This window comes from Rattus norvegicus, chromosome 13, assembly GCF_036323735.1.
Source record: "Rattus norvegicus strain BN/NHsdMcwi chromosome 13, GRCr8, whole genome shotgun sequence".
Classification (NCBI taxonomy): Eukaryota; Metazoa; Chordata; class Mammalia; order Rodentia; family Muridae; genus Rattus; species Rattus norvegicus.
In genome coordinates this window covers 23617314-23689402 of record NC_086031.1, presented here as the reverse complement: position 1 = coordinate 23689402, position 72089 = coordinate 23617314, and the positions used below count along the sequence as shown (strand labels likewise).

At 41.1% G+C, this 72089-nt stretch overlaps 1 protein-coding gene across 2 annotated transcripts; it reads right to left on the bottom strand.

Moving 5' to 3' along the window:
* Positions 1-24302: 24302 nt before the first annotated feature.
* Serpinb13 (serpin family B member 13) lies at positions 24303-56183 on the bottom strand. 2 transcript variants are annotated; one of them, XM_063272215.1, is made up of 8 exons: positions 54866-55030; positions 54312-54368; positions 54089-54091; positions 39231-39359; positions 38763-38880; positions 37140-37282; positions 36805-36960; positions 24303-24882 (listed from the first exon to the last, which is right to left on the bottom strand). In XM_063272215.1, the coding sequence occupies exons 1-8, from the start codon at positions 55028-55030 to the stop codon at positions 24481-24483; spliced, it is 1173 nt and encodes a 390-aa protein (XP_063128285.1). In that variant the 3' UTR covers positions 24303-24480. The 2 variants fall into 2 exon arrangements, with proteins under 2 accessions (XP_063128285.1, NP_001100638.1); NM_001107168.2 differs by lacking the exon at positions 54089-54091 and adding an exon at positions 56134-56183 and having other exon boundaries at positions 24409-24882; positions 54866-55047.
* Between the last annotated feature and the right edge of the window lie 15906 nt (positions 56184-72089).

Genomic DNA, 72089 nt, shown 5'->3' with positions numbered 1-72089 from the left:
TCTAGTTTGAATGCAGTTGACAGAGCAGGAAGAACCTGCTAGCCTTCTCTAACCCTTCTGTTCATCTTTAACCACCCCACTGTGTTCTAAACTTTAAAGAGTAGTGGCTCTTCCCTCAGTTCACACTCACTGACTTGTAGAAAACTGTTAGGCTTGCCTAAAACCATACAGATATAAGAAGTCTAATCCACAGGTGGTCCCAGATCAGGTTAACTTTGTCTTTTAAAAAGGGTAAAGGTCGGCACTTCCTGTGTTTACCGGAAGTCCCACACCGGCGGATCCCGGACCGCAGCAGCTCTCTGCTCCCAAACCCCGTGGGAGAGAGACCTCACCGCCTGATCAAGTGGGGACTCCTGAGGCTGCAGAGCGGAGGAGACCACCAACACTGCCCACCCCTGCCCACATCCCTGGCCCAAGAGGCAACTGTATAAGGCCTCTGGGTTCCCGTAGGGGAGGGCCCGGGAGCGGCAGGACCCCTGCGTCTGAGACACTGCCGGAACCTGAAGGAAACAGACCGGATAAACAGTTCTCTGCACCCAAATCCCGTGGGAGGGAGAGCTGAACCTTCAGACAGGCGGACACGCCTGGGAAACCAGAAGAGACTGCACTCTGTGCACATCCAGGCGCCAGAGGAAAACACCAAACGCCATCTGGAACCCTGGTGCACGGAGGCTCCTGGAAAGAGCGGCGCAGATCTTCCCGGTTGCTGCCACAGCGGAGAGGACTTAGGCAGTACCCCACGAGCAAACTTGAGCCTTGGAACTGCAGGTAGGACCAACTTTTCCCCTGCAAGAAACCTGCCTGGTGAACTCAGGACACACAGAGGCAAAATTCCTCTAAGGCCGGGCACTTCCTGTGTTTACCGGAAGTCCCACACCGGCGGATCCCGGACCGCAGCAGCTCTCTGCTCCCAAACCCCGTGGGAGAGAGACCTCACCGCCTGATCAAGTGGGGACTCCTGAGGCTGCAGAGCGGAGGAGACCACCAACACTGCCCACCCCTGCCCACATCCCTGGCCCAAGAGGCAACTGTATAAGGCCTCTGGGTTCCCGTAGGGGAGGGCCCGGGAGCGGCAGGACCCCTGCGTCTGAGACACTGCCGGAACCTGAAGGAAACAGACCGGATAAACAGTTCTCTGCACCCAAATCCCGTGGGAGGGAGAGCTGAACCTTCAGACAGGCGGACACGCCTGGGAAACCAGAAGAGACTGCACTCTGTGCACATCCAGGCGCCAGAGGAAAACACCAAACGCCATCTGAAACCCTGGTGCACGGAGGCTCCGGAAGGAGCGGCGCAGATTTTCCCGGTTGCTGCCACAGCGGAGAGGACTTAGGCAGTACCCCACGAGCAAACTTGAGCCTTGGAACCACAGGTAGGACCAACTTTTCCCCTGCAAGAAACCTGCCTGGTGAACTCAAGACACAGGCCCACAGGAACAGCTGAAGACCTGTAGAGAGGAAAAACTGCACGCCCGAAAGCAGAACACTCTGTCCCCATAACTGGCTGAAAGAAAACAGGAAAACAGGTCTACAGCACTCCTGACACACAGGTTATATGACAGTCTAGCCACTGTCAGAAATAGCAGAACAAAGTAACACTAGAGATAATCTGATGGCGAGAGGCAAGCGCAGGAACCCAAGCAACAGAAACCAAGACTACATGGCATCATCGGAGCCCAATTCTCCCACCAAAGCAAACACGGAATATCCAAACACACCAGAAAAGCAAGACCTAGTTTCAAAATCATATTTGATCATGATGCTGGAGGACTTCAAGAAAGACATAAAGAACTCCCTTAGAGAACAAGTAGAAGCCTACAGAGAGGAATCGCAAAAATCCCTGAAAGAATTCCAGGAAAACACAATCAAACAGTTGAAGGAATTAAAAATGGAAATAGAAGCAATCAAGAAAGAACACATGGAAACAACCCTGGACATAGAAAATCAAAAGAAAAGACAAGGAGCTGTAGATACAAGCTTCACCAACAGAATTCAAGAGATGGAAGAGAGAATCTCAGGAGCAGAAGATTCCATAGAAATCATTGACTCAACTGTCAAAGATAATGTAAAGCAGAAAAAGCTACTGGTCCAAAACATACAGGAAATCCAGGACTCAATGAGAAGATCAAACCTAAGGAGAATAGGTATAGAAGAGAGTGAAGACTCCCAGCTCAAAGGACCAGTAAATATCTTCAACAAAATCATAGAAGAAAACTTCCCTAACCTAAAAAAAGAGATACCCATAGGCATACAAGAAGCCTACAGAACTCCAAATAGATTGGACCAGAAAAGAAACACCTCCCGTCACATAATTGTCAAAACACCAAACGCACAAAATAAAGAAAGAATATTAAAAGCAGTAAGGGAAAAAGGTCAAGTAACATATAAAGGCAGACCTATCAGAATCACACCAGACTTTTCGCCAGAAACTATGAAGGCCAGAAGATCCTGGACAGATGTCATACAGACCCTAAGAGAACACAAATGCCAGCCCAGGTTACTGTATCCTGCAAAACTCTCAATTAACATAGATGGAGAAACCAAGATATTCCATGACAAAACCAAATTTACACAATATCTTTCTACAAGTCCAGCACTACAAAGGATAATAAAGGGTAAAGCCCAACATAAGGAGGCAAGCTATACCCTAGAAGCAAGAAACTAATCATCTTGGCAACAAAACAAAGAGAATGAAAGCACACAAACATAACCTCACTTCCAAATATGAATATAACGGGAAGCAATAATCACTATTCCTTAATATCTCTCAATATCAATGGCCTCAACTCCCCAATAAAAAGACATAGATTAACAAACTGGATACGCAACGAGGACCCTGCATTCTGCTGCCTACAGGAAACACACCTCAGAGACAAAGACAGACATTACCTCAGAGTGAAAGGCTGGAAAACAATTTTCCAAGCAAATGGTCAGAAGAAGCAAGCTGGAGTAGCCATTCTAATATCAAATAAAATCAATTTTCAACTAAAAGTCATCAAAAAAGATAAGGAAGGACACTTCATATTCATCAAAGGAAAAATCCACCAAGATGAACTCTCAATCCTAAATATCTATGCCCCAAATACAAGGGCACCTACATATGTAAAAGAAACCTTACTAAAGCTCAAAACACACATTGCACCTCACACAATAATAGTGGGAGATTTCAACACCCCACTCTCATCAATGGACAGATCATGGAAACAGAAATTAAACAGAGATGTAGACAGACTAAGAGAAGTCATGAGCCAAATGGACTTAATGGATATTTATAGAACATTCTATCCTAAAGCAAAAGGATATACCTTCTTCTCAGCTCCTCATGGTACTTTCTCCAAAATTGACCATATAATTGGTCAAAAAACGGGCCTCAACAGGTACAGAAAGATAGAAATAATCCCATGCGTGCTATCGGACCACCACGGCCTAAAACTGGTCTTCAATAACAATAAGGGAAGAATGCCCACATATACGTGGAAATTGAACAATGCTCTACTCAATGATAACCTGGTCAAGGAAGAAATAAAGAAAGAAATTAAAAACTTTTTAGAATTTAATGAAAATGAAGGTACAACATACCCAAACTTATGGGACACAATGAAAGCTGTGCTAAGAGGAAAACTCATAGCGCTGAGTGCCTGCAGAAAGAAACAGGAAAGAGCATATGTCAGCAGCTTGACAGCACACCTAAAAGCTCTAGAACAAAAAGAAGCAAATACACCCAGGAGGAGTAGAAGGCAGGAAATAATCAAACTCAGAGCTGAAATCAACCAAGTAGAAACAAAAAGGACCATAGAAAGAATCAACAGAACCAAAAGTTGGTTCTTTGAGAAAATCAACAAGATAGATAAACCCTTAGCCAGACTAACGAGAGGACACAGAGAGTGCGTCCAAATTAACAAAATCAGAAATGAAAAGGGAGACATAACTACAGATTCAGAGGAAATTCAAAAAATCATCAGATCTTACTATAAAAACCTATATTCAACAAAACTTGAAAATCTTCAGGAAATGGACAATTTCCTAGACAGATACCAGGTATCGAAGTTAAATCAGGAACAGATAAACCAGTTAAACAACCCCATAACTCCTAAGGAAATAGAAGCAGTCATTAAAGGTCTCCCAACCAAAAAGAGCCCAGGTCCAGACGGGTTTAGTGCAGAATTCTATCAAACCTTCATAGAAGACCTTATACCAATATTATCCAAACTATTCCACAAAATTGAAACAGATGGAGCCCTACCGAATTCCTTCTATGAAGCCACAATTACTCTTATACCTAAACCACACAAAGACCCAACAAAGAAAGAGAACTTCAGACCAATTTCCCTTATGAATATCGACGCAAAAATACTCAATAAAATTCTGGCAAACCGAATTCAAGAGCACATCAAAACAATCATCCACCATGATCAAGTAGGCTTCATCCCAGGCATGCAGGGATGGTTTAATATAAGGAAAACCATCAACGTGATCCATCATATAAACAAACTGAAAGAACAGAACCACATGATCATTTCATTAGATGCTGAGAAAGCATTTGACAAAATTCAACACCCCTTCATGATAAAAGTCCTGGAACGAATAGGTATTCAAAGCCCATACCTAAACATAGTAAAAGCCATATACAGCAAACCAGTTGCTAACATTAAACTAAATGGAGAGAAACTTGAAGCAATCCCACTAAAATCAGGGACTAGACAAGGCTGCCCACTCTCTCCCTACTTATTCAATATAGTTCTTGAAGTTCTAGCCAGAGCAATCAGACAACAAAAGGAGATCAAGGGGATACAGATCGGAAAAGAAGAGGTCAAAATATCACTATTTGCAGACGACATGATAGTATATTTAAGTGATCCCAAAAGTTCCACCAGAGAACTACTAAAGCTGATAAACAACTTCAGCAAAGTGGCTGGGTATAAAATTAACTCAAATAAATCAGTTGCCTTCCTCTATACAAAAGAGAAACAAGCCGAGAAAGAAATTAGGGAAACGACACCCTTCATAATAGACCCAAATAATATAAAGTACCTCGGTGTGACTTTAACCAAGCAAGTAAAAGATCTGTACAATAAGAACTTCAAGACACTGAGGAAAGAAATTGAAGAAGACCTCAGAAGATGGAAAGATCTCCCATGCTCATGGATTGGCAGGATTAATATAGTAAAAATGGCCATTTTACCAAAAGCAATCTACAGATTCAATGCAATCCCCATCAAAATACCAATCCAATTCTTCAAAGAGTTAGACAGAACAATTTGCAAATTCATCTGGAATAACAAAAAACCCAGGATAGCTAAAGCTATCCTCAACAATAAGAGGACTTCAGGGGGAATCACTATCCCTGAACTCAAGCAGTATTACAGAGCAATAGTGATAAAAACTGCATGGTATTGGTACAGAGACAGACAGATAGACCAATGGAATAGAATTGAAGACCCAGAAATGAACCCACACACCTATGGTCACTTGATTTTTGACAAAGGAGCCAAAGCCATCCAATGGAAAAAAGATAGCATTTTCAGCAAATGGTGCTGGTTCAACTGGAGGGCAACATGTAGAAGAATGCAGATCGATCCATGCTTATCACCCTGTACAAAGCTTAAGTCCAAGTGGATCAAGGACCTCCACATCAAACCAGACACACTCAAACTAATAGAAGAAAAACTAGGGAAGCATCTGGAACACATGGGCACTGGAAAAAATTTCCTGAACAAAACACCAATGGCTTATGCTCTAAGATCAAGAATCGACAAATGGGATCTCATAAAACTGCAAAGCTTCTGTAAGGCAAAGGACACTGTGGTTAGGACAAAACGACAACCAACAGATTGGGAAAAGATCTTTACCAATCCTATAACAGATAGAGGCCTTATATCCAAAATATACAAAGAACTCAAGAAGTTAGACCGCAGGGAAACAAATAACCCTATTAAAAAATGGGGTTCAGAGCTGAACAAAGAATTCACAGCTGAGGAATGCCGAATGGCTGAGAAACACCTAAAGAAATGTTCAACATCTTTAGTCATAAGGGAAATGCAAATCAAAACAACCCTGAGATTTCACCTCACACCAGTGAGAATGGCTAAGATCAAAAACTCAGGTGACAGCAGATGCTGGCGAGGATGTGGAGAAAGAGGAACACTCCTCCATTGTTGGTGGGATTGCAGACTGGTAAAACCATTCTGGAAATCAGTCTGGAGGTTCCTCAGAAAATTGGACATTGAACTGCCTGAGTATCCAGCCATACCTCTCCTGGGCATATACCCAAAAGATGCCTCAACATATAAAAGAGACACGTGCTCCACTATGTTCATCGCAGCCTTATTTATAATAGCCAGAAACTGGAAAGAACCCAGATGCCCTTCAACAGAGGAATGGATACAGAAAATGTGGTACATCTACACAATGGAATATTACTCAGCTATCAAAAACAACGAGTTTATGAAATTCGTAGGCAAATGGTTGGAACTGGAAAATATCATCCTGAGTGAGCTAACCCACTCACAGAAAGACATACATGGTATGCACTCATTGATAAGTGGCTATTAGCCCAAATGCTTGAATTACCCTAGATCCCTAGAACAAAGGAAACTCAAGACGGATGATCAAAATGTGAATGCTTCACTCCTTCTTTAAATGAGGAAAAAGAATACCCTTGGCAGGGAAGGGAGAGGCAAAGATTAAAACAGAGACTGAAGGAACGCCCATTCAGAGCTTGCCCCACAGGTGGCCCATACATATACAGCCACCCAATTAGACAAGATGGATGAAGCAAAGAAGTGCAGACCGACAGGAGCCGGATGTAGATCGCTCCTGAGAGACACAGCCAGAATACAGCAAATACAGAGGCGAATGCCAGCAGCAAACCACTGAACTGAGAATAGGTCCCCCGTTGAAGGAATCAGAGAAAGAACTGGAAGAGCTTGAAGGTGCTCGAGACCCCAAAAGTACAACAATGTCAAGCAACCAGAGCTTCCAGGGACTAAGCCACTACCTAAAGACTATACATGGACTGACCCTGGACTCTGTCCCCATAGGTAGCAATGAATATCCTAGTAAGAGCACCAGTGGAAGGGGAAGCCCTGGGTCCTGCTAAGACTGAACCCCCAGTGAACTAGACTATGCGGGGAGGGTGGCAATGGGGGGAGGTTTGGGAGGGGAACACCCATAAGGAAGGGGAGGGGGGAGGGTGATGTTTGTCTGGAAACCGGGAAAGGGAATAACACTTGAAATGTATATAAGAAATACTCAAGTTAATAAAAAATAAATAAATATAAAAAAAAAAAAAAAAAGGGTAAAGGTCAACTTTCTGTTCATTGTTCTGAAAAGAAAAAAAAAACAAATCCTTGTATACTAGGAATGTGCAGAGCTGGAGACACATTTGCTTAGAATAGAATAAAATCTTATATACTTTCTTAGTCTCAGGAAGAGTCACAGCTATCAGGAACAACTTGATAATCATCAAAATTTTTATTTTCTTTTTATTTTGAAAATATAAGTTATTTGTACCTTTTCTCAGTCATGCATATTCAATATTAGGAATTTTTATAGTAGCAATCGTTGGAATAGCAGATATTACACAAAATCAGAACACATGTATAAAATAGATTCTTTCTGTTCATGAATAGTGCAATGCCCTCAAGGGATTTCAGCTGACAGATGCTGGTAGTGAGACTCATGGATAGCAAAAGGCCAGCGTCACATCAAGGGCACTCACCTGTTCGGAGATGGAGCATAAAGGGCATCTTCCCTGATTTCATTTTAAAACATAGAACATGTAGAGCTCAACTCTAGACAACCATTGACCACAAGACCAGACCAAAGCTATCACTTCCTAAAATACAAATTCTCCCAAACCATGTAAAATTCATGTGATGTTGCTGACCTTGCTTCATAAAATAACATTCTTTGAAAAAAAATGGTTGATTACAAGCAAGTTGTTGTACAGCTTAGAATTTATGAATAATGTTGGGCTTTTTAAAACTTCATTTGGAAGGGGTTCGATATACAGTAACTCTAGGTGGACTCCTGTATTTCTTTAAAGAAGCTTTTGGTTTCAATGAGAAATATTAAAATGCAAACAAACCATTATCCCTTCAAATGGCTGCCTGCTGTGTGTTGAAGATTGCAGTTCACAGAACAAAGAACTGGCTTGCACATGTCATTATCATCTCAGCAATATTCAAGTTTTCTAATGCTTGTGTTACCAAGCAACTTTTCAAACTGTAATTTGTTGCTGAACATACTTGCCTAGCTAGAGGTTGTTACAAGATGACTAAGCACAGCTTGCAACTTAGCTTTTCTCTCTTAAGTTGATAAATGCATCTGTGTGTAGTTTGCACACCAGACGCATGCCTTTGAGTAATGAGAAAATTCTATTTCAGAAAACATTTATGATCCATTCCCAGTTTATGCTTTCTTACACCTTAACCTCTAACTGAACTAAATACAAGTCTCTGTGTTCAGCAACCTTATTGAATCATCTTACCTGTCTCTTTCTAATAGCAAACTGGCATCCTTCAAAGCAAGACCTATTTTGGATCCATATTGCATTCTCTGCTGCAAGTGCTTAAAAGACATATACTGAAAATAATTAAGCTAGGTCCTTAAGATATGGTTATCTACGGAAGCAGAAAAATGCATTTGGACCTAAAAATTCCAAAGTGTGCCTTAAAACATCCTGGACCTAAACTGGAAAAATTGTCAACCTGGAGGGTATAATTGTTAAAATTCCTGGATTCTGCACAGCATACTTCAAGATAAACAGACTAATACAACTAGCTGAAAGCTGAGATGTTTAAATACTGAGTGCTTGTTAGTGAAATATATTCCAGAATTATTCAAGAGTCACTGATTTCGGTTGAGATTAGATTTCTCTAATTCTTTGCAATATGAGATCCACAGGTCAGGCTTCAGTCCTGTAGGGTGTAGGCTGATATCCTGCCTCAAAGGAAAAGGTAATAACATGGTCCATTTGCCCAGATCCTGTGATGCTGCATGCAGGGGGCTCCCCACAGAGATCTCTGGCCCAACTAGGTTCTCACATTTGGACAAAGGAGAGAGAGCTCGGGCAGGGAGTGTGGACTGCTTTCACTTCCTCTGCTGCTGCTCCTTTCCTCTGCTGCCACTTAGGTTGCTTGGGTCTGACTGAGCCAACAGGAGACTGACTAGCCAGTGAAAGGTGCAGAAGAGCTTCTGGCAGCTATTTCAGGAGAGCAGATCTCTTCCCCAAGCAGCAGTGCTACAGTTCTTATGACAGAAGCTCTCAGATGACAGAATAATTCCTGCACACATTTAATCCTGAACACAATTCTTAAATACAGTTTTTGGATGGGTCAGGGTCTGATAGCAGTTACTTCCTATTAGTTTGGCCTGAGAGCTTGGAAAAGCTCATCTACATATTCGGGGTTGTGGTTCTGTTTCTACAACTGATCTGTCTTGAGTCTATGTTTCCTGTGGTCGTGTCCTCACATGTGGTGAAGGGGCTTGGGGTGTTGCCCTACATGACTGATCTGTCTCACACTTTTCTGCAGAGGTCTTTGGGTGGGCTGCAGTTACATGAGACCTTGATCTCCGGAGAGACTGGGACCCTTTTAGAGTCTCTGGGGATTCGACCTATCTTGAGGGTACCTTTCACAGCCTATTGCCCCACAAGTTCTAGCACGGGATACATGTGTGTCCCGTCAAAAACACATCAAAGCTGAAACAACAAAACTGAGAAAACTTACCTGCCTTGAAAGAGACTGAACCAGTGAAGTGTCACTCACTAGTTGACTCGTGGTGTTATTTGCATGTAAAGCAAACTCAAACATACACTTTTGCACACAAACACACACACACACACACACACACACACACATACACACAAACACAAAGATCATTTGCTAAAGATTCACAATTTGGTGGCAATATTAGGAGGTGGTAGCATTAAGAAGTGTTGTCAGAATCAAGAACTGGCCATATAGTATTGAAGGATGCATCCTGTACTCACTCTCAGTTTTCTGGCCATCATTAGGCAAAGAGTTTTCTTCAGCCATGGTATTTCTGCCTTATCACGGGTTAAAAGCAATGGACCAGGAACCATGGACTGAAACCTTAAGCCAAGATGAGCCTTTTCATCTCAGTGATAGAAGACTGAGTAACACATAGAAAGAAAATGTCAATGGTCCTGATATGAGGGCTACAAAGACCAGATATATAGACACTGATTAATATGTGTAACGTGAATGTGGACTGAACCTGTTGTAATTGAAAAGTTTTTCTGCTGTTGACCTCTCTAGGCTTCTCTTTTTCACTTGAATAATGGAATGGAATTGCAGCAGTGAGTTCCCATTTTTGTTCATTTGGCTTTCTTGGGTCTTTGATTTGTGCAAATTGCATGGTGTTTTCCTGTGGGAACCACTGCTATCCTATGAAGGGAGGTCTACATTTCTTTTATCTTTATTAACTTGAGTATTTCCTATTTACACTTCGATTGTTATTCCCCTTCCCCGTTTGCAAGTCAACATCCTCCTAACCCCTCCCCCCTTCTATATGGGCTTCCCCTCTCCATCATCCCCCCATTACTGCCCTCCCCCCAAAAATCAAGTTCACTGGGGGTTCAGTCTTGGCAGGACCAAGGGCTGCCACTTCCAGTGGTGCTCTTACTAGGCTATTCATTGCTACCTATGAGGTCAGAATCCAGGGTCAGTCCATGTATAGTCTTTGGGTAGTGGCTTAGTCCCTGGAAGCTCTGGTTGGTTGGCATTGTTGTTCATATGGTGTCTTGAACCTCTTCAAGCTCTTCCAGTCCTTCCTCTGATTCCTTCAACAGGGGTCCCTTTCTCAGTTCAGTGGTTTGCTGCTGGCATTGCCAAGTGGAGTGGTCTCTGGATGGCCTTTCCTTCAGTCTCTGCTCCAAAATTTGTCTTAGTATTTCCTCCCATGAATATTTTTGTTCTCCCTTCTAAGAAGGACTGAAGCATCCACAATTTGGTCATCCTTCTTCTTGAGCTTCCTGTGGTCTATCGATTGTATCTTGGGTAATCTGAGATTTGAGCTAATATCCACTTCTCAGTAGTGCATACCATGTGTGGTTTTGTGTGTGTGTGTTTGGGTTACCTCACTCAGGATGATATTTTCTAGTTCCATTCATTTCTCTATGAATTTTATGAAGTCATTGTATTTAATAGCTTAGTAGTACTCCACTGTGTAAATATACCATATTTTCTGCTCAATACCCCAGTGTACGAGACTTACAGGGCAGGGAAATGGGAAGGAGTGAGGGTGAATACCCTCATAGAAGTAGGGGGAGGGAGGATGGCATAAGGGATTTATGGACAGGGAACCAGGAAAGGGGATAACATTTGAAATGTAAATTTAAAAATCCAATAAAAAATCTTCATAAATAAATAAATAAATATATTGACTGGGTTTATCTATACAAAACTTCACTAATAACCTAGTTGTGGTTTTTACGTTTCAATGAACCTGTGGAGCTATAACAGGGATGAATATTTAGCCAGATAATTATTCCTAATGGATATACATGTAACACTCTATGTTGTAAGCTTTTATTTCAATTTATGATTTGAATTTTATGTGTGAACCTGTGATGAAATTTTATCATGTGGTCATGTTTTCTAAAAAGACGTACAAGTGTGAAAGACAAAGATAACCCTCAAGGGAACTGAGCAGAGGAGAACTTTTGTGGACAAAACATGTTTTAGACAGAAGTGAACTCAAGAACTTAGAAGTACAGGCCTATGCCCATACTTTGGAAGAAAAGGCCTGGGGAGTAAGAGCATTATTGTGACAACAGAACAGGAGGAGAGAGCAAGATTAGAAGGAGAATGCAGAGTAGAATAACTTAGAAACAATAGGTAACATAAAAACTAAGAGAGAAATATGCAAAATGCAGAGGGAAAGAGGAAAAAAGAAGCTGCAGAAAGTAGAAGGAGCAGGCAGCTATTTCCTAACCATGGGACAGAACAGGTCCTTTCTTAAGAAGAAGGCAGGCTTAGGGTTACTAAAAGGAACAAGCTTTTCTCTTACAAACTTGGGTGTAAGTCATTTAGCATTAAAAGGGTAGAAGCTTTTTCTTTCACTGTGTAATAAAGATTGGAGCTCATGTTTCATTCCAAATGAGTAAGTTCTTTCTGCACTGGTGGTTGGTCTTTTGTTCCATATATATATATATGAATATATGGATGTGTGTAAGTATGTAATTGTGAGAATTCGTGCAAGCTGGATGCAACTGTTGAATGGAAATGTATAAACATGCATTCATGAATCTGTTTATGAATGTATGTGTTTATGCATATTTGCTTATGTAAAAGTTTTTCCTTCTGCAAGTGTTATTCTCTTCTCCTGGTTCAATAGAACTTTATTGCTCCAAACCTTCCTCTAGCTTGACAAATACAAGGCATCTGCATAAAAGGGAATAGATTCTAGCAATTAATCTTTTACTTCATCTCCTGCTATTTTACGATGAGGTGCTAAGTGCCAGAAACTGCAGTTTCTGTCCTCAGATGAACACAGAAGGCAGGTCAGTTACAGTAGCATAGTAACTTAGACATGGATAAGTAAACTTTTTAGTATTATACAGCAACCCTAAGTATCTCATAAGACAAAGTCTTACCCTTTGCCAATGTTCTTCCCCCTCCACTGCCTCAAGAAAAACTGTCAAGAAAGAAGACCCCCAGCTCTCTATTACTCTACCCTTATCTCAACTCCCCTCCCCATACCCTAAACAAACTCAATTCCATACTATATCTGTTGTATGGCTAATACCTCAGGTGAAGGGCTGCCTCAGCATGGGCCCCAGATGCATTCCTTTCCACCTCACCATACCTCTCCCTACCAAGCATATCCTGGTTCTTTTTTTTTTTTTTTTTTATAAAACACAACATTGATGCCATGTGACTCAGGTTTAGAAACTCCTAGGTTTACATCACCTGCTCTCACATGGACTTCACAGCCATCAGCTTGCTCGCTAGACCTATCCATCCAAACACCTGGAAATTGGTAGTTTCCCTTACTCCACACTGGTCAGTGTAAAAGCCCCTGGTCCCTGTGGTTTCCTTGGGGATGGAGACATTCACAGTCATGACTGGCCTTCTCTCTGAACATTCATTCTAGAACCTCTAGCCCTCCCTCTTGCTCTTCTGGAAATGGTTCCCTCTCACCACTAAAAAAAATCCTAAGCTTAGGTAAACCATTCTCCCTCGGTCTACGAGCCCCCAGCTGACTCAGAGCTCAGCCTCCAGTTCACCAAGTGGTGACAGATGATATGGTCTTGCTGCCGCCTTAGCTACCACATTTGTCCTCTGGATGCTGGAACCAACAAATCTCTAGCTTCTCTTCTACTCTCACCCAGAGGAAATGTCTTCACAGCCATGCTTCCCAGTCCAATTCACAGGCTAAATTTGACCCTATTTTGAACAAACCAATAACTCTACATGGCCACTTAAAGGTGCTTTTACAACTTTCCAGCAATCCAACTATCCCTAGCCTTTTCCCTTCCCTTCCCTTGCTCTTGCATCCAGTTCCCTGTCCCCTTGATTCTGTTTTCATATTCCTGAGGCCATCCGTCCTGCCCCCTGCCCACTAAACTCTGCCACTCAGTGCTCCATTGGCAAGGGCTGGCACTCTCTGTCTCTGTCTCTCGGTCTCTCTCTCTCCCTCCCTCACCTTATACCACCTTGAGCAACCAGAGTTCACTGGCTCTCCTGCCTGAACAGAGTTGCTAAGAGAGATAGAACGCTGCTGCTTCAAGCACTGTTCTCTGTATTGCCACTCTTGCCGATATTGAGCTGCAGGAGAGCTCCTGCAGCCATTGCCCACTGCCAAGCTGAGCCTCAAACCCCTCACACTGAGATGTTGAGATTTATCTGTATGTTTGTCTTTGCCATACTTCTGTTGTTCCATTCTAAGAAAGAGAGGCACATTTCTACAGCTCAATTCTAAGGTATAACACATGACTCTTAGCACCATCTAAACCGGAGGCAGTTTTATTACTATCTGCCATCCTTGTTGTGGGCAGATAAGGTTTTTGCTATGCTATTGCTTCAGCGTCATCTTAAATAAGGGCAGTCACATGGCTATGCTGTAGTTTCAATGCCATCTTTGTTATGGGCACTCCCTAGTTCCCTGCACAGCTTGTCAAAGTCACTTAGCAATGAAGATAAGGTTTTTGTTCTTTCCTGTGGTAGTAATAATTTCTAAACTGTAAAAGATCACCACCTTAAATATATGTTTAACCTAGTTTTTGCTACCGTTATTGACTAACAATGTGCTGTCTCTATTTTCTAGATACATTCTAGAAGTAAACAAATACATGTTGTCTAACACAGATATGCTTCATGAATACTAACTAACTTAATCTTGTCAGGAATCTGCTAAATGTAATCTTAAATATTTGCGTTTGACACTCCCAAATCCTGACAGTTTACCTACCCAGCCCCCATGCCTCCAAAAACAAAGATTTGTGAATAGGGGCAAGATTCCACCTGGATTCTGGTATAACTATTGAGAAACACTGCTTCATTGCCTTGTCCACTGCCTGAGTTTGGTCTACACTGTGGGCAAAACAGGATACCCAGAGAGTTAAATGTCTCGTATTGCCTAAGTCAAGGTGGGTCATTTCCTTTCCCAGTGCCTACTCCACAGGAAAAAAGTTTCTCAACTTCTGGAACTGATGGCCAGACTGACTCTGTCCAAGTTACAATGGAGACCACAGGGACCTGGAAACTGTTTAGGAAAGGGGAATATAGACCAACCTCTGTCATCTTAATTAATACATGACTCCTAGATTATAATTTGATCTTCACAGATTTCTGATTACATTGATAGCTAAGGTAACTGTAGCTTGACAGCGAGAAAACAGACCTAGATCCTTACCCCAAGGTAGTCCACCACGATATTAGCGCATTACTAGATTTGCTAACTAGTTAAGACTACCAGATCTCTTATTAAAAAGATAGATTTGCCTTGCTCACAAGCTTCATGACATGAATTCATATGGAAGCTTTCACAGATGTGACCTTCTATTATCTAAACTCAGTTTCCAGTTACTAAATGCTTCACATTTCCTCTCCTTGGTATGTCATTGTCCTAACATTAACAAATATAGTTCTTATAATTTAGCCTAACCCTAATAAAACATTCCAATATATGATCCAACTTTTATAATCACAAGTTCAAACTTTAATTTTCCTTTTGTTGCCTTTTAGCTATGAACTTAAAGTATTTCTCATGCTAAATCTATACTACAGCTATCACAGTTACAAATAAATTTCCTTTGGTTCTCTTTTTAACTATAGACTTAAAGTGTTTCCCATGCTAAACTATATGATCAACTATCATATTCACAAAGTCATCAATATTTGAAGTTTTCTTTATTTGTCTTTTAAATGTAATATATTCAGTCCTAGACAGAAGGAAGCCCTTCTTGCTCCTTCTGCTCCACAAAAAAGGTTTTTGTCTTCTCTAAGCTCATCTTAAATACTGTTCATGTTGTTAAAAAATGTATCTCTTTTGTAAACTTACAAGCTACAGGAAATCCACTCAGATCTACCTCTCATGGACCAAATACATTCCATCTATATAAGTACACCTGTCCTGTTAATCAATAGCCTAAGTTCCCACTTGCTACCTATCCCAGACGGTGGGATTCCTCTCCTGTGCCCTAGGATTGGGACTCCCAACACCCACAACCACCAAGACCTAAGGGTTTCAAATGTACTTTGAAATGTACACCTAAGAAAAGTATTTTTTCCAAACATACTTTTATGTATTCTCTGCCTCAATATATGTGTGTGTTTCAGCATCTTGCCAAGTCCAGGTATTTACTCAAACTCTACATCCAGGACAGCTCCAGAGGAGCAATCCACAGATGTTCCAATCTACTCTTTCAGACACAGACACTTCTACTGTATCTGCTCCTTCCTATCCACAGATGGTTCCACAGACCCTAGACAGCAAGAAAACAGCCAACTCTCCTAAGACTGGGTCAACATCTCCATACCCATTTTCTTAGGTTTCCCAGACACATGTTGCCCCCAAATCAGCAGGAAGTGACTAAAGATCACATGATGATCCTATTCCTGCTTCACCATCACCTCTTTCTAGTTTTTCCTTTTTTATTTAAACCAAAATGGAGGAATGTTAGCATTCTTTCTAGGCTCCACCCCATAGTTACCTGGCAACAATCAGGTATGTCTGACTCAGGATAAAATTGGCTGTTTGGTCCCTCCTCTCTCTATTACTCTTCTATTCTCTCACCCTCTTCCCTCTCTGTCCATTCTCTCCCCATTCCCTCCCCCTCTCTCTCCACGTGTTCCTGGCTGTTGTTTCTTCTTCTTCTTCTTCTTCTTCTTCTTCTTCTTCTTCTTCTTCTTCTTCTTCTTCTTCTTCTTCTTCTTCTTCTTCTCCTCCTCCTCCTCCTCCTCCTCCTCCTCCTCCTCCTCCTTCTTCTCCTCCTCCTCTTCCTCCTCCTCCTCTTCCTTCTTCTCCTCTTCTTCCTCCTCCTTCTCCTCTTCCTCCTCCTCTTCCTTCTTCTCCTCTTCTTCCTCCTCCTTCTCCTCTTCCTCCTCCTCCTCCTCTTCCTCCTCCTCTTCCTTCTTCTCCTCTTTTTCCTCCTCCTTCTCCTGCTCTTCTTCCTCCTCCTTCTCCTCTTCTTCCTCCTCCTCCTCCTCTTCTTCCTCCTCCTTCTCCTCTTCCTCCTCCTCCTCCTTCTCCTCCTTCCCCTCCTCTTCCTCCTCCTCCTTCTCCTCCTCTTCCTCCTCCTCCTTCTCCTCCTTCTCCTCCTTCTCCTCCTTCTCCTCTTCTTCCTCCTCCTCCTTCTCCTCCTCCTTCTTCCTCTCCCTCTCTCTTCCCCCTCCCTCCCTCCCTCCCTCCCTCCCTCTTTCTTCCCTCTCCCTCTGCCTCTCCCTTTCTTTCTCCCTCTCCCTCTATCTTTCCTACTCCACTTTCAACTCCCCTCTTCATGTCCTAAATTAACTCTATTCTATACTATATCCATTGTATGACTGGTACCTCAGAGGGAAGGGATGCCTTGGCATGGCCCGCAGGGACACCCCCTTCCACCTCAACATTCCTCCCTCTAGCAAACAGATCCCGGTTCTTTCTATTTTATAAAGCACAACAGTGGTGGCACAGAACTTGTGGGAATGACTACCAAGGTGGTCCACCTTGATGCCCACACCATGAAGGGAAATCAATGCCTGATAGTGCCTGGAAGGCCAGGAACCAGAGGGTAGACAGCCCAGATTCCCGAGATAGAACCAAATATGATTGAGAAAAAAATCAATGAAAAGCTTAGTAATAATAGTCAGCTATACTCATAATTTGGTCCTCCAACAACTGATGGGACAGATGCAGACATCCACAACTGACTCCATTCTTTATTCCCCACCACTGAGGGCTCCAAATCAATCCTCTTTCCTGCCTCTGAACACCATAATGTTGGTAAGAAAGAACTGGAGCTCCCTCTGCCGGCAGGCAAGAGAAAGTCAAAGCAAGCAGGCCTAGACCACAGCATTAACCTTCTTCACCTTTGTTTCCATCTTTAAACTTAATAGAAGCCCAAAAAGTTGACCTTATTAGAGTTTCTCAAGCTTTCTTGTGGCTGTCTCTTCTCTCCCCATAAGGTCTCAGTGTGTAACAATCTCTCCAAGCCCTCACAGTACACGTGAGGCATCTGCTATCCCACCACACCACTTTGGGTTGCTAGGATTTTCTGACTTCCAAAAGTAATCTCTACATCCAAATATATCACACCCTGTAAATGTTCATTATAAATGTGACTAAAATTGTGAACCATGAATATAACATGAAAATATACATACCATGCTAACACTTATAAACAAAGACCTAATTGGCTGTCAATAGAGAACAAATTGAGTTTCAGAACAACCCCTAACATGATGAGACATGAGGTTGAATGGGAATAACAGAGATCAATAAAATCCTAGACGCGCCACAGATAACCCCACACTTCAGATGTCATGTTCTAGTCACAGAGGTTGAGCCAACCAGATATTTATATGGGAGTCAGTCAATTTTAACTATCCCTTCACGAAAATCCACAAAATGAACCGTAGGGCTGAAAGCAAAAGTGAATCTAAGGAACTTTTAGAAACAAAACACAGATCGCAGTAAAGTTGAAATGAGCAAAAAGAAAAATCTTAGATAACGCCTAGAAAAGTAGATATTGTAAAACAAAAAAATAATGACTTGGATTTCATAAAATTTAAAACTAATTTTCAAAAAGCATCATCAAGAAGTATATTATATATACAATTACATATATATATACAATTATAAATATGCTATCAAGTATTCATTATCCAGTCATCTGTTGATGGATAACTAGATAGATTGATACCAATTCTTCAGTATAGTGAATTAAGCAGAAAAATACATGAGGGAGCACACAGCTCAGTGTTAGAGCATGGCATTCCCTTTAAGGCAAGGAAAGGAATTTCACTCGGGTCAAATCTTTGATGTCTCAACCATATTTTAAAAGCCTGTGTAATTGAAGACTCTATCCCACTCTGATAGTTTCTTTATCTTAAAAACCATTAATGTGAGGTGTTAATTACTTATGCAAAATCTAGTAACAGCACCACCTGGAAAATCACCTGCCTGAATAACTGGAAGGACTGGGTATTCCCCAGGGGCTTTCAACTTGAAAGTCCATCTTAAAATACTGCCTCCCACAGGGATAAGCAAAGGTGGTTTTACATGTCACTATAAATGTAACATGATGATTTAGGGGCAGTAGTGGGGGATATTAGGCAATGTGGTCTACTGTATCTTCAACTCTAAGATAATCTAAGATAAATAAAATGGTTATATTCTAAATTTTGTTTCAAAACCACACAACCCCACTTAATTATGTTTTCTTTCTGTAAGTCAAATTAACAGAATCACTAAACTCAGTTATCAGAGCCAATAGGAGAGCAAAGAAGACAGTGGACATTTCAAGCAGGCACATGAAAGAGAAAAGTAACAATTGGTATTTATTGGACAGTTATTAATTTCTAAGCATTTTTGAAGTCCCTTTGCATTAGTTCTCTTTTTTGTTACTGAGACAAAAATACCTGTTACAAACCATTTAAAGGAAGAAGGGTTTGTTTTGCCTAAAATTAGAAGCCAGAGTCCATTGTGGTTGGGAAGGAATAGCATCAGGAATATCTACAGTTAGGGTAGACTGTAGAAAAGAACAGTTTGTGCCTATCAAGCCCCAAAGCCCACCACCAGAAAATTATTCCCTCCAGTAAGGCCGCACCTCCTAAAGGTTCCACCCCTTCTGAAACAACCAGTATTTGGGGATCAAGTGTTCAAACACAGGACCTTATGGAAAATGTTTTAAACTTAAATTACAATCTGTATTATTTAATCTCCAAAACAATCCCATATGCTATTATTTTTAGAGTGTCTTGCATTTTGTAGTTGTCTAAATTGTGATGTAGTAGGTGATATGGCATGTGGTAAATGATAGAATTTAAAATCACATTTGGGTAATGAGCTTCTGGAATCTTCCTTTGGAAGCATATCTTCATCTAGTTCTAATCCTCCCATTCCACAGCACCCTATTCCTTCAACCACTCTGCCCATTTCTCAGAAAGATATAACTTATAAAGAATGTAATATGGCCAGTGATTTACATTTGACCTGAATACTTCTCTAAATGTGACTCGTCACCACCCAAACCAAGACACATTGTCTTAAATCAACTTGCAAAAAGAATATTTGATTCTCAGGGACCTTGGGTCTTACTTTACTCTATGAAGCTCAGAGATCATTTTGATGAGTTCCTTCACAAACATATTGTTATCCATAAACTTACATCGATTACACTGAAACCTTCCTTAACAAAGCTATTTGGTATTTAGCAAAAAGTGTCAGAAAAAATGACTTAATATTTACCATGAAAATTATTAGGAAATGAAGAATAAGATATAGTTGTTAGCCTTAAGAGCATAACATGTTATTAAGGGATAAACATACAAGTAACCACCCTGTGTTCTAGGAGATAAAAAAGCAAACAACTATGTACCAATGACAAAGTAATAATTCTAATGTGTTCATGGGGGATCAGGCAGGGACCCTTCTGGGACATTTCACTAACATCTAGGTAATAGGTTCCCTGGGTTGGTGTTTCCAATGCATCCTCCATTGTCAATATAGTCCTTCACCTGAGCTCTGTCCAATTCAAATAAGACTATTTTGAAGGGCATGTGAAGTATGCAATACGGAAAATGTCTTCAATGAAAGTGAAAGGCAAGAATTTTCATTTGAAAAAAAGCACTTAACTAGCCAATGTCCGGAATTTAGTTCTACAACTTCCTGCTTTCCCTCTAGTTTATGCCAACTGAAAATTATGAACTGAGATTTTTATCCTCTTAATTGTTTTAGCTCTGCCATCAATGCTGCTAATTCCTACAAGTGACTCTGCTTTCCATTCATTACTCAAAGCAGCTAGGCTTCAGCTACCTCCCAGAACACTCACATCTTGTCAAGATTAACCTAGGGGGATCATATATTCCTCAAAGTTCCCTCTATACCAGAATATAGAATGATGAGAAAAGACACATCTAGTTTCAGTCAGCATTTCTGTTTTCCACCTAAAAGAGTCCAACAAAAGACAGCTTCTCTCCCATGATCCTCACATGAAGTCCCAGCCCGCATCCCCATCTCTGAAGTAGAATTTGTGTAGAGAGGACACATTGATCAACTAGACCATTTGAGAGCCTTGCTATGATTATAGCAGCTTTACCAGATTATCACCAGATGGCAGCCATATAGAGTATAGTTTAAAAAAAAACTCTGCTTTTGTAAAATAGAATGCTGCCCTATGATGTGAATTTAGTTTTTCCAATATCAATTTTTAACAACTTACATAGATGTTGGACATTCATTAAAAACACTTGGAAACTCAAACAAAGAGAGCTCAAATATAAAAGTGGGTGTAGAGTGAAGAAGGTGTTATTGTGGCTGTTGGGGAGCATTGATCAATGCCCAGGATGGCAACTGTAGCTAGTCACACTCCTATTCTATCTGTTTACTTGTTGGCCTGTCCCTGTTTTATTTTGAGTCACTATACTTCTTACAGTCTGATTACCAAGAGCAAGGATGAATCACCCCCTCTCTTTCTTCACTGCCTGTTTAATAGGCTGAGAAGAGGTGGCCTCATGAATGAGAGAAGCAGCAGAGCTGGTTTTGCCTTCTCATCTTCAGCATGAAAAGATGCCTGGTACCAATTACTCAGGACCTTACGTAAGTGGGACATTCGTTTCTTACAAACACATATGCAAATCCAACAACAGGTAGTATTAACTGCATCCAAAAAGATACTAAGACTACACATGATGATCAAGTGTGTTTCTCCCAGGAATGTGTGTTTTATTTAATATCCAATGTACATGTTAGTAAAGAAAAGGAAAAACCTTGCTTTAAAAAAAAGTCATGAAAATCCCCACAAACTGGTTATGGATAATGATGTAACGAGGAACATCTATAGAAGTAAGCTTTAGCCCTTATGGAACCAATTAGAATAACTCAAGATATAGAGGATAGAAACATGGAAGAATCAAGGTAAGGTGTGAGAATGTCATAATTATACAAGTTAACAGCAAACTATCAGAGGTGAAATTAAGACAATGTCACCCCTGACAGCATCAAAAAGTCGAGGTGAGTTCAACAGAAGAAGACATGTATGCAGAACGCACATATTTCTCACATATAAATATGTTCAACGAAGTGGAATGGCTACATAACTGGGGAGCTGTTTCACATCAGTGGATGAGAAGAACAGAACACAGAGTGCAGATGCAAAACTTTATACTTTTAATTAGTTGAGGCTTTCAAAGATGCCAAGAAAAGATTACATCGTTGTGATTGTTTTTTTAAAATGATCAGATCTACATCTATGTGCAGTAAATGAGTAAACTAGACTGAGGCTCTAACCTCCCCACACACAGCACACACACAGAAACTGCAAATGGACTGTTGATCTATATGGAAGAATCAAAACCATGAAACTTGTAGAATAAAACAAAATGAAGTGTTCTTTGTGGAGGAAAAGTGGTTGTAGATGTGATACCAAAAGTGTAATCTCAAGCAATAATACCGATGCGCTGGTCTCTGATCATACCTTAAAGGATGAAGCTACAGGCCAGGCGTGGTGGCACATGCCTTTAAACCCAATACACAGTGAGTAATGAACAACCAGTGGTATGTAGAAAAACTGTCTCAAACAGAAAAAAAGGAAAGAAGGAAGGAAAAGACAAAGAGAAGAAGGAAGGAAGAGATGGAGGGAAGGAGGGAAGGTGGGAGAAAGAAGGATAGAGGAAAAGAAACTGTAGTGAGATTCCATGCCACACTTTCTAGAATAAACTTGTTAAATTTTAAAGATTATAATAAACATTGACAGAGATGTAGAGAAACTAATTCTTTTTGGTTTTGGTTTTTTAGATAGCATCCTACTGGCCTGGAGCATGGTATTAGATCAGGCAGACCTCTGGTCTCATAGGGCTGCCTACGTCTACCTTCCCCAGTGCTGAGACTAAAGCTGCGTACCACCACAACTAAACCTGTGTGCCACCCAGAATACGTCTATTATACCTCCCTGCAGGGCTGTAAAGTAGGACAGTTCAACAGTTTCTCAAAATGGTAGCCAAAAAGATGGCATGTGATCCAGTACAATCCAAGAGACATGAAAACATATCCATGAAAAACAATAACTTACACACACAATTATTCATGATGGCCAATAAGTCAAAGATCAATGTTTTCAAATGACAATTGACTAAACAAATCTAATACATCTGTACATGAAATATTAAACATTAAAGAACTGAACGCTGATATGTGCAAAGACTTGGATGAGTCTTAAGCCATTGTGGTAAGTGAAAAAGAATCAAATAACAAATGATCATGTTATACAATGTTACTCATGTTATGCTTCCAGAACAGAAAAATACATAGAGTAGACATAGAATATTGGTTTCCATTAGTTAATGGACAAAGGAATGAGAAGTGGCTGTTAAATGGATTTGGAGGTTATTTCTGAAACATTAAAAATCAATTAATTCATAACTTGTGTAATGATAGCTCAAGAAAAAAAATGTATAAGGTATCGGCAACATGATCTTACTAAACCCTGATAAAACTGAAGCCTGAAGTATGTCTAAAATGCAGTGTCAACAAAACACATAGAGCTTTTCAAATGCCACTCTAAGAAAATGTCATCTGATTACCAATAAACTTGCCAAAGTGGACTTGGGGGAAGCCCAGGAGGTCTCAGCCCAAAGGCACAAGAAAAGAAGACTGAGAGCAGGAGACACTAACAGGTTATCCGATACTAAATGGTCAGCCCTGAAACCATAATATGAGTGACATTATACAGACTGAGAAGATTATGTTTAGGAATGTATATACATACATACGTACATATATACATACATACATACATACATACATACATACATACATACATGTATGTAAAACAATTAATGAAAAAGAATGCCATGGATTTGAAAGAGAGAAAGGAGGAACATATGAGAGGGCTTGAAGGGAGGGAAAGAAGGAAGAAATATTGTAGCTATATTATAGTCTGAAAAATAAAGAAGAGAAAATTAAAAAGAAATGTCATCTGTCTATAGATATTGGTCACTCAAGAATCCAATAGGAAACTTAAAGAGGGCAATGAAAGAAAAAGGCTGCTCTTCTAAAGGAAAGTCCAAGTGTTTCCTTTCCAAAGTCCAAAAGACTGACAGGGTTAGGTACACTTAAATTCGCAATTATTTCTAATACTGGAACCTTTCTGAAACTGACAGTGAGGGACAGACTGTCAGAATGGAGAACAAAACCAAGGAAATCTCTCTGACTGGCATACACTTCTTTAATTTGTTCCGACATTTAACTTCTGTACTCCACTGGAATGTTTCTAAATTCTCTTTCCTGAGTACAGGCCCCCAGTACCTAACGGAAAAGGGAAAAAGAAACACATTAGCTGACAAATTGTTATTTTATTTTACTTGTACCTTATAATATTCCAAGATAATAGAAATGGATGAACCATAAAATCCTCCGTAGAATCCATACCCTTCGTTTCCGAAACCTACTCGGTTGGGGCTCGCTCCTGGTACGGACGGACTTTCAAAGGAAAACAAGTTAAGAACTGAGCTTGAGGGGCTGGGGATTTAGCTCAGTGGTAGAGCGCTTACCTAGGAAGCGCAAGGCCCTGGGTTCGGGTCCCCAGCTCCGGAAAAAAAAAAAAAAAAAGAACTGAGCTTGAGCTGACTGGGCGCCTGCGCGTTGCACACATGATTGAGATTCACTGTCAAACAAACTATGAACATGGGCTGTTGCACATTGTGCCTTGATTTAACAGTAAGGTCTGAGCACAAGAGGACTTTGCAGTGCATACATGAACCTCAGGGTCTGTCAACCCCGAGCACTGGTGTTCTAATGTTCCAGCCTCACTATCTCAGGGAGAAGAAAATCTGCCAAAAAAGAGAATGCTGTCAGACTCTCTGTGCCTGACGAAGAACAAAAACGGATGGTTACAGTGTACAAGTTCGCAGCTCGCAGCTGACAAGACCTTGAAGCCCACTCCGGTGCCTGCAGTGGCCTCAACGCCTTCCTCAGTCACCACCAGGAACGATCTGTGCAGGAAGTTCTGGGTTTGCAGCCCGGAGTGCGCAGACATTCCCGAGTAGTCCGCATGCTCACTGAAGGCACTGTGAATGCCCACAGCTTCCAGCGTGGGTTGCAGATCATAGGTTTCCTCCACCTTCAAGCGGGGAAGGCGCAAGTCCACCTTCCTTTGCTTCAGTTGTCCGGGGCTGGTCCACTCTACCAACTTCTCAGGAGATAGTTTATCGATTATCTACAGTTGGAAAGGGAAATCCAAGAACACTTCAAAAGCCTCACACTGGCTTGAATCATCCAGAAAGCTGATTCTAATAATAAAGGCAGACTCTCCATCTCACTCTGTTGTCTACATAAAAATCCCTGTATTATATTATTTCTATATAGCATGGAGTGAATCTTTCAAACTAAAAACAAGGCATTTCAAATTCTGTTCTCCTCTAGTTTCTCCAAATATGTGAATATATACAGTCACACTGGATATCTAGTTTTTAATGTATTTAACCTTTTTCATTAAGTCTCCCATAAACGGATAACGTAACATAATACTTCTGTCAAGTCCCTAAGTGTTAGTCGACAGTCAACATTATTTATTCACCTTACATAAATCTAATAAGTATAAAGCCTCATAAAATATGATGAAAAATTCTGCAGATAGAAAATTAACAATTACTATAAATTTCAAATTAGGCATCCCAGTGTATTCAGCGTTGAAATTGAAATTGCTGATTTGACTAACAAAGCTGGTTTTCATCTTGTGAAACTTCCTTAGAGTGATACCCAGAAAGAGGTCCCTGTACGCATGTGTACCTACGTGCGTGCGTGCTTGCGTGTAAAACTCCAATGCACGTCCCATTTTACTCCACAATATTATTCAACGTACAAAGCTAGCAACATTCCACAGCATATATTAAATTCAGTGAGTGCCCTCCACGAATGCTAGGCTGCACTTCCCTAGTCATAGAAAAATGCTACATATTATGCCCCAGAGGCTCTGGGACAGAAGCCTTCCAGTTTCCATCTGTGCTGAAGCTGACCATATGCCACAGCTCTCAACACCCAACTCCCACCAAGAGAGAGCTGGTCTCCCAGGAGTGCTGACACACCTGAGAACACAAGTAAGCCCACCACTTCTGCTCAAATACCTGGCCCAAGAGGGACCTGCCTAGAGCCCTTAGGACACAGGAACCGAGGAGCAGCCTGGGTCAGGATCCATCAGGTTTCCATCTGTGCCCGGAGCTGACCCTGTTCCACAGCTCTCCATACCCAAATCCCACCTGGAGAGAGCTGGTCTCCCAGGAGTGCTGACACACGGGCTCACAGGAGGGACAAGACACTGTCAGAAACAGGAAAACCGGCTAACACAAGAGATAACCAGATGGTGAAAGGCAAGTGCAAGGACCTAAGCAACACAAACCAAGGCCACTTGACATCATCAGAACCAGTTGGCCCACCACAGCCAGCCGTGAATACTCCAACACACAGGGAAAGCAAGATTCTGGTTTAAAATCGCATGTCATGATGATGAAAGAGAACCTTTAGAAGGACATAAATAACTCCCTTAAAGAAATATAGGAAAACACAGGTAAACAGGTAGAAGCCCTAAAGGAGGAAACACAAAAACCCCTAAAAGAATTACAGGAAAACACAGTCAAACAGGTAAAGGAATTGAGCAAAACTATCCAGGATCTAAAAGTGGAAATAGAAACAATAAAAAAAATCACAAAGGGAGACAACTCTGGAGATAGAAAACCTAGGAAAGAACCTGAGGGAAACAGACCGGATAAACAGTTCTCTGCACCCAAATCCCGTGGGAGGGAGAGCTGAACCTTCAGAAAGGCAGACAAGCCTGGGAAACCAGAAGAGACTGCTCTCTGTACATACATCTCGGACGCCAGAGGAAAACACCAAAGGCCATCTGGAACCCTGGTGCACTGAAGCTCCCGGAAGGGGCGGCACAGGTCTTCCTGGTTGCTGCCGCTGCAGAGAGCCCGTGGGCAGCACCCCGCGAGCAAACTTGAGCCTCGGGACCACAGGTAAGACCAACTTGTCTGCTGCAAGAGAGCTGCCTGGTGAGATCGGGACACACAGAGGCAGAGTTCATCTAGGACCGGGCACGTCCTATGTTTGCCGGAGGTCCCACGCCCGCGGATCCTGGCCCGCAGCAGCTCTCTGCTCCCAGACCCTGTGGGAAAGAGACCTCACTGCCTGATCAGGTGGGCACTCCTGAGGCTGCAGAGCGGAAGAGACCACCAACACTGCCCACCCCTGCCCACATCCCTGGCCCAAGAGGAAACTGTATAAGGCCTCTGGGCTCCCGTGGGGGAGGGCCCAGGAGCGGCAGGACCCCTGCCTGAGACTCCGCTGGTACCTGAAGGAAACAGACCAGATAAACAGTTCTCTGCACCCAAATCCCGTGGGAGGGAGAGCTAAACATTCAGACAGGCAGACAAGCCTGGGAAACAGGAAGAGACTGCTCTCTGTGCACACATCTCGGACACCAGAGGAAAACACCAAAGGCCATCTGGAACCCTGGTGCACTGAAGCTCCCGGAAGGGGCGGCACAGGTCTTCCTGGTTGCTGCCGCTGCAGAGAGCCCGTGGGCAGCACCCCAAGAGCGAACCTGAGCCTCGGGACCACAGGTAAGACCAACTTTTCTGCTGCAAGAAAGATGCCTGGTGAACTCAAGACACAGGCCCACAGGAACAGCTGAAGACCTGTAGAGAGGAAAAACTACACGCCCGAAAGCAGAACACTCTGTCCCCATAACTGACTGAAAGAGAGGAAAACAGATCTACAGCACTCCAGACACACAGGCTTATAGGACAGTCTAGCCACTGTCAGAAATAGCAGAACAAAGTAACACTAGAGATAATCTGATGGTGAGAGGCAAGCGCAGGAACCCAAGCAACAGAAACCAAGACTACATGCCATCATCGGAGCCCAATTCTCCCACCAAAACAAACATGGAATATCCAAACACACCAGAAAAGCAAGATCTAGTTTCAAAATCATATTTGATCATGATGCTGGAGGACTTCAAGAAAGACATGAACACACTTAGGGAAACACAGGAAAACATTAATAAACAAGTAGAAGCCTACAGAGAGGAATCGCAAAAATCCCTGAAAGAATTCCAGGAAAACACAATCAAACAGTTGAAGGAATTAAAAATGGAAATAGAAGCAATCAAGAAAGAACACATGGAAACAACCCTGGATATAGAAAACCAAAAGAAGAGACAAGGAGCTGTAGATACAAGCTTCACCAACAGAATTCAAGAGATGGAAGAGAGAATCTCAGGAGCAGAAGATTCCATAGAAATCATTGACTCAACTGTCAAAGATAATGTAAAGCGGAAAAAGCTACTGGTCCAAAACATACAGGAAATCCAGGACTCAGTGAGAAGATCAAACCTAAGGATAATAGGTATAGAAGAGAGTGAAGACTCCCAGCTCAAAGGACCAGTAAATATCTTCAACAAAATCATAGAAGAAAACTTCCCTAACCTAAAAAAAGAGATACCCATAGGCATACAAGAAGCCTAAAGAACTCCAAATAGATTGGACCAGAAAAGAAACACCTCCCGTCACATAACTGTCAAAACACCAAACGCACAAAATAAAGAAAGAATATTAAAAGCAGTAAGGGAAAAAGGTCAAGTAACATATAAAGGCAGACCTATCAGAATCACACCAGACTTCTCGCCAGAAACTATGAAGGCCAGAAGATCCTGGACTGATGTCATACAGACCCTAAGAGAACACAAATGCCAGCCCAGGTTACTGTATCCTGCAAAACTCTCAATTAACATAGATGGAGAAACCAAAATATTCCATGACAAAACCAAATTTACACAATATCTTTCTACAAATCCAGCACTACAAAGGATAATAAATGGTAAAGCCCAACATAAGGAGACAAGCTATACCCTAGAAGAAGCAAGAAACTAATCGTCTTGGCAACAAAACAAAGAGAATGAAAGCACACAAACATAACCTCACATCCAAATATGAATATAACGGGAAGCAATAATCACTATTCCTTAATATCTCTCAATATCAATGGGCTCAACTCCCCAATAAAAAGAAATAGATTAACAAACTGGATACGCAACGAGGACCCTGCATTCTGCTGCCTACAGGAAACACACCTCAGAGACAAAGACAGACACTACCTCAGAGTGAAAGGCTGGAAAACATCTTTCCAAGCAAATGGTCAGAAGAAGCAAGCTAGAGTAGACATTCTAATATCAAATAAAATCAATTTTCAACTAAAAGACATCAAAAAAGATAAGGAAGGACACTTCATATTCATCAAAGGAAAAATCCACCAAGATGAACTCTCAATCCTAAATATCTATGCCCCAAATACAAGGGCACCTACATATGTAAAAGAAACCTTACTAAAGCTCAAAACACTCATTGGACCTCACACAATAATAGTGGGAGATTTCAACACCCCACTCTCTTCAATGGACAGATCATGGAAACAGAAATTAAACAGAGATGTAGACGGACTAAGAGAAGTCATGAGCCAAATGGACCTAACGGATATTTATAGAACATTCTATCCTAAAGCAAAAGGATATACCTTCTTCTCAGCTCCTCATGGTACTTTCTCCAAAATTGACCATATAATTGGTCAAAAAACGGGCCTCAACAGGTACAGAAAGATAGAAATAATCCCATGCGTGCTGTTGGACCACCACGGCCTAAAACTGGTCTTCAATAACAATCAAGGAAGAATGTCCACATATACTTGGAAATTGAACAATGCTCTACTCAATGATAACCTGGTCAAGAAAGAAATAAAGAAAGAAATTAAAAACTTTTTAGAATTTAATGAAAATGAAGGTACAACATACCCAAACTTATGGGACACAATGAAAGCTGTGCTAAGAGGAAAACTCATAGCGCTGAGTGCCTGCAGAAAGAAACAGGAAAGAGCATATGTCAGCAGCTTGACAGCACACCTAAAAGCTCTAGAACAAAAAGAAGCAAATACACCCAGGAGGAGTAGAAGGCAGGAAATAATCAAACTCAGAGCTGAAATCAACCAAGTAGAAACAAAAAGGACCATAGAAAGAATCAACAGAACCAAAAGTTGGTTCTTTGAGAAAATCAACAAGATAGATAAACCCTTAGCCAGACTAACGAGAGGACACAGAGAGTGCGTCCAAATTAACAAAATCAGAAATGAAAAGGGAAACATAACAACAGATTCAGAGGAAATTCAAAAAATCATCAGATCTTACTATAAAAACCTATATTCAACAAAACTTGAAAATCTTCAGGAAATGGACAATTTCCTAGACAGATACCAGGTACCGAAGTTAAATCAGGAACAGACAAACCAGTTAAACAACCCCATAACTCCTAAGGAAATAGAAGCAGTCATTAAAGGTCTCCCAACCAAAAAGAGCCCAGGTCCAGACGGGTTTAGTGCAGAATTCTATCAAACCTTCATAGAAGACCTCATACCAATATTATCCAAACTATTCCACAAAATTGAAACAGATGGATCACTACCGAATACCTTCTACGAAGCCACAATTACTCTTATACCTAAACCACACAAAGACACAACAAAGAAAGAGAACTTCAGACCAATTTCCCTTATGGATATCGACGCAAAAATACTCAACAAAATTCTGGCAAACCGAATCCAAGAGCACATCAAAACAATCATCCACCATGACCAAGTAGGCTTCATCCCAGGCATGCAGGGATGGTTTAATATACGGAAAACCATCAACGTGATCCATTATATAAACAAACTGAAAGAACAAAACCACATGATCATTTCATTAGACGCTGAGAAAGCATTTGACAAAATTCAACACCCCTTCATGATAAAAGTCCTGGAAGGAATAGGAATTCAAGGCCCATACCTGAACATAGTAAAAGCCATATACAGCAAACCAGTTGCTAACATTAAACTAAATGGAGAGAAACTTGAAGCAATCCCACTAAAATCAGGGACTACACAAGGCTGCCCACTCTCTCCCTACTTATTCAATATAGTTCTTGAAGTTCTAGCCAGAGCAATCAGACAACAAAAGGAGGTCAAGGGGATACAGATCGGAAAAGAAGAAGTCAAAGTATCACTATTTGCAGATGATATGATAGTATATTTAAGTGATCCCAAAAGTTCCACCAGAGAACTACTAAAGCTGATAAACAACTTCAGCAAAGTGGCTGGGTATAAAATTAACTCAAATAAATCAGTTGCCTTCCTCTATACAAAAGAGAAACAAGCTGAGAAAGAAATTAGGGAAATGACACCCTTCATAATAGACCCAAATAGTATAAAGTACCTCGGAGTGACTTTAACAAAGCAAGTAAAAGATCTGTACAATAAGAACTTCAAGACACTGAAGAAGACCTCAGAAGATGGAAAGATCTCCCATGCTCATGGATTGGCAGGATTAATATAGTAAAAATGGCCATTTTACCAAAAGCAATCTACAGATTCAATGCAATCCCCATCAAAATACCAATCCAATTCTTCAAAGAGTTAGACAGAACAATTTGCAAATTCATCTGGAATAACAAAAAACCCAGGATAGCTAAAGCTATCCTCAACAATAAACGGACTTCAGGGGGAATCACTATCCCTGAACTCAAGCAGTATTACAGAGCAATAGTGATAAAAACTGCATGGTATTGGTACAGAGACAGACAGATAGACCAATGGAATAGAATTGAAGACCCAGAAATGAACCCACACACCTATGGTCACTTGATTTTTGACAAAGGAGCCAAAACCATCCAATGGAAAAAAGATAGCATTTTCAGCAAATGGTGCTGGTTCAACTGGAGGGCAACATGTAGAAGAATGCAGATCGATCCATGCTTATCACACTGTACAAAGCTTAAGTCCAAGTGGATCAAGGACCTCCACATCAAACCAGACACACTCAAACTAATAGAAGAAAAACTAGGGAAGCATCTGGAACACATGGGCACTAGAAAAAATTTCCTGAACAAAACACCAATGGCTTACGCTCTAAGATCAAGAATCGACAAATGGGATCTCATAAAACTGCAAAGCTTCTGTAAGGCAAAGGACACTGTGGTTAGGACAAAACGGCAACCAACAGATTGGGAAAAGATCTTTACCAATCCTACAACAGATAGAGGCCTTATATCCAAAATATACAAAGAACTCAAGAAGTTACACCGCAGGGAAACAAATAACCCTATTAAAAAATGGGGCTCAGAGCTAAACAAAGAATTCACAGCTGAGGAATACCGAATGGCGGAGAAACACCTAAAGAAATGTTCAACATCTTTAGTCATAAGGGAAATGCAAATCAAAACAACCCTGAGATTTCACCTCACACCAGTGAGAATGGCTAAGATCAAAAACTCAGGGGACAACAGATGCTGGCGAGGATGTGGAGAAAGAGGAACACTCCTCCATTGTTGGTGGGATTGCAAACTGGTACAACCATTCTGGAAATCAGTCTGGAGGATCCTCAGAAAATTGGACATTGAACTGCCTGAGGATCCAGCTATACCTCTCTTGGGCATATACCCAAAAGATGCCCCAACATATAAAAAAGACACGTGCTCCACTATGTTCATTGCAGCCTTATTTATAATAGCCAGAAGCTGGAAAGAACCCAGATGCCCTTCAACAGAGGAATGGATACAGAAAATGTGGTACATCTACACAATGGAATATTACTCAGCTATCAAAAACAACGACTTTATGAAATTCGTAGGCAAATGGTTGGAACTGGAAAATATCATCCTGAGTGAGCTAACCCAAACACAGAAAGACATACATGGTATGCACTCACTGATAAGTGGCTATTAGCCCAAATGCTTGAATTACCCTAGATGCCTAGAACAAATGAAACTCAAGACAGATGATCAAAATGTGAATGCTTCACTCCTTCTTTAAAAGGGGAACAAGAATACCCTTGGCAGGGAATAGAGAGGCAAAGATTAAAACAGACACAGAAGGAACACCATTCAGAGCCTGCCCCACATGTGGCCCATACATATACAGCCATCCAATTAGACAAGATGAATGCAGCAAAGAAGTGCAGGCCGACAGGAGCCGGATGTATATCGCTCCTGAGAGACACAGCCAGAATACAGCAAATACAGGGGCGAATGCCAGCAGCAAACCACTGAACTGAGAACGGGACCCCTGTTGAAGGAATCAGAGAAAGAACTCGAAGAGCTTGAAGGAGCTTGATACCCCTTATGAAGAACAATGCCAATCAACCAGAGCTTCCAGGGACTAAGCCACTACCTAAAGACTATACATGGACTGACCCTGGACTCTGACCTCATAGGTAGCAATGAATATTCTAGTAAGATCACCAGTGGAAGGGGAAGCCCTTGGTCCTGCTAAGACTGAACCCCCAGTGAACGTGATTGTTGGGGGGAGGGCAGTAATGGGGGGAGGGTGGGGAGGGGAACACCCATAAAGAAGGGGAGGGGGAGGGATTAGGGGGATGTTTGCCTGGAAACCGGGAAAGGGAATAACACTCGAAATGTAAATAAGAAACACTCAAGTTAATAAAAAAAAAAAAAAAAGAAAACCTAGGAAAGAGATCAGGAATCATAGATGCAAGCATCACCAACAGAATACAAGAGATAGAAGAGAGAATGTCAGGGTCAGAGGATACCATAGAAAACATCGACACAACTGTCTAAGAAAATGCAAAATGCAAAAAAGCTCCTGACCCAAAACATGCAGGAAATCTAGAACACAATGAGAAGATCAAACCTAAGGAAAATAGGTATAGAAGACAGTGAAGACTCCCAACTTAAAGGGCCAGTAAATTTCTGCAACAAAATTGTAGAAGAAAATTTCCCTAAAGAGATGCCCATACTAAGAGAGACCCTGGACTCTGACCTCATAGGTAGCAATGAATATCCTAGTAAGAGCACCAGTGGAAGGGGAAGCCCTGGGTCCTGCTAAGACTGAACCCCCAGTGAACTAGATTGTTGGGGGGAGGGCAACAAGGGGGGGAGCATGGGGAGGGGAACACCCATAAAAAAGGGGAGGGGGAGGGGGATGTTTGCCCGAAAACTGGGAAAGGGAATAACACTCGAAATGTATATAAGAAATACTCAAGTTAATTAAAAAAAAAAGAGAGAGAGATGCCCATAAACATACAAGAAGCCTACAGAACTCCAAATAGATTGGCTCAAAATAAAAGATTCCTCCTCTTACATAATAGTCAAAACACTAAATGCACAAAACAAAGAAAGAATACTAAAATCAGTAAGGGAAAAAGGTCAAGTAACATATAAATGCATACCTATCGGAATTATACCAGACTTCTCAACTGAGACTATATCATACAGACCCTAAGAGAACACAAATGCCAGCCCAGGTTACTATACCCAGCAAAACTCTCAATTAACATAGATGGAGAAACCAAGATATTCCATGACAAAACCAAATTTACATAACATCTTTCTACAAATCCAGCCCTACAAAGGATAATAGATGGAAAACTCCAACACAAAGAGGGAAACTACACCCTATAATAAGCAAGAAAGTAATCTTTTTTCAACTAACCCAAAAGAAGATAGCCACACAAACATAATTCCACCTGTAACAACAAAGGTAGCAGGAAGCAACAATCACTATTCCTTAACATCTCTTAACATCAATGGACTCAGTTCCTCAGTAAAAAGACATAGACTAATGAACTGGATACGTAAACAGGACACATTTTTGCTATATAGAGGAAATGTGCCTCAGTGATAGAGACAGACACTACCTCAGAGTAAAAGGCTGGGAAAAATTTTTCCAAGCAAATGGTGCCAAGAAACAAGTTGGAGTAGCCCTTCTAATAAAGTTGACTTTCAACCAAAAGTTATCAAAAAAGATAAGGAAGAAGGACATTTCATACTCATCAAAGAAAAAAAATCTGCCAATATGAACTTTCAATTCTGAACACCTATGCTCCAAATTCAAGGACACCCACATTCATAAAAGAAACTTTACTAAAGCTCAAAGCACACATTGCACCTCACACAATAATAGTGGGAGATTTCAACACCCCACTTTCATCAAAGGACAGATCATGAAAACAGAAACTCAAGAGGGACACTGAAAATAACAAGTTAGGAAACAAATGGATTTAACAGACATCTATAGAACATTTCATTCTAAAACAAAAGAATATACCTTCTTCTCTGCACCTCATGTAACCTTTTCCAAAATTGACCATATAATCAGTCAAAAAAAAAAAAAAACAGGCCTTAACAGATATAAGAAGATTGAAATAATCCTACGCATCCTATCAGAACACACATGCCAGGAACTAAGACTGGTCTCCAATAACAACAAAAACAACAGAAAAAACACATGTATATGAAAGCTAAACTATGCTCTACTCAATGATAACTTGGTTAAGGAAGAAATAAAGAAAGAAATTAAAGACTTTTTAGAATTTAATGAAAATGAAGGTGCAACATACCCAAACTTATGGGACATAATGAAAGCTGTGCTAAGAGGAAAACTCATAGCTCTGAGTACCTCCAAAAAGAAACAGGAGAGAGCATACACTAGCAGATTGGCAGCACCCCTGAAAGTTCTAGAACAAAAAGAAGCAAATACATTCAAGAGGAGTAGATGGCTGGAAATAATCAAACTCAGGGCTGAAATCAACTAAAAAATTAATAAATAAATAAATAAATAAATAAATAAATAAATAAATAAAAAGGAAACAAAGAATCAAAAAAATAAACCCTTAGCCAGACTAACCGGAGAGTACAGAGACAGTATCCAAATTAACAAAATCAGAAATGAAAAGGGAGACATAACAACAGAAACTGAGGAAATTTGAAAAATCATTACATCCTACTACAAAAGCCTATACTCAACAAAACTGGAAAATCTGGGTGAAATGGACAATTTTCTAGATAGATACCAGGTACCAGAGTTAAATCATGATCAGATAAACCATCCAAACAATCCCATAACCCCTAAAGAAATAGAAGTCATTTAAAGTCTCCCAACCAGAAAAGAAAGAAAGAAAGAAAGAAAGAAAGAAAGAAAGAAAGAAAGAAAGAAAGAAAGAAAAGAAAAGAAAGAAAAGAAAGAAAAGAAAAGCCAAGAACCAGATGGGTTTAATGCAGAACTATTCTCAACAATAAAAAGAACTTCTGGGGTAATCACCATTCCTGATGTCAAACTGTATTACAGAGCAATCGTGATAGAAAAGAAAAAAAAAAAAAAAGACCCTGCATGGTATTGGCTCAGAATGGATGCTTCAATCCTCCTTAGAAACGGGAACAAAATAATCAAGGGAAGTAGAGAGTGGGAGAGACTTAGGAAGAAGGAAGGAGGGGGAGTGGAAAAAGAGGGGCAGAATCAGGTATAAAGGAGTTATGAGAAGGTGTGGAGGAGCTGAAGGGGCCTTATCTGGCATCAGTGGGAGGGGAGGCCCTTGGTCCTATGAAGGCTTGATGCCCAGTGTAGAGCAATGCTATGGCAGTGAGGTGGGAGTTAAGGGGGTGGGGGGAAGCATCCTCATAGAAACAGGGTAAGGAGAGATGAGATGGGGGGTTGCAGGGTGGAAAGGGGATAACATTTGAAATGTAAATAAATAAAATATCCAATTTAAGGAAGGAAGGAAGGAAGAAAGAAAGGAAGGAAGGAAGGAAGGAAGGAAGGAAGGAAGGAAGGAAGGAAGAGAAAAAAGAGAAAAGAAAAGAAAAAAGAAAAAAGCTAATTTAATACTAATAATACTCAGTAACAAAGAAGTTTGGGAGATTAATGTTTGGAAAAAACTTACAAAATAAGTATTTGGAGCAACACCTTCCTGGTGTGTCCAAAACACAAAACAGTAGCCTTGACACTGTTTTGAAAAAGAAGAGAGTTGGACCTAAGTCAAGAATAAGGATCAAAAGAAATCTTAAATTCAAAATCCAAGGGTTTGCTGAGCTGCATGCAAAATCTTTTAATTCATAGATATATAGTTTTCCAGGCGAAATGTTGTGTTATTCAACAGAGATCAGCTGGTAATCATTTCACGAAGTGAGAAATACTTCCCAAGTGTCACAGCCAGGTACCAAATGTTCAGAAGCCTTGTTTCCAGGTTCACTGAGTAAAGGCAATGCAACACAGAATGACAGAAAATGGTATAGACCAGAAGATGCCAAGGTTTACGGTTTACCTTCTCTAGGCCATCTATGTCATTGGGCAGAAGCACGAACATGCTGAAATCACTGTTTTTATATGGAATCCCCACAATTTTGGCCTGCAGGTCCTCTAAGAGGGTGAAGCTGAAGGAGCTGCACTGGGCCATCATCTGCACAGGTTTGCTTATGTTCTTCAACAGATAAACAGAAACAAAGTTGTTAAAATCAAAGTCATATGGCGCCCAAGTAGCCCGTGGAAATAATACAACCTCACACAGTGCCAAAAGCCTGAGTAACTGAATAAGCACTTGGCCAAGTGACATTAGACTGTACCTGTCAGATATAAGCAGACATAGATGAAGAACCATACCTTGTTCAGCCAGAAGTCCTCCTCCTTGGTATGTTCTTTCTTAAATTCTCTGTCCCACAGGCCTTTAAAATAAACTGTATTTATCAGCACCAGTTTGGTGGAGCTGTTCAGAGAGCCTTCAGGAAACAGGTCCTTGACTTTTTCTGGGAAAAATAAAGGAACAGAAAAGACTGGTAATCATGAACCATGTGTGTGGCCCATGGGGATGCGGATGAACTTGGCTAATCCTTAACACTGTAGCCAAGTGAACACCTGAGGGACCTTGCTCACCAAGGATTTGCTGGCAGGATCAGTGGGAAGTTTCTCATATTGCCTGTTTCCATACAGTTGTGCTTAGTACAAACTGAGGCAACTTATTTACACTCTTGTGCCTCAGTTTCCATATTTATAAAATAGAAATATGACCTGCTTCATGAGGTTGTTGAAATGAATAAATAAATGGTTTAGTATATGTGAACCTGTGATCACTACCTGGCATTTCCTAATCACTCAGTTTGGTTATTTATTCTGATCTATTGAATAGAATCCTCGCGGCTGTGGTTTGCAAGTTACTTATTTTGTTAGAAACAGAATTTGTGGTATATATTTGATATGGGGTGCTTGCCTATGCACCCCAAAGTCCAACATCAGATTGCCTTCCACCATCACATTCCCCCTTGACAGAGATGTTTCCTGAACCTGGAGCTCAGCACTTCAAGTAAGCTAGCTGGCTAGCAAGTGTTGACCTTTTTCCACCCTGCAACCCACAATGCTAATCACAGACCCACCCCACTGTCCTGAGCTTTGGCATGGGCTCTGGAGATCTGAACCCTGTTATTTCTGCTATGTAGGTGTCTCCTCAGTCCCAGAAATTTATATTTTGGATTTTTGTTCAGTTCGCACCATACTAAATACTGAAAAATTCTGTTCAGCTAACTTCTCAGTATACTCCTATTTTCTGATTACTTTAATTTTCTTTCCCTAGATAAAATACTAAGAAGAATGTTCACTGAGAGGACAGATTTCATTAATAGAGGTAATAGAAAATGGATGATATTACCTATCGCTCCCCAAAGAGGATTTCCATCTTAATTTTTCTTATATGTCTGATTTATAACAGAATGAGGAGAGAAGGATTGGGGAGGGATTCCTCAAATCTTATACCATGGAAGGTTCTGAAGGTTTAATCATTTCTACAAGATGTCCACGTGTGAAAGAGACCCAAGCGACCCTAGCTGTTGGCAGCAGACGGGTCCTAGTGGAAGAGCTGTGTGCACCTCACTTGACAAAGGAAGTGGAAATCCTCTACGCCATTTTCACTTAGGGCCCCAGACTCAGAGAGAAAGTCTGTGGTACAGTGAATAAACTAAAGGCAAGCATGGCGCCAACCCTGAGACAGCAAAGGAACTATGAGTCACAGTCTGTGCAAACAACTCCCCACCATCAAATCTCTCCACATATGCCGAGTCCATTCTGTCCGCTGCAGTGCCCTAGCCAACCTTTATGCTTATCCTTGGCTGTACAATTCTGTCAAACCCATCCCTAGCTTCTTCCAAAGCTTATCCATCTGGCATCTGTGTGGCATCAAGCCCAAGACTTTGGTCACAGCCAGTGATTCTTGCTGAAAACCCAATTCATACCTACCATTTGTTTGGCTTTCAACCCAGGAATTAATCTTCTTTCGACTTTCATCTGCAGCATTTACAAAATCAACAGGCTCCAGAGATGCATGGTAATATTTTTCAACATAATCTATGTATTTCTTTAGGAAAGAAATTGAATAATTTATGTATTAAGCACAAATGCCTGTTAATAAATGTCTCTTAGGAGAACTAATATAAAAACCTCGATTTTTACGTCCTGAGAAAAATGTTTCTCATTCCCTGCCCCATGCATGGTCATTCATGTGCAATACGATTAAAGAAAAATCCAGGTACAGACTCCGAAGACTAAAAGAGGAACTGCTTGTCTGGAAAGCAGGCTAGAAATACTAGTGAAATAGTCCCATGGTAAGTGGCCAACATGGCAGCATGGCACCGGACTCAGTCCTAACAGGAATATTGGCCATTTGTTGCTACCCCTTAAAGATGTGGCAAACACAGCAGAACTTACTTGAAGGAAGAGGTATGTTCTTTCTCCATACAGCCGGTTGCTTATGATTAGGTCATAATCTTTAGTAGGTTTGCTTATTTCAGTCAAGAGCTTTTGGAATTGATGATGTATTTCTTCTGTTTTCTCAATCTTGAAAATCAAGACAAAAACCTCAGTGGGTTATCTTGACAGAAGCAAGCCTAGATTCTCTTGCAAAAGAATCTGGTTACAGCCTTTCCCCTGGTGAGCAAATTTGAGGAAAGAATAGAGATGCCCATTGGTCCCTGGATGTCATTTGGCATTCTGCCTAGCCGGATGCAAGCCATAACCAACCTCAGCTGCACAGAGCAGCTTTCCTCACAGCCCCAACACCACAGATCTGTATTTTCTGATCTAGTCCGCACTCTGGGTCTGAAATGTAACTGCTCACTAAGTGCTTCCTGCATTTGGTTTTATCTATTGGTAGGCTCTAAACATTTCAAAAAGGTAAGTGGTTTCCCAGATAATTCCACTAACACTTGCATACTTATTTCTGTTTTAAATAGTGGATAGTAAAAGTAAATCCTTGATGAAGCAAGTCATCATTTATCAGAGCTACAAATTAAACGAAAATGAAAATTTTCCCTGTTTTTTGAAAAAAGAAAACCAAAGTCTTCTAGATATCATCTGTAGGGTGTACCGGGTTTCTGATTGTAGTATAGCGTAGCCACTGCAAGGCAGCATTGTGGGAGCCAGAACCCCCATTAGAACGGAGCAGAGATCATCTCACGACCTACTGAGCGGGCCCTGATTGCTTCAATTCACAGAGGATACAAGGAGTTGCACTTTAGTTTTCAAGGGACAACCTATTCCTGATTCCACACGAGAATGGAAAAGCCATTTTCTTGTACAATACAATGCCTAAATGTTTATTTGATTCACCATTGTATCTCTTATTTCCATTTCTCATGCTACAACTGCCTACCACAGCTCGAGAAAAAAATAGACAGCTGAATTATGCAAATGATTAATAAGTATTTGAAAACATTCAAATTGAAAATGTGTCCACAGTGTTCTGGCAGTCTCTGCAGAGGTGAATTTGACATTTGATGCCTCCTTGCTGTTAAGAAACTTTAAGTGGCTAGCAATCAGTTGTTGATAGCTTTGGTTGATTGGGACATGCAGTGAACCAGTTCATGTATCACACCCTTTGCCATTTAAGAATTTAATGCTCATTAATTTTCTCAGTGAGCCATTTGTGACTAAGATGACCTACAAATAATGGAAAAGAAGAAAAGCCTGTTTTCAAACAGGTTTGGGGTTTAGTACACTATCCTGGTATTCTAGGAGGTCACAGCCAAAAACATAAAAGTGGCCTGGAGTTGGTAAAAATCCCAAGATCTTGTTCCAGAAGTAAGAAAATATCCTCATCACAAAACTGACAACATCACAGGCTTCCTTATATCCCCAAGATGATCAACTACGTGCAGGATCGTATTTCAAAATCTGACTTTATCAGTCTTCACTGTGTTCCCAAGATCATTAGCCATGATGTTCCAAAACTATAAACTGCTAAAAACAAGTCCCAAATCAAAACTCATGGGAAAATAGCAACAGCTGCAGCAGCGATACAGACATTTCGATCAGCATCTCCAGATATTCACACCACTGCTTGGATGGGAAAAAATCACCATATTCCTACATGGAGGATCTCGGTCCTTGAAAACACATTTAAAAGAAAGCATCTTCAACAAATGATGCTGGTACAAACCAGGTGTCTGTGCATAGAAAAATACAAATAGATCAATACTTACCACCCTGCACTAAACTCAAGTCCAAATGGAACAAAGACCTCAACATAAGGCCAGATACACTGAACCTGACAGAAGAGAACATGAGGAACAACCTTTAACGTATTGGCACAGGAGACAACTTCCTGAACAGAACACCAACAGCTCGGGCACTAAAGTCAACAATCAAACAATGGGACTTCGCTAAACTGAAAAGCTTCTATAAAGAAAAAGACCCCTGTCAAAGGGACAGAACAGTAACCTACAGGATGAGAAAAGTTCGTCACCAACCCCATATCTGACAGAAGGCTGATATTCAAATCATATGAAGAACTCAAGAAACTAGACATCAAGAAAACAAACAAACAAATAATACAAATAAAAATGGGGTACATATCCAAACAGAATTCTCAACAAAGACATCTCTGATGGCTGAGAAGCACTTAAAGAAATATACAAGATCCTTATCCAGCAGGGAAATGCAAATCAAAATGACTTTGACATTTCATCTCACAGCTGTCAGAATTACTAAGATCAAAACTCAAGTACCAGCCAAGGATGCGGAACAAGCGAAACACTCCTCCTTGGTGGTAGGAGTACAGTCTTGTGCAACCACTTTGAAAATTAATATGGGCTCCTCAGAAATTCCTTGGGAACCTACCTCTAGGTACAAATTACCACTCTTAGGCTTATACCCAAAGGACATTCCATCGTCGCACAAGGACACTTGATCATTTATGTTTATTATAGCATTATTCATAATATCCAGAAACTAGAAACAACCTAGATGCTCTTTAACTGAAAAATTGGATAAGGAAAATGTGCTACATTTACATGGTGGCATATTACTCAGCTGTTAAATAATGACATGGTGAAATCTGTAGGCAAATGGATGGAACTGGAAATCAGTCATCCTGAGTGTGGTAATCCAGACTCAGAAAGCTGAGTAAGCCTTGTGTTTACTGATCTCTGAATATTTGCCATTAAATAAATGATGATCAACCTATAATCTTACAATCTGTAGACTGAGAAAGGGATAGAAGAGTCTAGGGAGAACCCATGGATCTCCCTGGAAGGGGAAAGTAGAATAAATTCTACAGGTGGACTAAGGGGTAATGAGGATAGGAACAGGGGGTCAGGTGGGGAATGGGGAAATGGGGTTGAGGGAAGGAATTCAGGGAGAGACAAATGGAATTGAAGGGCACTTGGGCAGGGAGTGGAGAAAGCTAGAGCAATGAAAACATCCTAAAATATATGGTAAAGATAATTTTATCCTACTGAAGTCTGCTAATAATGGGGAGACAGAGTCCCAACTGACCATCTCTTGTCATCAAATGAAGCTTCCAGTAATGGAATTTAGTTTTTGGCTAACGGTTTCCTGTGGAAATCCCCAGACATTCCAAGCAGTTCTGGCTGGCATCAGAACCCCATTGCTGAGAGCAATGCAAAAACAATTTATTGAACATGGAGTAGCCGAGCTGCTGTCTACATGTAACCTTCTCTCCTATGTCCTTGGACAGGGAAAGTACTCTGCAGGATAACTAAAGGGAAATGTAAACAGCAACCCGGCCATAAAACCTGTGACCTACAACCTGTCCTGCGTGCAAAATACGCTAGGGCATTATTGGCACAAAACTTGTGGAAAGCAGGGAGCCAATTTCTGATTTGACTTAAAGCTAACTCCACAAGATGGAACCCGGACCTGACACTTCTCGTGTGACCAAGAACTAGAGACCTAGGGTACAGCCAAATACTACTGCTCAAAAATAAATAAATAAATAAATAAATAAATAAATAAATAAATAAATAAATAGGAACAATAAAATGACTCCTAATGTTACTCTGCTGTGCTCATAGATCAGTGCAGTATTCAGTCAGTATCAGAGAGGCTTTCTCCTGCAGCAGATGGGAACAGATACAGAGCTGATCCACAGCAGAGAAAGAGTCCTTAGAGCACATGGTTCTAAATGGAAGATCCCCATCGAATCCCTCCCATCCAAGCTCAGAAACCCTTGGGAAGAGGAGGTGGGAAAACATAAGAGCCAGAGAAGACAGAGGACACAAAAGAACAAGGCCTTCTGCATCAATCGAGCAAAGCTCATGCAAGACTGGCTGAAGAGAAAGCAAGACCTGCCCAGGATTGCACCAGCTCCCATGTGTATATGTTATGACTTCTATCTTAGCATTTTTATGGGACTCCTGAGTAGGGGAACAAATGGGTCTTTGATTCTTGTGCCTTCTCCTGGGGTTTCTTTTACCTTCCGGAATGTTGCCTTGTCTAACTTCGGCGTGATGTTTTGTTTTATTTTACTATATTTAATTCTGTTGTATTTTGTTGTTGTCTTTTAGAATAAGACATGGAAGGGTGCATGTGGAGGAACTGGGAGGAGTAAAAGGAGGCAAAACAATAACCAGGAAATACTGTATGAGCAAAAAATCTGTTTTCAATAGAAGGGGGAAAATGTTTACGAAGCAAGAGATTGTCCATAGTTTTCGGCTTAAAAGTGACTCTAGTACCTAGAAATAAATATTTGATTTACATTTAATTTAAAAGTCTAGTGTTATCAGAGAAAGAACTGGAAGAGCTTGAAGGGGCTCGAGACCCCATATGTACAACAATGCTAAGCAACCAGAGCTTCCAGGGACTAAGCCACTACCCAAAGACTATACATGGACTGACCCTGGACTCTGACCCCATAGGTAGCAATGAATATCCTAGTAAGAGCACCAGTGGAAGGGGAAGCCCTGGGTCCTGCTAAGACTGAACCCCCAGTGAACTAGACTGTTGGGGGGAGGGCAGCAATGGGGGGAGGGTTGGGAGGGGAACACCCGTAAGGAAGGGGAGGGGGGAGGGGGATGTTTACCGGGAAACCAAAGAATTATTATTACGTATTAAATAAATTTAAAAAAAATGAAAAAAAAAGAAAATAAATAAATAAAAGTCTAGTGTTTTCATTGGAAAGTTTAGCTGTGCTGTTAGTGTTGAATTAGTGACCTAAGGATGGTGCTAAACAGTTTTCTCTGAATTCCACAGAGGAAAAAAATATGCCTGACATTAAAAAATCTGGATGATAACATTGGTGTTCTGAGCTTTTGCGCTATTATCCACTTATCAGTGTGTGCATACCATGTGTCCTTTTGTCCAGGTTGCCTCACTTAGGATGATATTTTCTAGTTCCATCCATTTGCCTAAGACTTTCATAAATGTACTAGATTTCCTATATCCATTCCTCTGTTGAAAGACATCTGAGTTCTTTCCAGCTTCTGGCTATTATAAATAAGGCTGCTATGAACATAGTGGAGCATGTGTCCTTGTTATATGGTGGGGCATCTTTTAGGCATATGCCCAGGAGTGATACAGCTGGGTCTTCAGGCAGAACCATTCCCAATTTTCTGAGAAACTACCAGATTGATTTCCAGAGTGGTTGTACCAGTTTGCAATCCCACCAAGAGTGGAGGAGTGTTCCTCTTTCTCCATATCCTCTCCAGCATCTGCTGTCACCTTAGTTTTTGGTCTTAGCCATTCTGACTGGTGTGAGGTGAAAGCTCAGGGTCATTTTGATTTGCATTTCCCCAATAACTAAGGATGTTGAACATTTCTTTAGGTGCTTCTCAGCCATTTGATATTCCTTAGTTGAGAATTCTTTAGCTCTGTACCATATTTTTAATAGGGTTATTTGATTCTTTGGAGTCAAACTTCTTGAATTTATTGTATATATTGGATATTAGCCCTCTATTGGATGTAGGATTGATAAAGATCTTTCCCCAATTTGCTGGTTGCTGGTTTTGTCCCATTGACAATGTCCTTTGCTTTACAGAAACTTTGCAGTTTTATGAGGTCCCATTTGGTACAGCATAAACCATGTGTTCTATTCAGGAAAATTTCCCCTGTGCCCATGTATTCAAAGCTCTTCCCCACATTTTCTTCTATTAGTTTGACTATATCTGGTTTTATGTGGAGTTCTTTGATCCACTTGGACTTGAGCTTTTTGTACAGGGTGGTAAGAATGGATGGATTTGCATTCTTCTACAAATTGAACCAGCACCATTTGTTGTAAATGCTATCTTTTTTCCACTGGAACCTTTGTCAAAATCAAGTAACCATAGGTGTGTGGGTTCATTTCAGGGTCTTCAATTCTATTCCGATGATCTACCTGCCTGTCTCTGTACCAATACCATGCAGTTTTATCACAATTGCTCTGTAGGACAGCTTCAGGTCAGGGATGATGATTCCCACACACATTCTTTTATTGTTGAGAATAGTTTTCACTATCCAGGTTTTTTGTTATTCCAAATGAATTTGCAAATTGCTCTTTCTTACTCCATGAAGAATTGAGTTGGAATTGCTTTTGGCAAGATGGCCATTTTTACTATTTTAATCCTGCCAATGCATGCTCACAGGTGATCTTTCAGTCTTCTCAGGTCTTCTTTGATTTTTTTCTTCAGAGACTTGAAGTTCTACCCAACCTGGGGATCTATCCCATATACAGACACTATTGTGGATGCCAAGAAGTGCATGCTGACAGGAGCCTGACACAACTGTCTCCTGAAAGGCTCTGCTAGAGCAGGACAAATACAGAGGCAGATGCTCTCAGCCAACCATTGGATTGAGCACATGCTCCCCAATGGAGGAATTAGAGAAAGGACTGAAGGAGCTGAAGGGGTTTGTAACCCATAGGAAGAACAACAGTATCAACTAACCAGACCCCACCCTCCAAGGCTCCCAGGGACTAAACCACCAACCAAAGAGTATACATGGAGGGACCCATGACTCCAGTCATACGCATATGTAGCAGAGAATGGCTTTGTCCGGCATCAGTGGGAGGAGAGGCCCTTGCTCTTGTGAAGGCTCAGTGCCCCAGTGTAGGGTAATGTCAAGGTAGAGAGGCAGGAGTTGGAGGGTGAATGGAGGAGCACCCTCATAGAAGCAGGGGGCAGGGGATGGGATAGCGGCTTGCAAAGGGGAAAATGGGAAAGGGGATAACATTTGAAATATAAATAAAATATCCAATAAAAAATAAGAGAAAATATTTCTGAAAATTTGAAAAAAAGAAATCTGGGTAATAGAAGGGTTCTGCCATGTTATAATACAAAACTATTTTATGTCAAAAAACATAAAACTACTGCAGGATGGTTTGTCAGATGAAGTGTTTGTCACCAACAAGCCTAATGCCCTCAGCTCAAATGCTGGGACCTGAATGGTAGATGAAGGTAAGTGACTCCTGAAATGTACTGTGGAATGTATGAGTTTCTAAATCAGAAATTATAGCAAGCGAAGTTACAGAGAATAAAAGAAATCCATGATTAGACAAGCTATAGTAATTTTTTAAAAAAAATAAAGTGTTAAAACACTACCAAAGTTGTCAACTAAACCAGCTTGACAGTAGCAATAGTAGGTTCTGAAAATAGAATCTTGTAATGGCTATCAAAAAAATAAACCAAGAATTCTATACAAAGTTAAACAGTCATTCAGACATAAGCAGACTTGAATACAGTCTGATAACATCCATTATATGCAATTCATTACTAGAGGAAACACAAGGGATTGACATTCGAAAACTGGCAGAAGAGGCCTGAAAGACTCCCCAGAAAGACATGTCGTGCTAACAAAATTACCTTATTCAAAGGTTCCAGTAATCCTTAAGGGAGTGTAGAGTGGCATACACTAAAATCAACAGGAAAAACAGTGAAACTCACTCACCATGGTGCCTCTTCAGCCTTCCTACGACAAAGCACCGAGACTGCCAGTGACACACAGACCCCGCACCAAGGAAAAGAGAAACTGAAGAGGGAAAGATTTGTCCAGTGCTTTGGCTTCTAAGGGTCTCTCTGCCTCACCTGAATTTAAGTTATAACACAAACAAGGTGCCTGTCCACTGAGCTCTGCACTGAACTAAAAGCCAACAGGTAGAGTGCAGGAGTAGCAAGTCCTAAATCTTCAGCTGCAGTGCAAACACAAGCTTCTTGCAGACAATACCAAAGAAGTGCCAGCTTGTCTTTCTGGCAGATTTTTTGCATTTCAATAATCTTATTGAAATGTATATCCCAGGCTGGTTATAGTGATGCATGTCTTAAATCTCAGCCCTCAGCCAGCAGAAGCAGGCAGACCTCTGTCAGTTGAAAATCAGCATGGCTACATAGCAAGTTTCAGGCCAACTAGAAATATATAGTAAGACCCTGTCTTTAAAAAACAAAAGAAAAAGGAAATAGAAAGGAAATGAAGGAGGAATGATGAAGAGAGACAGAGAGGAAGGGGAAGGGAGAGAGGGAAGGAAGGAGAAGGGAGGGGAGGCGAGGGAGGGGAAAAGGGAGTGGAAGAGAGGGGAAGAGAGGGGAAGAGTGGCTCTTAATAACAAGCATAGTGGCAGTTGGTTCAGTTCAGTTACCTTTGCCAACTCAAAATTAACACTTGATACTTCAAAATAATGATGTATTTTAGCCTCTTGGGAAAACTAAAAAGCTAAACACCCTCCCCCCAAAAAATCTTCATAATGATTAAAGGTAAAATACACTGTCCTTGGTGGTTTTAAAAGTTGCCGTTTATCCACAATCTAACATAAAAATTAGTTACAAGCTCTCTGAGTGCAAGCTGCTTACCCCCCTCACAGTGCCACACTGAAGGACCTCATACAGTCACTGCCAAAATGGAGAGCCCTGGACATGATGCCACTGACTCGAGGTTATAAAAGTGCCTACTTAGTATTCTTAGACACAGTACAGAAAATTCTAAGTATTCTTTTGAAATAAAATTCTTCACTAGAAATGACAGCTTTTTAATGGTACAGAGTATAAACTTCTAGAGTGCTATATATATCCTGAACATGTTAGGGAAGTAAAGCAAAATGTTTAGAAAGATAAATCATCTTGAGTTATTATCACAATAGAGACGAACTTTCCCCAATGGGATAATATTGAGGCCAGAGGTTTTGTATAAAAAATGTCTAGCATGGATATAAGAACCACCTATTTTCTAGAAATGTTAAAAATAGTCTAATGGATTTTCAGAAATTTCAACATGTGTATATTTTCCCATTATATAAAATTCTAGAAGAGTTTGGAAAGATCCCCCAGAGTCTCTGTCTGCACTCACTGGGAAAAGCCTTGGTGGCACAGTTTTCAAGTGCTGTAGACCAATAGCAGACAATGAGGAATGCCAAGACGTGGGAACTTTTAATTTAATTTAATTTAATTTAATCAAAGTAAAAATAAATCTCCAGAAACTGACCGTAAAAAAAAGAGATGCATGAATTGCCACAGAAATTTCCAAAACAATGATCATAGAATAGTCAATGAATTAAGAACTCATAAATATACAGGTGACTAAATCAAACTAATTAAATAAAACCAAGGAGAGGGTGCATAGACAAAATTATAATATTAGCAAAGAGAGAAGGGATAAAGAAAAAACCAAGCCACTTGTGGAACTAAAGAATGCAGCAGAAAGTTGGAAGAAATCAATAAAGAAATGTTCAATGAAGAATTATAGGAAAGGATGACTTCTGAAAGGAGGAGCATCCATACTCTCCAGAGATATCGCTCTGGTCATTTATGAAATACTGAAGTATCTCCTCTAAACACATGTGAGCAGCGCTGCATGGATGAGTGTGTGCACGTGATGATAGCAATTGAAAATAAGAGGCCGTGCAGCTGAGGAAGAGTTGAGGAAGTACACAGGAAGAGTTGGCGGAGGAGAGGGGACAGAATTATATAATCTACGTACTCATTTGTTACATTTTCAAAAACATTATTTCTTTATTCTTAAAAAAGTCAAACACATTAGAACATTTGGCTAAGGGGAAAAAAAAAAACCACACTGTGAACCAAAAGGCTAGGCATTCAAAATTGCCAAAATAGAAGAATAAAAGGAAGAAAAGTATAGGAAAAACAGAAGTTAGCAAGAAGACTTACAAGGCATTATTAAACTGAAGTACGCACATTGTGGGAGCTTCAGATGGAAAAATTATAGACAGCATAACACATAAAACTAAGAAAATAAACAGACCTATGACCTGGCCCAGTCAGTCTTCAGTGGTAGAGTCCATGGGAAATAGCAAGGAGATAAGAAAATGAAGAGGAAAACTGAGGTCAGGGGTTTGTACAAGACATGTCTTATGCCAACAAATATATAAGAAACGCAGCATCCTATATACTGTTTTAATAGGAAAATGGGGCATAGGCCACAAAAAAAAATTAATCATGTGATATTACTCAAAGGAAACACAAGACCCAGCACAACAGCCTGGGGACTGATTACTCCAGCATCTTCAAGGGGGAAAGCCAGTCCTCAGGAACTGAAAACCGAACTCCTGCCAGGCCCTGGCCCTATCTCCAGTCCAGAACTTGCCAAGTCTGCTCTAGACAACAACACAGGACTAAATTCCTTTTCATCAGAGCCTGGGATTGGCCTGGCTCTCAACAACAATAGATATTCAGAAACTCCAAGAATTCCATCTAAGATAAAGCTACGAAGACCCCTGAAAGTCTGGAGGTTATGAAACCACACTTCATAACCACACTGTCAACAGCCATGAAAAGAGAAACGGAGAGTAACTAAACAGCTCGCTACATAGAAGGGGGCATCTATTTGACTGACGGACTTCTCAGAAGTATTATGAGAGGGTTGGTATATTATTTAAAATGTACTCAAAGAAAAGAAAAATATTATAAAATATACTGAGAATACTATATTCAAAAGGAAAGTATTGAACTGTCCTTCAAAAGCAAGGGGGAAATTAAGACTTTCCTAATTAAATAAAAGTAGGAGGCCTGATTAAAAAGTACTGAATGGACCTTTTCAAGTTGAAATGAAAAGATGATAAGAAACTATATAAAACCTAAAACGGTCTTGAGGCAGTAAATATACAGAAAATACCAAACACTATAGTTCATAAAACAGTTTTAAATTTGGTAGAAAGAAATTTAAGAAGAGAAATCTACAGTATGAATTCATGATCTAAAAAGAGGGAAGCTGTATTTTTGGTACTGTAGAACGAAGGTTATACATAAAGCATTGCATATGGTAGATGGTGGGTGATTATCAGTTTCAAACAGCAGACTGTTATAAGGTTAAAAGTTCTGCTTATAAAAATAAGAAAGGACTCAAAACTACTCTTTAATAAGAAATCCGCTAAGTAAATGCATACCTAAGTCACATAAAAAGAAACAAAAGCAAAGGCCAAAGCAGTTTTAATCTAAATTCTACCCCGTAGGAATAATCTCTTATGCACTGTATGGAAGCATGGCCCTGTCAGTAAAATGCTGAGGGTCTGTTAGCAAAAGGCCGGAAGTACAGCTGATAATTCTGCTAAAGACAGTCAGTGGCAAGAGATTCGCCCAGGACTCTGAGGAAGCTGGACATATGAAACAGAGGAGCGGTGACTAGCCCTGTGGCACACAAAGAATAGTTTACGAGGGCTATATAAGTTCCGTGCTAGTCGGGGAACAAGCCGAGGCTTAGGAACGAGGCACTTATTCATAATGAATAAGCCTCTGAGTCATTAGGGAACTGGGGCACTGGTAGCAAAGCCCCCGGCTATACTACCCAATAAATTAGGTAGGTTTCTGAAGTATAGAAACTCATCTACAATTTCTAAACCTGCTCAAAATACAGAGAAGTGCTCCACCATAAGTGAGACTTCTTTATCACACTTTTTACCTTCCAGAGCCCAGGGACCATCAGAGAAGATTAAGAGCCAGAAGCAGAGAAGGACCACAACAAAAGTGTCTTCAGGACATAACGAGATCTCTGTACTCATGAACTCACAATAGCTGTGGTTGCCTGCTCGAGACGTACAAAAGGTTTGGGGTTCCAACATAGAGATTGGGAGAGGGTTCAGAAGCCCCAACTCCTAGCTCAGAAGCTATTGACAGTTAGTGGATTCCTCAGGAGACAAAGTCGACCTTCTTTAAGCTGCTGTCTGTGGTAGGTGAATGATAAGCCAATGGATGGCACTGTATTCATGAGCACATGGACAGAATAAAATAGACTCCATGGCTTATTTAAATTTAAAAAAGAGGAAATGAGGGCAGAAGGAAAAACTAGGAGGTGGGGGAATCTGCGAAGACTTGGAGAAAGAAGGGCTGAATATGATCAATATACTGTATACATGATAAAACATTTGAAAATTTGATAAAATATTTCATACTTAAATATGTACTAAGCCCATACTCATTTAATGAGTCTAGTGTTAGTTTGGTACTAAAACAGGACCAAAAAAGTTCAAGAAAAATACTTCTGACATGATAACATTTTTAAAAACATAAAATATTAGTAAACTACTCCATTTGATTTAAAAATACCATGACCAAGTATATTACAAATTCTGTTAAGAAAACCCATTCCAATGACATAGAAAAGTCACATGCTCACCAGTAGCAACAGAAAATAGAGACACAGATTCCCAAAAGCTGTAAGCCATAGGATTTCAAGCCTTGACTAAGGCTTTGGACAGCTGAATGAACCTACGAAATGAACCTATAACCACTATTGATAGTGATAAGTGTTGATAGAGTCTCTTTGGCAGACAGCTTAGCAGTTTTGATTAACATTTGCACATAGGTGTGAACCTCAAATGTAATACAAACTCCTTAGTTACTATGTTTTAAAGGTTAAAAAAGCAGGTGAGTAACTAAAGAAAATGTCACACATGCACAGACATATATACACAATTGAACATTAACCATTAAAAACCCTTGTCTTTTGATACAGCATGAAATAACCTAGAGAATTCTATGTTGCACGAAATGACCCAAGCATAAAAAGTAAAACACATTCCACATTGTCCTGTTCATGTGGAGCATCTGAAATTTGTTCTCACAGTAAAGACTAACCCCTATTTACCAATAGTGGGGTAGATAGAAGGAAAGAAATCAGGAGGAAATGTTGGTCAGGGAATATGTGCTTATCCTCAGAAAGAAAGGATATTTCTTTAAATCATGACTAATACAGACAAACAGACAGAGTCAGCATGTGACTTTCTAGACCCTGAAAGGAAAATTCCTTCTAGGATGAAGGAAAAATGATAAGTGGATGGGAGGAAAGGGGAAGTGGGGATCAGTGCTAAATGTGATTGTGATGGCCACACAATTGTGTAATCTTACTAAGAACCACTGAATTGTACAACTGAAATAGGTAGATTTCAGGATTAATACATGAATTATAGTTCAATAAAACAGTTTTGAAATAAGTAAAAGTAAAGACATTAAATTAACTTTAAAGATATTTTATCTTATCCAAAATGTCTAGAATTTTATTTTAGTATAAATACAAGATAAATAAATTATATGCTCATATATGAAATCCCACAGATTATTTCAACACGCAATGCACAGAATTAATGATTTCTATATAAATATTTTAGACTAAGCTCCTGAAATCCAGTGAGTAGTTTGTACCTTTAACGCCCCTCAATTTGAGCAAGATGCATGTGCTCATACCACCCACAATCCAGGCACATCAGGAGACTTGTGTAAAGGATAATTTACATATTATATGTAGTAGAAAAGAGGAGAGGGAGGGGGAGGGAAGAAGAAAGGCCCATTAACACAACAAATAAAAAACTGCTGTAGAAATAAGCAAACTAGGTCTACAGTAACCACACTGCAAAAATGATGGCAAAAGCTGTCATATGTAACAAAATACATATATCCCAAAATACATTGAGATAATGAATTCCTAATTCAGGAAAATGGAGCATGCACTCTGAAGAGAGAAGCTTTATGTCCAGGGACATAGAGCAGTGTATCTGGGATTAGTGATTCTCTTATTTCTCACACTGGAAGAGGTACTCATTGCATTATGCCTTCTACCTTTCCAGGTAATCTTGAGATTTTAACATCTCTTTGTAACAGAAAGATTCAGAATACTCTGAATTCATGAGATAATCAAGTGGCACATGCCAAGGGCTGCCACTGGACCTTATTCATCTATTTCTTCATCTATTAATAAGAAGATTGTATTGTCTAGCTTCAGCTCCCAAAATCTCCTAAGGAAGGGGCAGAGCTGGCTCACGGTCGAAGAGTGCAGGTTAGACCTGCCTAAAGCTGAATCAACCTCCACCCAGTCCTAAAGCTCTCCACCAAGGAGAAGGTAAGATGCATTGTCTAATCCCCGGGAAGGTCCTGCAGATACTACTATGCTAAGGAAAGGAAGTACTCTGGAAGCCACTGCATGTCACCATTGATCTTGTAGGAGAGCATCCACCTGACCTAACTCAGTTAAATAATCCCAAGAAATCCACGACTGAAACTGAGCCATCCAGACAAACCAGCGTTGTGCAATTGTGAAACTAACAACTCACAAGGCCAAGAGTTCAAAGAATAGCTTTATGTGATTACTATTGGAGCCAGTGTGCCCCTCTGACTGCTCTGATTACCTCCTGATGCTAACCCTGACCTAATGAGCCTTATCCACACTATACTTAGTAAGATCAAGTGAGAAACCAGAGCACTAGATCTGGAAGAGGACCAATGGTCCTGTGCTGATAGTATTTAAGGAAATACTAGCAGGAGGGTCAAAAAATTAATTCTGTTTGCCAATAATTAATTCAGATTAGCATTATTGGGTGAGTTAAATACATGATCTAGAAGATTCTATTGGAAATGTCTCAGAGGATTAAAGAAAGTTAATTACTTGCCAAAGTGTCATAGTCCTGACAAGCCTGGGCCAGAACTTGACCCAATTCTCTGTAACTCCAAAGCTGTTATAACCTTTGGGTGTGTCCGTATTCACAGGGACTGCTGTCTGTTATCATCTCTTCTTCTTATTGAAAATTTAGCTTGTGCATAGTCCAAATGCTGTGATTGGAGATGGTTTTTCTCATCAGAGTTCATGTTCCAAAAGCCTACTCCAAGTATAGTGGTGTCAAGAGTGGGGAAACACTTAATGGACCTGGTGATTAGGTCATCTAAGGCACTGCTCTCAGAAAAGGTTAATGAGAGTCTCTCAGAGGAAGTTAGCTCTCTGAGAGTATATTTCATAATGCAAGAGCCCTGAGCTCAGCCCCTTCTACGTGCTACCAGTGTTCATTCCTTTATATCAAAGAAGACTCTACAAAGCAGATAAAGCTACCCACTCTGGAACTTTCAACCCCCAAACCATGAACTTTTAACAACCTCTTATTTATAAAACTTCTAGCCTCTAGGACTTTGTTATAACAACAGAAAATAAAATAATATGCCTAAAAACTACGATTTGGCTCCAGTGACTACTACTTGAGAGTAAGTGTGACGTAAGCAGCATTAGCCTCTTCCGCGATTTCCCTACTTCTTCCCTACATGGATCCTACACCTGAAAGGCAATCACACTAAAAGATGTTTAATACATGTGTCCTACCTCTTTTTCTTCAGACTTTAGTCTGGAGCTTCCTGTGCCTTGTTCAGAATAAAGTACCTAGCAGAGAGAAAATATAGTTATTATTGTCAAAATAGACAGAAATTTCACATAATCAAGGGAAGGCTGATACTCATGTGCTTTCAATGGTATACAGGCAACATCATTTCCTTCAAAAGTCAGGGAAACGTCTAGGTTGCCAACTGATCTCTTCAGAGGAGCCTAGTGATAGGCTTATTTAGGTCTTTATCTTTGATATGTAATTTAGACCAAATAGAAATCCCATAGCTAATCACAGTAGCTTTGGGCTTTCATATTCTCTTTAACAATGAGAATAACGGCTTTTGAAAAGGCTATTCATCACACTCCCTCCCCATTAAAGGAATGCCAAATCTCAAGGAGTAAAGGGGACCTGGAGAGGGAAGAGACCTTCCCTGACAGAACTGTTAATTACCTAACTTCATCAGAAGGTCAAGGTGCACACATTTTCAAGGCAATGTTACAGGGTTAAATCTTAACACCAAGACTCTGCCTGGAAAACAAAGGAAGCTCCCCACCTTCTGTAACTCAGAGGCAGTGGCTCCTTGGGTCCCCAAGAGGATCATGCCAATGGCTGTTGAGATGCCCAAAGGAGAAAAGAAGACATTGCCGTCACTTGTTTTATTCAGTTCTTTGAAAAGATCAAACAGGAAATGTGTGGTTGCTGTGCTTAGTGAGTCCATGATGGTTTCCAAATAACCTAGAACAGCAATAACAATCAGCACAACATCTGGACTGGGCTGCTTTATGCTCTGGTTATTCTTTTCTTCATTTATCCAGAACACTGTGGTTTCTGACCCTCAGAACTACTGCCCACTCCCTGCCCTGCTCCCATGATAGAAGGCATAAGTCAGTCAGCATAAGAAGCATAAACTAGTTTCATCCAGTAGTCATCAATTCCTGTTTCCTATAGAGGTATGTTAATGCCTTAAAGGTTTTCCCCTCTTGTTTATTTGTAGTCAAAATCTGCTTCCCTCAGCTCCATTGAGGGCCCACCCTTTGACCTGCAAGTGTGGCTTATCCAGCTGCCCAGCCTGTAAGAAGGCAGGTTCTGAAAGCATGGGAGTCCCCACTGGCCTCACACTCAAGAAGTATTCACCAATCCAGATTCATTACAATGACAACAGCAGTATACTTGTCTGATACACTTCATCTCTCAACAGATCCAAATATAGTCCAGAACAGGAAAACATATTGCATCCCTAGTCCCTAATTTCTAACCCCACAAAAAGTTTACTAAAGGGCAGTGGAATATCCCTACTCATAGGTTATTGGGTTAAGGGTTTCCTTTCTTGTACTTTTTAAAAATTTGTTTTGGATTTATTTAGTGAGCTAATCTTACTGTTACTAAATCATAAAAAGTAATTTTCAAAGAGTTGTTAATATCAACAAAATAAGCAAGTAGAATATGAATATGCATTATGTTTTCTTCAGCATTTATTTCATAAAGGTCCCCTTTTTGAAAAACAAAATAAGGTAAAATGCACAAAAACAAGATAAGATCCCAACAGCCCTCACACTTTAGGCCTCATTCCTGCTATGAAGTTCACCATGCTCCATCTGCTGTTAGACGCTCCACAGTGGTTCTTTATGGGAGTCCTTACTCAGAAATAAAAGGATTTAACTCATTACCAAACAAGATACATTGCCATGGCCATTTGGATCCTGAAATAAATAAAATCACCTCAAGAAAAGTCTATGCACAACAAAACATATTTATTTCAAATCAATAAACAGCCATATTCTCAAAGCAGAGGACTCTTGCTGTATCTGAGGAAGCACTTACCTGGCTCTTGAAGAGACAGCAGTGGCTGGACAAGGACTCAGAAGCTATGTAGAGTGAGTGGCTGAGGTCTTAATTTATAGCACTCTCTGCCTCTCCCTAGTCATTATAGTTTGTCTTTCCAGTGAAACAGCCTCTGGTTTCTCAATGACAATTTCCCTAATAAAAATAGCAGCCAGGGTTTATAAGAAACTGACGACTTAATTTCTTATATTTTCCTTGTAAGGATGAAGTCATGTACTTAATCAGCAACTGTGTTTTCAACTTTAATATGTGCTTCAAGTACACAGGAAGGGAACTTTAAGATCCCTCAGAAGTTCTGCCTAGAAACCAAGCATAAAGATACTCAAATCATCAGAGAACAAAACAAGACTGAAAGCAGATGTTCAAACTACTAAGGGATAGAATTGCAATGGTCAGGTCAAGGAAATTATAGCCTATGAGGCAGGGGAATAATCAGGGAATAACCCAAGAAGGGCCCTTCATTCTTAAATGATAAAAGGGATGCTCTGGGGGAACAAAAAGTGTTTAGAGCAGCACTTCTGCACCTTAGAAATATAACAACACTCTTCGGAGAGACTTTAGAAAACTATCTATGTCCCAGCCCTAACCCAAACAGAGCCATCCTCACTGTGGTGACAGCCAGCATCAGAATTTTTAATCACCTATGGTGATTAGGATAGATGCACAGACAAGGTTGGGCACCACTTGTTTATGCAGTGTGATGAAGACATCAGTGAAAGCATGCTTTATTTCCCACAGACCAACAGTGTTGGGTCCTGACAAGCCACTCAATAAGAAGCTCTATTTTGTAGTTGTGTTATTTTGTGGTGCCAAATGCAAGTAAGGAAATGAAAGAACATTATTATGCTGGGCATAAACTAGAAAAAATGAAAAACATCTGAACAGGCAACTATAAACTTGCAGGCAAACATACACACAGACACACACACACACACACACACACACACACACGAACACATACACTTCAATCAAAATGTATTAAATAAATAATTATTGAGTGTACCATATACCAGACACTGTGCTAATACTTCATGAGCATTCAACCACCTCATGAGGCTCTGGAAAACAACTTGCAAAGTAGGGAGAGCTTGACAGGAAACTGCACCTCCAAAGTCCACTTTGCCAACCCTAGCACATCCCAACTGGCTCTACCAGTTCATCAAAAGGACAAGAGAAACACTGACAGCTAGACCCTGCTTCAGTATTTAATACGGGTGTGAAGGTTAGTCATCCTTGCTGAGCAGCTGCTCCTGAGAGGGCGTTGTAGTTCCAGTCAGCCTGAAGATGGCCCCTTTAGAAACGAAACCTTAAGGCACAGATCATGCACAGACCTTTAAAGCAATTTTAAAGCAGCATTCAATTAGCTTCTCTTTGGAAATTGTCACTGGAAATATCCAAATTGAGTAAGGATTGGAAAGAATCAGTACTTAATTATAGTTAACCCTAACACTGGCCAAATGGAAATGCTAGCTATAGTTAACTCTAATGTCAAAGCTATAGTACTGTTAGGGGAGTTAATGGCTTAAAATCCTTGAGTCCATAATAATATTTCATGCCTTAATATGCCTATCCACTTTTATTCTTTTCTCTGTAGCCCCTACACTCACAGTCCCACCTTCTAGTTATTTTTCGAATCCCCTGTGTTTCTGTGGAGAAATGGTTCTTCTTCTTTTGCCTCTCTGGCCTCTGCTTTCTAACTACTCCTGCCACTCCATAGTCTATATGCATCTTGATGGCATCTCCCACTCCCTGACTATATTAACTCTCCATTAGCAGGCCACTCACACAGTCACACATTGACCATGTGTTCACAAGGAACTGCTCCTATTGTACATGTTGGGTTGAGGTCAGGGAGAAGGAAACTCACTTCAGAGACAAAAGCTTTATTTCCTGAGCACTCAGGCAGACAGTCAGTTCAGGATCTGAACGAGGTTTCTGAAGGGAGATTGTACATTTTTTAGTTTCACTTTTTTAGATATTTTATATATTTACATTTCAAACGAATCAGCACTGATTCCTCCCCCCTCTCTTATACTCTTTTCCCCCTCCCCCTGCTTTTACAAGGATGCTCCTATTCCCACCTACTCATTCCCAACTCAACACCCTAGCATTCTCCTACATTGGAGAAGCAAGCCTTCACAGGCCCAATGGCTTTTCCTCACATTGATGCTGGACAATGCCATCCTCTGCTACATATGCAGCTGGAGCCATGGATCCCTCCAGGTGTACTCATTGGTTGGTGATTTAGTCCCCGGGAGCTCTGGTGGAGTCTGGTTGGTTGTTCCTATGGTGTTGCAAACCCCTTCAGCTCCTTCACTCTTTTCTCTAACTCCTTCATTGGAGTCCCCTTGTTCAATCCAATGGTTAGCTGCAAGCATCCTCATCTGTACCAGTAGGGCTCTGGCAGAGCCTCCCAGAAAACACCCATATCTGGCTCCTGTCAGCAAGCATTTCTCAGCATCAGCAATAGTGACAGGGTTTGGTGGCTGCATATGGGATGGATCCCCAGGTGGGGCAGTCTCTGGATGACTTTTTCTTCAGTCCCTGCTCCAATTTTTGTCCCCGTATTTCCTCCTGTGAATATTTTGTTCTCCTTTATAAGAAGGAATGAATCATCCACATTTTGGTCTTCCTCCTTCTTGAGCTTCATATGATCTGTGAATTTTTTTCTTAGGTATTCCAAGCCTTTGGTCGAATAGCCACTTATCAGTGAGTGCATACCATGTGTGTTCTTTTGTGACTGGGTTATCTCACTCAGGATGATAATTTCTAGTTCCATTCATTTGGCTAAAAATTTCATGTAGTCATTGTTTTTAATAGCTGTGTGGTACTTCATTGTATAAATGTACCACATCTTCTGTATCCATTCCTCTGTTGAAGGGCATCTGGGTTCTTTCCAGCTTCTGGCTATTATAAATAAGGCTGCTATGAACATAGTGGATCATGTGTCCTTGTTATTTGTTAGAACATCTTTCAGGAATGTGCCTAGGAGTAGTTTAGATGGATCCTCGGGTTATACTATGGCCAATTTTCTGAGGAATCACCAGACTGATTTTCACAGTGGTTTTACCAGCTTGAATCCCAGCAACAAGGGAAGAGTGTTCCTTTTTTTCCACATCCCCGCCAGCATCTGCTATCACAAGTTTTTGATATTAGCCATTCTGACTGTTGTGAGTTGGAATATCAGGGTTGTTTTGGTTTGCATTTTTCTGATGACTAAGGATGCTGAACATTTCTTTAGGTGCTTCTGAGCCATTCAGTACTCCTCAGTTGAGAACTCTTTCTTTTGCTCTGTAATCCATTTTTTAATAGGATTATTTGATTCTCTGGAGTCTAACTTCTTGAGTTCATTGTATATATTAGATATAAGCCCTCTATCAGATGTAGCATTAGCAAAGACCTTTTCCCAATCTGTTGGTTGCTGTTTTGTACTATTGACAGTGTCCTTTGACTTACAGAGGTTGTGCAATTTTATGAAGTCCCATTTGTTGATTCTTAATCTTAGAGCATAAGCCATTGTGTTCTGTTCAGTAAATTTTCGCCTATCTATGTGTGTAGGTTGACATCATTATGCAGGTGAAGGCAGGTAACAGGGTAGAATGAGGCCTATCATTGGACAAGAAGAAAGGATGGGCAGGAGAAACGTTTTAGAGGAGGAGAAGACTGGAGCAGGAGAGGAGGAGGAGCCAAGAGAACATGGAGGCAGATGTTAAGATTTCTCTCTGCACATTTACAGGTTGTTATGACTATTCTTAAGGGATGGATGTGTACAGGGCTTTGTATAATATCTAGATGAGAAAACTATATCTTATTTAGATGGACAATTATATCTTATCAATTGGATCAGAAGTTATTGTGTCTTTCATGTGGCAATGTAATTGAGTTCAAGAGAGTGTGTTGTGGCTGGACACACTGGGCCACCACAGAATTTGGGATGTGTATATCTGGCATAGTGCAACCTGCCTTGGGAACTAGATGGGTAGAGAGATTGTTGCTGGGCTCAGAGAGTAGCCATCAGCAGTGTGATATGGGATGGAGCTTAGGGGGTGAGATGCTTTGTTGACTGAGATGAAAATATCCCACAATGCCATGTGACCCTATGTTGCTGACACTAGCAGGATAAAAGAAACTTTTTTAAACTTTACCATAAGTGGTGTCCAATGTGGGGCAAAAATCCACTAGTAAGCCTAAGTGTTGAAAGTTTTATTTTCTAAGAAAGAGGGACCCAGTGCCATGTTGAGTCCCGTGATGTCTCAAGTACAGGAACCTTAAATAAAGAAACACAGAAGCAGCCTAGGCTTGCAGGCTGTATGTCCCCTGCTGTGATAAGTACTGGCAGCTCAGAGTTACAGATTAGAAGCTGCTTGCTTCTTGAACAAAGTTTGTTTAGAAACTTTGAAAAGGATACTCATATTCTTTCTAACATGGGCCCCATGGGAATTTGAATTTTGGGTTAAAATCCTAGTTAGACAAGCCTGCTTCTTTTCTTCTTCTTCTTCTTCTTTTTTTTTTTTTTTTTTTTTTGGAGCTGGGGATCGAACCCAGGGCCTTGTGCTTGCTACCACTGAGCTAAATCCCCAACCCCACAAGCCTGCTTCTTAATGACAGGTATCATTGGAAGGTGATTAATTTTGCTTTTAGAAGAAGAGAGTTCAGACATTGCCTAAATCACATGGAGATTTTCACCCACCATTCAGAACTTAGATAGGGAACATTAGTCACTGACTCCAAGTAGAGAGTTATGATATTTACAACTTAATAAGGTTATTAAAAATAAAATTGTATACACCATGCAGAGTGAATAGAGACATATATTATGGCACTTATTAATAAATAAAAATCTGAAACTCCAGGTAGAGAGCTTGACAGATCGATATATTTTGGGCTAAAGTCTTGGTTTGATAAGTTGTTTACTTCTTATTGGTATTGGAATTGTTAGAAGGTGTTGAATTTGTTTTATAAATTATCCTACTAAAGGTCATATGGCTGATGATGCCAGCTAGTGAGGGTTCGTGGTTATTTTCGATATTTACCAAAACAAGAAGCTCATGATCTCTTAATGTGGGCTCCATGGGAAGTTTGGGTTAATTTCCCAAAATTAGACAGATTAGAAAAGCCTAAACAGGCTCATACACTATTGTTTAGGTTCCTTTTTTTAAAAAAAATGGTTTAATCTTTATAATGGGTATGACTTTGAGTTTTATGGTTATATTATTACTCTGGGAGAGAATACAAGATACAAGCTTTTCTGGTTACAGACTAAGGAACATGGTATTTGGGGAGAAAGGTTTTATCTTTGTGTTTTTAAAAAGTTTGATTAGGCTCTGGATACCTTCCAGAGTCATATGGATCAGATTTTGTCCCGCGCGCGACCTCCCGCCGGCAAGGAGCACGCGGACATTAGAAATCCTTACTGTGACCACTTTATTAATCTTAGAAGAGGAAAAAGCCACGCCGCGCCAACATGGCGTGCTTATCAAAAACCCTAGTGCGGCGCACCCACACCTGATTGGTTGTTACCCATGATCTCATAAGGCACGCCCCGGAATGGGCAAAGACCTGGCACGAAGGCACTCTTGCACATGCGCACAGTTAACTTCCTGAAAGGGGGGCCGGCTGGTGCGGCGAAGGTTGGCGCCATCTTGCAATGGCGGAGTCTTTCCTGACCTACCACGTGGGGCGCAGTGGAAGACAGCGCCAACTAGTGGTTGCGAATGTTATTGCGGCCCTCTACATCTCACCCTTATAATTTATATAATTTTATAGCAGAGATGATCACCCTATCGCGTGCAATGAGGAAACCTCAGCGATGTGCAAGGGCTGATCAAAGGAACACTGAGTCTCTCTCAATCCCAGTGCAATGGATCCACAGATCCATGGGGTGCAGGAGCAGAGAACTCAGATACAGAGAGAATCTCTCTCCTCCCAGTGCAATGGACCCACAGATCCATAGGGTGCAGGAGCAGGGAACTCAGATACAGAGTAAATCCTGAACAAGATAACCAAATTCCAGGTGAGGCCCTTTGTACAATGGCCACAAGTGCTTGAGTGATAACGGCCTTGTCACGTTACTGTTGAGATCTGAGTTTGTAAACCAACCATGGTATAAATACTGATCCACAGCATAGGGCTGTATCAAACAGAGCCACTCCCGATAAGTAGTGGGCACCTCATTTGGTCCTCCTCAGCTGTTACCACCAAGGACCGTAGTCAAACTGCTCTTATAATAAAATTTTGAATTCCCAATTGTTAGTAACTACTCCAGAAAGTTCACCCACTGTACTTGTCTAACAATAGATTGGGGGAGGATAACTCCAGACACTGCAGACACAATGTCTGCAGCAGTAATGGCTGCTACAATAGCAGCGAAAGTGTCAAGGTCTTTTCCAGGACAGTTCAGGATCAGTCATTCTTCTCTGGAACAACCAGCAGACAATGGAACCATTTCTGAGATCTGTATAACCAGGACAGAGTTCTCCAGTCACTGTAGCTTTACACAGGTAGCTTTCTGTGAAGCTACAGTCTGTAAAATGACAACACCAGTTACCAGTTAAGGCAGCAAGAGTCACCAGGGAAATGAAGGGACAGGGGTAACAGCTGGAGTCTAGTCTTCTCCAGAAAGCAGCAGTGTACAGAGTCTGAGCATAGGCCACAGTGGGACGGGAACACACGCAGCGGTAACACTGACTGCAGCAACGGCAAAATCTCTGTGATGACAAAGGATGAAGGGGAATCTTCTATCTTCCTCTCAGGGCAGAGGAATGACTCCAGGGACCCGAACCAGGAGAGCTGAATAACCAGGATCAGCAAGTCTCAGCAACCACTCAGGCAGCTGGCACACTCTTGTAGCATCCTGTAGAAAAAACACAAACATTCCCTCTTCCCCATATAAAATATCTGGACAGGAACATGTCAATAAGTGGATCTCTCTATTTCACCTAGGCAGAAGTATGCCTAGTTGTAGGGTGCCATAAACTTTGGCATCCAAATTTTTAAAATTGAAATAAAAGGAGCATTATTTAGCATACAGGGATAACTCCCCCTTTTTATTTATTAAGATAAAGATATTATTTATTAAGGTAAGTCCTCGAGGATTAAGTTGAGGACACTGAGCACTTGTATTTATAAATTGACTTGTATACCAAAATATTGTCTCCAGCATAATTGTATTGGATATATAAAGAATGAGATTTTTTCACTAATTGTTCTTATGTAAGGACTATAATCTGTCTGGTATCTTGTCCTCCCTTGCTAAAGAGCCCAGGCAATCCAGTTTGAGTTCTTAAATGTCCTATAAAGGAACAGTATTTAGTGCTCTTAACCACTAAGCCATTTTTCTAGCACCTCACAAACTTTATTTACCTAAACATAAGCATTAATTAGAAATGTCAAATCTTGTAAATATTGTCCAGATTCAGTCTTACTAGAAATCTCTGAGCTGGCAGGGTGAAGCTGGGAGTTGAAAGTAAACAAATGGAGTCTTCCTCTTTTCGTGAGGGTGTGTTATCAACTCCATTACCATTTTTAAAGAGCTGGGTCTATGGTTTTGTTTAGTTGTCTGAGCCAGAGCACTGAAAGGACAGTGAGTTGTCAGACATTTATACTGAAATCACTCACTGATTTCATGTAGAAAACTTGTCTCTAATAAAGCATTAAGTAATTGAAATCAATTGTAAACCACAAGCCACACATTGGCTATCAGTATATGAATTGAAAGCTTGATTTAAAAACAGCGGCTAAACTACGGAATTTAATAATCTGTGCTGAAGCAGCAGAAACTCAAGAGAATAAACAAGTGATCCAATCATACATGTAGCCTTTTTATTAGATGAACCACCTATAAATGCACTAAGCGCATTTCCTATGGGTTGTACGCACAAATATGTAGGAAGTACAAAAGCATGTAAAGAGTAAAATTATCAATTTTGTCTGAAAAATTTGCATATGTAATAGGCCAAATATCAGTATTTAGTAGTAACCAATTAACTGTTGTTTGGAATAAGATATGTTTTACCAGGTTTCTATTTAAAATACTTCCATGACTCTAGTCCACAACTCTGTACTAACACAGCTGAAGCTTTATCTCCAATGTGCATGACAAAGACCTAAGTCCTCTGGTAAGGTGAGGTACTTAGCCAATTAACATATCTTTAGAAGCTTAAAATTAGCTTCAAATATTCTTATCCGGAGTAGTGTAACAGCTACTCCCCAAATATTAAAGCTCATTTTGAGAGCAAAGGTTTGTAATAAAAATTTCCATATACATTGAAAGATTTAAGTTCTAACTTCTTACACTGAAGAAGCAACAAAATTACCTAATATGAGGCTGTTAGCCATTCTTAATGATATCACTTTATGGGCTCTCTAAAACTATAAGCAAGCTCACGAAATGAAAACTCACAATTGTTATGACGAAAACAAATTGTATAAAATCAATCCTCTAAATCTGTCTTGAAATGGCAGTTGGAGTAAGGAAACTGGCTGTAATGCTCTCACAAATTCTAAAACCTCATCAATCCTTATAAATCCTGTAACAATCTCTACCTGTTTGATTTTTCCTTAATTAAAAATAAGTTTGAGTTAGTCAATGTAACACTGGCAATCCTAAATCACAATCTTTAAGTTCTCTTTGTAACACCAGAACACAGCCACGAGGTCACCTGAGTTCTGAGTATGTGACTAGGCAGCTGTTCTTGGGGCAGTGGAAATTAGCATTAGAATACAGATAACTTCAGGGCAAGCCACAACTTTGGAAAGCAAAACTCAACCTCCAACAAACAATCTAGTCTCCAAGGCACCCCAGGTCTATCTATTATGTTACAAAGTTTGACTGTCAATTCTTACATTTGGACACACAATGGTGCGGTCTCCAATACCTCAACAAGGGACAATGTCTTAAATTCTTTTAGAAGCCTGGTTTTTAGGATAAGAGTTCCATAAAAACATTACCTCAATTTAGACCTGTCTCCCTAGGTTGGCCCATGTCACACGCTATCTAGAATGACTCCATCCAGATTATCAGCTTTATGTCAACTTTCTGTTACTAATATTATACCTTTTTAACCATATCCAATAACTAAAAAGCCAATAGTCCATAACCAAGGCAAGTAGAGCATATTTATACATATAAAACCAATGAGAAACAAAATTGAAGTGGCTACACCTATCTTTAATATTTAGACCAAACACCATTTTTACCCTTTTACCTATGATTTTAAGAGAAGCACCTTGTCACCTGTTGAGGCAAGTAATAAGTCAGGGATTTTTTTAAGAGAAACAGCTATCAACTCTTGTATGAAGAAGCTGTTGGCACTTTTAAGATCAGCTCGTGTAGACGCTTAGCTTCTGGTCAGCTTCTCCAGCTAATCTAGACACCTGGCTCTGGGCACAGGGCTCTAAAAACCTGATTGAAACTGTTTTTTATTCATTTGTTCCTTTTTGAAACAAGTTAAAACCAAGTCAAGGTGTACACGACCAGCAGGTAAAGTTTTTACCATTTTTTCTTTTGAACATGAAACATAAAACTTTTAGACAACGAGAAACAAAAACCACAGACATACACTGACAGACATGGGGACATCCTGGTGCACCAGAGACAAACAATAGACAAAGAGGGGGAAAGCCAGATGGTGTTCACGGTGACTATCCACTCGGGTGGAGTTGATATGGGTGATGGATTGTCTCAATTCCTGGACTAGTCCACCAACGTGTTGAAACCCAATTTCTGTAAGATACTGAGAGATATTATCTGAGCAGAACGACTGACATTTGCCAATGGTATGGAAGTGAAACACAGCCCTGAATATTTTTACTCACAACCCAATTATATTAACTCTATCAGGCTGTGCACAGGCACTGAGATGTCCTTTTGTTTGATTCTCCTGAATAAATTTTCAGGCGGTCTGCCTCTATCAAATCTGATCAGTATGACTCTGTAAAGCTGTCGCGTCAGCGCCCGGACGCTGCGGCATCCCCAGAGCCCGCGCGGGAGCTTAATTACACCTTTCATAAGCACTAAGACAAAGTTTTTCTCCCAAAATACTGTGTTCCTTTTACCTCCTCCCTTCTCACCCGGGGCATTCTTTCCCCAATCTTTCACCTCTGACGGTGGTAAGACCGCAGGGGGGCCTGGTGCTTGAGATTGATCAGGATCCTTTTCTCGTTGCAACTTTTCACTACCCTCTGTTTCTGACCCTTTGTCGTCTCGCCCTTCCCCCATCACTCTCCGCTTTGCTGTTACAGCTGGGCAGTTCCCACGCGACCTCTGACGCCGTTTGGCGGTAGCTAGAAACTCAAAGGTCAATAGAAACAATTCGAGGGTTGCCAGAGCAACCATAGCGGCACCTGCCGCGTCCGGCAGGGGACTGAGCTGGAGCAGATCAAGGCTAAACATAGTCTCTCAGAGTTTTTTACCTGCATTCCACAGTTTCTGGATTTCTTCCGTGAAACGGAGGCTTCCTCTTGGCACCGGCGATGATGTAGCTTTCTGTGTCCCAGTTTCTCGGCACCAAATGTCCCATGCACGACCTCCCGCCGGCAAGGAGCACGCGGACATTAGAAATCCTTACTGTGACCACTTTATTAATCTTAGAAGAGGAAAAAGCCACGCCGTGCCAACATGACGCACTTATCAAAAAACCTAGTGCGGCGCACCCACACCTGATTGGTTGTTACCCATGATCTCATAAGGCACGCCCCAGAGTGGGCAAAGACCTGGCACGAAGGCACTCTTGCACATGCGCACAGTTAACTTCCTGAAAGGGGGGCCGGCTGGCGCGGCGAAGGTTGGCGCCATCTTGCAATGGCAGAGTCTATCCTGACCTACCACATGGGGTGCAGTGGAAGACAGCGCCAACTAGTGGTTGCGAATGTTATTGCGGCCCTCTACAAGATTTGACAGAGGGAAACTGCCTGAAGAACGAAATTCAAGAGAATCAAACAAAAAGATATTTCAATTCTAAAATTTGTCTTGAGAATTATATTTTACAGGATGTACCTGTTTGGATTCCTGATTTCAAGGACTTTCAGCTAGGTCCAGTCAAGATGGGCATATCAGGCTACAACATTTGCTCCATTTTCCCTACCCTCTACAACCCAAAGGATATCTCAACACCTATGTACACCTTGAAGAAGTTATTGAAGAGTCATTGCCCAGATTCCCTGGACTTTTGAGAGGCAGAAAGTCATTATTCTATGGTTGTTTTATGAGGAATTTAAAAATGGTCATAATTTAACAGGGAGGAATTAGCTAAATTGATTTGTACAGTCTCAGTCTCACTTGGTAACTAAGCTAAATCATATCTTTACTTTGGTATAAAATTTATTTGTTAAAAAATTTAAAAGTGGCGCAAGTCCTCCGAAGAGACTGTGTGCCCGCAGGTACCTGTGTTTTCCAATAAACCCTCTTGCTGATTGCATCCGAGTGGACTTGGCTCGGTCATTGGGCGCTTGGGACTCCTCCTGAGGGAAAGGTCCTCTCTGGGGGTCTTTCATTATGGGGGCTCGTCCGGGATTTGGAGACCCTCCGCCCAGAGATCACCGACCACCCACCGGGAGGTAAGCTGGCCGGCGTTTGTCTTGTCTGTTGTGTCTTGTCCTGTGAACGATCGATCAATAGGCTCAGATCTGGGGACTATCTGGGCGGGCCAGAGAAGGAGCTGACGAGCTCGGACTTGTCCCCCGCAGCCCTGGAAGACGTTCCAAGGGTGGTTGGAGGAGAGGGAGATCCGGATCCGTGGCACCTCCGTCCGTTTTCGGAGGGATCCGCATCCTTGATGACTCCGTCTGAATTTTATTGGAGTAGAGGATCCAAGACCCTCGCTGACTCCGTCTGAATTCTTGGTTTCAGTTTGGTACCGAAGCCACTCGGCTCGTCTGTTTGTTACTTGTTTGACTGTTGGAATTGTTTGTCTTCTTTGTGACCTGACTGTGGTTTTCTGGACGTGTTGGTGTCTGTTAGTGTCTTTTTGACTTTTGTTTCGTGTTTGAATTTGGACTGACGACTGTGTTTAAAATCTTGGACTGATGTCTGTGTTTGAAATCATGAAACGGTTTGCTTTGTTCGTCAAAGAGTTTTACTTGGTCCCCTTAATGCTTGGTGAGTAAGAAACTTAATTTTATAGACCCCGCTCTAGTGGCGGTGTGTTGGTTGATAGCCAACGTTAATTTTTTAAAACATAGTGTTTTATCTGTGCTTGTGCTCCCAACACACAGTAGGGGGGAGCGAAACTAGCTGCGGAGCTGCTGCAGCGAGGATGGGGACTTCTCAAGTCTCACCCAATTTTTCTGGCTCTTCAGGAGCTGTTTAAAAGGAAAAGGCTTAAGATAAAAAGAAACACTACAGAGAGATTTCTTAGTGAATTGCTACACCTTGGTTTGCGATCTCTGGGAATCTCACGGTGGACAGCTGAGATAAGCTAGAGAAAGATTTAAATTTTGCTTGGGAGCAAAGAATCTTAAAGGCGGAGTTTCAGCCAGTATGACACTTAGTGCGTAGCTGCCTAAAAGATCAGAAATGCTGTCAACAGGCTATAAAAAAAAAAAAAAAAAAGGGACAGGCTGTGTTAGAAATGCTACAGGAAGAATGATCTAAAAAGGCTGAGAGCTAGGTGGGGCTATAAGGAAAACACACAGTAGGAGAGCGCTCATTTAGAGAAGTTCTTTAAGGAAGCCTACCTTATCTGCTGTCTTTATTCCAAGGGAGGAGTCAGTCTCCAGCACTAAATTACTTGGCGGTGGCCAAGGTCAGGATTAATGTTTTCTTTTCCATGGGCCTTTAACCCAGTGAGACGGTTTGGTTAAGGGCTGCTACTGAGGTCCTGATAGCCCCAGGTGAACTGGTTACGATTCTTTTTTCAGCTACCTGGCATCTAGCAACCAGGTTCTAACCATCTCTCCATCCTTTTGTTATTAGTTGTTACTAGAAGCCTAGTGTCATTTGGAGGCTGGTTCTCTTGAGAGGCAAAGCCACCAAGCTGACACTGAAGGGAGGTAGGTACTCCTTAAGGGAAAATCTAAGCCCAGAGAGACAGCTGGTAACAGCTAGGCTGCCTCTCTTCTCGCCTTTCTGTTTCATAGACAAAGCTTGTGCTTATATTTACAGTGGCCTTTTTGTCCAAAAAAAGGCCTCCTGGTTTAGCTGTGTGACTAAATGCTATTTGTCCTCTTCAGTGGACCTCTCTCCTCTAGATTCCCTTCTTGTTTTCTCACCATCCCACGTGAGATGCTTGTTAGTAACTGTTACAGATCTTCTTTACCACCGAGGAAAGACAGAATCCTGCTAGAGGCCAGAAAGAATGTTCCAGACATGGATAGAAAGCCCTTGCTTCTGCCTGCTCTCTTCAGACGCCTGAAGGTAGGGAGTGCTCCAGGTCTGCCCCCAGGCTCCAAGGGTGGGTCTCCTAGGGGCTGGAAAATGCCCCACCAATCTGGCTAAGATAAGGAAAGGGTATGAAGAGAAAGTTACAGAAATTTGAAGGGTTAAGCTAAGTTGCTGAGAGTTAGTATAAGTTACAGAGAAAGTAAGGTTAAACAAAGAGAAAAGAAGGTAGAAAGAGCAGAAAGCTAGGGAAGAAAAGAGACAAAAAGAAGAGGAAGCTAGAGAGCTAAAGAGAGATAAAAGACAAGAGAGGAACATATACTGGCCACAGTAGTTAGGGAACCTAGGAAGACAGTACCTGGCAACAGAAGAGAATTCCTGGCTAAAGATCAGTGTGCCTAATGCAAAGAAAAAAAAGACACTGGGTCAGGGACTGCCCCAGAAAGAACAAGAGGGGACACTGGAGAGCCTCTCGGTCCTGGAGTGCTGGCTATGTGCAGAGATAGGAGGGAAGCCTGCCCAGTTGTTTTATGGATTCAGGGACCCAATGCTCTGTGCTCCTATGCTCCAGTGGGCCAGTATCCAAAGACCTTGGGTACAGGGGCCTACTGGCAACAAACAATACTTATGGACTGCCCGAAAAACAGTGGACCTTGGCGTGGGCCGGGTAACCCACTAGTTCATAGTCATCCCTGACTGCCCCTATCCCTTGCTCATGAGAAAATTGCTCTCCAAATTGGCTTGCGTGGGCTAAAATGGCTGGGTGAGGCCATGTGTATGCATATCTGCAGACTGTGTATGTGGAGCTTAAGATCTGTCTCAGTGCACCAGTACCTGATGCTGGGAGATGAATGGCTTAGTGCTGTTCTGCTTGGAACACATCGCTCCTGCCAGCCGGGCACTAACAATTATCACCCAATCCAGGACTTAAACTGTGATAGAGTGGCTGATGTTTTGCCTTTGAATAGAGTGTCCCAAAAGATGGGACCACTGGTCAGCTGCCATGGACTAGATTCTCCACCTGTTGGGGGCAATCTGGTCACCTTGCTGCCCAATCCTGACCTGGAGCCACCACAGCACGAGTGTCAAGCACTGGCAGAAGCCCATGGGTGGAGGAAAGACCTCTGCGACTGGCTGACTGACCCCTGCTGAAAGCCGAGGCTACCTTGTCCACAGACGGGAACAGTTCTCTTCATGAAGGTCAGAGATAAGTGGGTGCTGCCATGGTGGACAACACAATGTCATCTAGGATGGCTGAACCTCAACCCCCCAGTACATCAGTGCCGCAGATGCCTTTGCCATCTCTTGGATGCCCTGGTGAAGCCAACAACTGTGAGTACTATTCATTGCTCAGGATATCAGGAGGGAAGAAGATTCAGTGGCATTGGGCAGTAACAAAGCAGATAAAGTGGCTCGGGAAATGGCTATGCAGGAGCCTATCCTGGTTGCAGGCCTGCAAGAGACAGCCACTGAGAACTAGGATCGGACTAAGGGATGGCCTCACTTAGAATGTAAAACAGAAGAAAAGGCCCAAATTGCTTAAACGGAAAAAAAAAAAAAAGACAATGACGCACTTGAGGGGAAAGCTATACTCCCCAGAGAACAAAGACTCACTTTGCCAAATACAGAAATGGACTCATTTAGGAGATAAAAAAAATTTTGTCCAAGTAGGTAAGTGTATGTAACAGACTTTAAGATTTTAGCCAGAGAGACAGTAGAAAGTATAAGGTATGTCAATAAGTGAATGCTTAGCAAGCAAACAGGGCAAAGAGACCTAGAGAGTTTAGTGAAAAGTCGAAGTGAACTTCACTGAGATAAAACCAGAAAAATATAATCACAAGTATCTCCTAGTGCTTGTAGATACTTTTTCAGGAATAGATAGAAGCTTTCCTCACCAAACGAGAGACGGCCTCTGCAATCATCAAGAAGATACTGGAAGAAATCTTCCCCAGGTCTGGAATGCCCAAGGTAATCTGGTCAGACAACGGCCCTACTTTCGTTGCCAAGGTAAGCCAGGGTGTGGCCAAGTATTTAGAGGTCGATTGGAAATTACATTGTATTTACAGACCTCAAAGTTCAGGACAGGTAGAGTAAATAAATAGAACTCTAAAAGAGACCCTGACCAAATTGACCATGGAGACTGGCACAGACTGGGTGGCACTCCTTCCTTCTTGCTCTCTTCAGAGCAAGAAATGCCCCTTCCAGATTCAGCCTTACCCCCTTTGAGATCTTTTATGGGGCCTCAGTTCCCCTGACTCTATTAGATGATGTTACTGAAACAACATGTCATAGTGCCATAGTAATAATGATTTGTGTGCCAGACTAAAAGACCTACAGGTGATACAGAAAGAAATCTGCTCACAGCTGACAGCAGCCTATGCCCTGGAGACCCCTGAGACATCTCATCAGTTCCAGGTCGGAAGCAGCTACACTGAGCCCAGACACTCGAGCATCGCTGGAAAGGACTGTACCTGGTGCTGCTGACCACCCTGACAGCCGTCAATTCTCAGCCCTCACCAGCCACATACTATCTGTTGGGGCTGAGAGCTGAGACCTAGAGGGACACTCAGATCTTCAAAAAGCTCCCTAGACTTACACATCAGATAAGTGGATACAT

Bases quoted from the DNA above. Each gene is read 5' to 3' on its own strand.
- Serpinb13 (XM_063272215.1), bottom strand. From the start codon at position 55,030: ATGGACTCACTAAGCACAGCAACCACACATTTCCTGTTTGATCTTTTC. The intron at 38,881-39,230 runs GTAAGTTCTGCT...TCTTTCCTAAAG, and splicing joins GAACATACCTCTTCCTTCAA to AAATACATAGATTATGTTGA. The intron at 24,883-36,804 runs GTAAACCGTAAA...TTCCAACTGTAG, and splicing joins ACATAGATGGCCTAGAGAAG to ATAATCGATAAACTATCTCC.